This window comes from Tamandua tetradactyla, chromosome 24 (genome assembly GCF_023851605.1).
Source record: "Tamandua tetradactyla isolate mTamTet1 chromosome 24, mTamTet1.pri, whole genome shotgun sequence".
Classification (NCBI taxonomy): domain Eukaryota; kingdom Metazoa; phylum Chordata; class Mammalia; order Pilosa; family Myrmecophagidae; genus Tamandua; species Tamandua tetradactyla.
In genome coordinates this window covers 39,081-109,620 of record NC_135350.1, presented here as the reverse complement: position 1 = coordinate 109,620, position 70,540 = coordinate 39,081, and the positions used below count along the sequence as shown (strand labels likewise).

The 70,540-nt window shown below is 52.0% G+C and overlaps 1 protein-coding gene and 1 pseudogene across 1 annotated transcript; one reads left to right on the top strand and one right to left on the bottom strand.

The window, feature by feature from the left end:
- Nucleotides 1-5,537: 5,537 nt before the first annotated feature.
- LOC143668547 (sialidase-4-like) lies at nucleotides 5,538-7,944 on the top strand (annotated as a pseudogene).
- A 20,544-nt stretch (nucleotides 7,945-28,488) lies between these two features.
- LOC143668546 (programmed cell death protein 1-like) lies at nucleotides 28,489-36,562 on the bottom strand. Its single transcript, XM_077143239.1, is given in 6 exon segments — nucleotides 28,489-28,544; nucleotides 28,547-28,742; nucleotides 29,584-29,618; nucleotides 30,330-30,488; nucleotides 30,593-30,958; nucleotides 36,462-36,562. Coding segments are annotated over 6 exon segments (888 nt in total). The 5' UTR covers nucleotides 36,538-36,562.
- Between the last annotated feature and the right edge of the window lie 33,978 nt (nucleotides 36,563-70,540).

The window sequence follows — 70,540 nt, the reverse complement described above, 5'->3', positions numbered from 1 at the left end:
TGAAAGGGGTGCAGGGAGAGGGAGACTAGCACAGCTGAAAAAAGGCTCCAGTGGTTCAGTTGTCAAGGAAAACCTGGGTTTTAGGCAGGATTGACCAGCACCCCCAAAATAAAAGACCCCCATCTCTACTAGCATGGGAGGTGTGTGACCACAAAGCTGAGAAGACTTGCTGCTTCTAAATGCAGAGGACAATTATCTTGGATTGGGGGTTCAGCCTCATCTGCTTCCCCTGCCCCAGAAGCCTAGGGACCCCCTCCCTCAATGGCACTCTCCCATGTGTCTACATCAGGCTTGTCTGTGCATTGAGTTTGGTGGCATGTAAACTGGTGCTGTTTCGGAGGGAAATTTGGGGTATGTAGTGAAATGTCAAATGCAAGCAGTGTTGGTAATAGAGAAGTCTGAAAACATCAGAAAGGACTGTGTGACATGCCAAGATGCCCTGCAGCCAATAGAAACCCAGGAGCTCAGACAGCAGGACTGACATTCCTTTCTGGAGCGTTCTTTGTCATGCAGGGGCTGGTAGGGGTCTGTGGCCTGGCTGCATTCCCATGGCGTGGTGGGGGTGGGGGCAGGAAGGCAGGCCCAGCTGAGATGTGGGGCTCTGAGGCAGGGGGGGCTTCCGCTCACCAACGAGCAAGTGAGCAGACATTCCCTTCCTCAAAGGCCTTGAGACTGGGGGACAGCGCCCCCAAGTGCCCAGGGCGGGGAACATGGCCAGTGAACCGGCTGCAGTGGGGAGGAAGGCTTTGGTCAGAGAGCCAGTCCCAGCCCACCGTGTCCCAGGTCATGTTCCACATGGGCAGCTGGCGTGGCAGAGTTTCTGATTTTCCAGAGAAGCTGGAAATGTAGATTTTCACATGAAATGCCCCTTTTTAAAAAGCTGGCTACTAACTAAAAAAAACTAAAAAACTGAGAAGATGTGCATGGCCAAGGAACACACTGGCCATGGACCCAAGGCCGAGCCCAGTAAGGAGAGGACCCCGGGGTGGGCCATTCCTGGGACTGGGGGCCTCAATGCTGTGCGGAGGGTTCTCGGGCCATGTGGCCCCTCCCGCTCCTGGTCTCCCTTCCAGGTGCCCCCCAGACCTCCTGTGTCCTGACCTCACTGGGTCCATTTCTGTGCACTTCCGGAGCCAGCCCTGCCCTTCCCAGCCCTGACACCCCGATCCCCACTCCTGGAGCGCAGAGCCCCGGTGGGGCCCTGGGAGCCTGACTGTGTGGTTCATGCTTTCTTAGGTGTTCATTTTGAAATGTTAGGTTTTTTTCCCCACATAGTTGTATATTCATCGTGATCATTTCTTAGAACATTTACATCAATTCAGAAAAAGAAATAAAAAGAAAACCAAAAAAAATTCATACATACCATACCCCTTACCCCTCCCTTTCATTGATCACTGGCATTTTAATCTAATAAATTTGTGTTAACAATTGTTCCCCCTATTATTTATTTATTTTTAATCCATATGTTTTACTCGTCTGTTGATAAGGTAGATAAAAGGAGCATAAGACACAAGGTTTTCACAATCACACAGTCACATTGTGAAAACTTTACCATTATACAATCATCATCAAGAAACATGGCTACTGGAACACAGCTCTACATTTTCAGGCAGTTCCTTCCAGCCTCTCTGTTATGCCTTAACTAAAAAGGTGATATCTATTTAATGCGCAAGAATAACCTCTAGGATAACCTCTGGACTCTGTTTGGAATCTCTCAACCATTGACACTTTATTTTGTCTCATTTCACTCTTCCTCCTTTCAGCCAAGAAGGTTTTCTCAATCCCTTGATGCTGAGTCCCAGATCATTCTAGAATTTGTGTCCCATGTTGCCAGGACCGTCCACACCCCTGGGAGTCATGTCCCATGTAGAAAGGGGGAGGGCAGTGGGTTTCCTTGTCCTGTCGGCTGAGAAAGAGAGGCCACATCTGAGCAACAGAAGAGGTTCTCTTGAGGATGACTCTTAGTCCTAATTTTAAGTAGGCTTAGCCTATCCTTTGTGGGGTTAAGTTTCATATGAACAAAACCCCAAGACTGGGGACTCAGCCTATTGCTTTGGTTGTCCCCACTGCTTGTGAGAATATCAAGAATTCAACTTGGGGATGTTGAATTTTCCCCCTTTCTCACCATTCTGAAATGTTAGGTTTTTTTTTTTTTTTTTTTTTTTAAGAAAGACAGAGAGAAGGAAGGAAGGATAGAAGGAAGGAAGGAAGAAAGGGAAACATCTTTAAACATTTTCTTGTTTTATTGTATTTTGTTTTTCCGTTTTTTGTTACATGGGCTGGGGCCGGGAATCGAACCGAGGTCCTCCGGCATAGCAGGCAAGCACTTTGCCCGCTGAGCCACCGCGGCCCGCCCAAATGTTAGGTTTTTAAGTAGTGATTTGATCATCCTTTGACAGTGAGTGTTCTGTTTCCAGGTTTTAGGCCCTTGGAGGGTCCCACTTCGTACTGCAGTATCCTCTGCCAGGGACCAGGATGGGACCAGACCCCAAGGATCCTTCTGGGGCCCATGTCCACCCCAGGGAGAGTGGGGGCTCGCCAGGGGGCCTGTGCCTGGCAACACGCTGAAACTAGGCCATCCTGAGACCCAGGGACCCAGAGAGTTACTGCAGCCCCTGGGCAGAGGTGTCCAGGCAGGGTGTGCCCAGGGTCAGGAGGGATAAACCAGGGTCTCAGGGGATGACTTGGGGGCTAGTGGAGGACGCCCCAGAGGTCAGAGAGGATGATCCAGGGTCAAGGGAGGGGATAATCCAGGGGTCAGGAGTGGACATCCAGATATCAGGGGGAACAGCCCAGGTGTTAGGGGGATGACTAGCCCTGCACAGGCTCCTCCCAGCTGCACAAAGCCAACGCGGAAGGTTATATTCATTGGAGCCACCTGCTCTTAGGAGGCTCTGTCCTTCCAGGCTACCTAGGGAAAGGGAGGGAGGAGGAGGGGAAGGGAAGGGAGGGAGGACTGCAGAGATAAGGAAGAGGGGAGGGAACAAAGGAGGAAGAAAGGGGGAGAAGGGAAGGAGAGGGAGGGAGGGAGGAAGGAGGGACAGGGAGGGGAGAAGGGGAGGGAGGGGAAGCCTTCAGGGAGGAGGGAGAGGGATCCAGTCAGAGCTGCAGAGACGCTGAGGCAGGCGGACACCGAATGAGCAGCAGTGCCTCCTCCAGCCAGACTTCTAGGACCCTGGTCCGGGTCCCTGCCCAGCAGGTCAGCTCAGTGCCCACAGAAGGTGGTAAAGGGGAGGGCCGGGCCCAGAGCCCCTAGGAGGGCTCCTCTCCCTCAGCTGCCCAGCCGAGGCTCTGGCTTGGGCCATGACCCTATGGCTACTTGGAGCTGGCCGGAGGGGAGTAGCTAAGGGTGAAGGGGGTCCAGGCCCTGCAGAGGGCTCCCCTGTCTTGCTGCAGCCCTGGGATGCAGCTTGGCCCCTGCCAGCTGCCCCAGATAGTGGTCCGTGTGCCCACCTGCCTGGGGTCAGGCCAGGGACACTCACAGACTGCCCCTCTCTGGGCTGGGGGGAGTCCTTGGGCAGCACCTCACCTCCAAAATGAGGGCTGGGGTCACATGGCTAAAGCTTCTGCAGCAGGGTTCCTAGTGGGAGATGTGCGGCAGGCTACATGTAGGCGGTGGGGTCACAGACACCAGGGCAGGTTTAGATCGGTCAGGGAGGGGCCTCAAGCTGGACCCCCCGCTCCACACCTGCCTGCCGGTCCTTCTGCTGATGGCTGCAGGTGGCACTCCCCAGGCCCTCACCCCATACAAGGAACAGAGCAGGGTGGCTCCAGATGTGGCTCCACCCCTCCACCCAAGGCCCCCTCCCCACCCAAGACCTCCCATCCCTCTCCCAGGGTTTCCTTCCCCCCGCCCCCAGCCTCCCCTCTCCACCTGGTGCCTCCCTTCCCCTCCAGGATCCCCGTAGGCCCTTCGCTGGTCCTTACAGCCACCTATTTCAGTGCCCTGTGAGCCTGCCACAGACTGGCAGATCTGAAGACAAAAAGGCTGGGAGGGAGGTGGGGTGTGATTGCGTGTGAGACTGTGTGCATGCATGTTTACGTGTGTGAGCGTGTATGTATGCTGTGTGCAGGAGTGTGTATTTGTACATGTGTATGTTTGTGCTGTGTGGATGTGTCTCTGTGTGTGGTGTTTGTGCATTTGTGTGGATGGGTGTGTATGTGTTTGTATGTGTGCCTGCATTCATGTGTACGCACATGAGAATGTATATGTGTGTATGTGGGTGTATGTGTGTGCACATGAATGTGTCTGTAGTTTTGTACGTATGTGTGAGTAGGTGTGTGCATGTGTGTGTGGCCTGGGGCTGGCCACTGAATGTGCAGGGCCAAGTTCAGGCAGGACAGGCTGTGGGTGGCAAAAAGCATCTTTGGGGAAACCCTGCCGAGGCACAGCAAGACCACCCACAACTTGGCCTAGGGTCCTGGTGCCAGGAGTTGAGCCTCCTTGGAGAGGTCCCATCTCTTCCCCGGCCTCAGTTTCCTCTTCTGTGAAGCAACAGGCTGGGGCCATTCTCCAAGAACATGAAAACTCAGGGCCCTGTGCCTGATGGATCTGTGGCCAGCACCCCGAAGTGGGCTGGTGGGGAGGGGTGAGGCAGCCTGACCTATGGGTGGGTCTGCCGGGAGGGGAGGAGCAGCCTGGCCGGTGAGTGGCCTGTGGGGAGGTGGGGGCCACGAGCCTGCAGGCACGTGGTCACAGTTAATGAACATTGGGCCACCACCGGGAACTTCTCATGGAAGCCCAGTTCTCAGCTTGGCTCCGGCTACTGCCTCCGGGAAGCCTGCCCTGCCTGCCCAGCTGTCAGACTCTCATTCATCGCACCCTCCCCAGCCCCTTCAGTAGGGAGTGCCCTTCTGTGTGCTCCCAGCTGATAGGGCCGGGCAGTGGGTCGATCCAGGAGGATTTAGGCATGGAGGGTTTTACTTTTCCGCAGACCTTTGCCTGCAGTTGGGTTTTGTGGAGGCAGCTCCTGGTGTCCCTCTGGATAGGCTCCCCTTGCCATCACGGCCCCGAGGCCTGGCCAAGGAGCTGCATGCTGTGTCAGTGTTGAGAGGAACCACAGGCCATTTCACAGACAGGGGTGCAGTGCTGTGGGGTGTGGATGGGGCTGCAGAGGGGTCGTCCTGGACCTGGCTGGAGGTGGGCACCAGCCCAGGGTAGGAGAGATGTCTGTACCTGCTGAGCTCCCCCAAGGTCCAGAGGACACAAGGCAAAGGGGTAGGGGCTAGGGGGGTTGTATGTGGAAGCCTGGGGGCTGGGTATGTGGGGGTGTGTGCAGGGAGGATGGGAGCATGGTGGCATGGGGTGGAGAGTGGGGATCTGGGGGGTTGGGATGAGGGGGGTGTGCATGTGTTGGGTGGATGGGGTGGGTGATGGGTGGGGGTGGAGGAGTGTGGGTGGGTGAAGTGGGGTGGGGTTGGGGATGTGTAGGGAGGGTGGGGGGGTTTGAAGGTGTGGGGGAAGATTGGGTGGGGGTGGTGGGGGCGTGGGGGTCTCCCCACAGAGAGCGGATGACCCTGTGCGCACTCCTCAGGGCATGGGGACCCGGAGGGAGCCTGCGCGCACCGTGCTCTTCGCGCGGGAACGGAGCGGCCTGACTTACCGCGTGCCCGCACTGCTGCCCGTGCCACCCGGGCCCACCCTGCTGGCCCACCTTGCAGCGCCTCAGCCCCGACGACGCGCACCCCCACCGCCTAGTTCTGTGGAGGGGCACGCTGGCGGGGGACTCCGTGCGGGTGAGGGGCCAGCCCGGAGCGGAGGGCGGGGAGCGCAAGGCCCACCCCGCCGCCCTGTGACCGTCTGGCCCGCCCTCCTCCCGCAGTGGGGTGGCACACACGTGCTGGCCTCGGCCTCCCTGGAGGGGCACCGCTCCATGAACCCCTGCCCCGTGCACGACGTGCGCACCGGCACCGTCTTCCTCTTCTTCATCGCGGTGCAGGGCCGCACCCCCGAGGTCGTGCATCTCGCTACTGGCAGGAACGCGGGGCGCCTCTGCTGCGTGACCAGCCGCCTTACCTGGAGCGCCTTACCTGGAGCGGCGCCCGGGACCTCACGGAGGAGGCGGTGGGCAGTGCTGAGCAGCGTAGGGCGGGGCCGGGGGCGGGGTGGAGGTCAGCAGCTGGGGCCCCGCAACTACTCTCTGATGGCCGTTGGTCCTCTGGGGCCTGCCACAAAGGTGAGGCTGCCTCCCAGTGCCCCCTGGGCCTGGGCAGACCACACCTGCTGCCCTAGTCCTGCCTGGGCCTGACAGGCTGGACCTGGCACTACCATTGGACCTGCAGCTGCCATCTCTGTCTTCCTGGACGTGGGGCTTTGTCTGCAAAAACGAGAGACACAGACACTGAGGTCCCTTAACCCCCAAGTTTCACAGCTTCTCTTGCACCTCCTCTACCACTTCCTCTTCCTTCTCTTCTCACCCCTGCCCAGGAGGGCACAGCCCAAAGCCCAGGGAATTCCCTCCACTCCTGCTGCCTCCCTTCCCCTAGGGGCCTGACCACCCCCGGTCTTTTTGGGGAATCCACCCTACCCTGGCACATGGAGGCTGACCCAAAGGGCCATCTCCAGTCCTGACACAAGGGAGCTAAACAGGAAACTCTGAAATATGCATGTGACATACCAAAGCTGCTCCAGGGTTACCTGCCTGTGCAGACCCTGCCACATGGGATTCAGGGTCCGGGATTACCCTCTAGCTGACCTGTGGGCTATCCCCAGACCCTGTTCCTGAGTGCTAACCTGTAGGTTCTTCTCGGACCCTGTCCCCAAGAGCTGCCCGGTGGGCCTCACTTCCCCGCTTTGCTGCCCCCTCTGCTCCCGTCCCTCTGCAGCTGGGCTTGAGCTCACACCATGTCAGGGGCACCCGCTTGCACAGCCTGTTCCCACACTGAGACCCCAGCTGAGGGGCAGCCCCTGGCCCTGTGCACGCTAATCGTGGCCAGAAGCTTACTTGGGCCGTGAAAAAAAGGTACCATACACCTTGGGACAGCAGAATGGGTGGGGTGTCCTTGGCACAGCCTGCTCAGCTGGTCCTGGCTCCTATTGTCCCCTGTTTCCCCACCCCACCGTGGGCTTGGCTCTGGCCTTTGCGGTCTCCTACCCCTTTTCCTTTCCCTAGACTGGGCCACATTCGCTGTGGGCCCAGGCCATGGTGTGCAGCTGCGCTCCGGCCGGCTCCTGGTGCCCACCTACACCTACCATGTGGACCAGCGGGAGTGCTTCGGCCGCCTCTGCAGGACCACCCCCCATGCCTTCACCTTCTACAGCGATGACCATGGTCTCAGTTGGCACCACAGGGACCTGGTGCCTGGCCTGCGTTCGGGCGAATGCCAGCTGGCTGAGGTGGAGGATGGGCAGGGCGGCTGCATCCTCTACTGCAATGCCTGCAGCCCCCTGGGTAGCTGCATGCAGGCACTCAGTGCTGACGAGGGCATGTCCTTCCTGCCGAGCCAACTTGTCCCTTCCCTGGCTGAGACTGCCCATGGCTGCCAGGGCAGTATCCTAGGCTTCCCGGCCCAGGGGAGCCTGGCCTGCGGCCTGCGCTCAGGGGGGACGTGGGGCCCTCGACCCCAGGACTGCCCAAGCTTCGTGTGGCCACATCTCCGAGCCCCACGTGGCTGTTGTATTCCCATCCGATAGGGCGCAGGGCTTGGCTGCACTTGGGCATCTACCTGAGCAGGGCCCCCCTGGACCCCTACAGCTGGACGGAGCCCTGAGTGATCTACCAGGGGCCCAGCAGCTACTCTGACTTGGCGCCCATTGTACCCCTGCCCACGGGAGCCCTGGTCCTCACCTTTGCCTGCCTCTATGAAAACAGGAGCAAGGTCTCCTATGAGGAGGTCTCCTTCAGCATGTTTTCCCTGCGTGATGTGGTACAGGATGTCCCTCCATGGCCTGAGCTGCCCATGGCCCATGGCAGGAAGGCTAGGGGGCACTACCTGCCCTCGTGACGGCCAGCTGGAAGCAGGGTTCTGGGTGCGTGTGATACCCTGAGGTTGCAGGGGGGGACTTGGGGATGGAGATAAGCAGTACCTAACCCTGGGGTCAGAGTGGCCCCCAGCTCCCTTTTGCTGTCATGGACAGCCTCCAGGAGGGATATCAAGGGTGAGTCTATTAAGGACCCAGTTTAGTCTCGTTGCTTTCACAGGTGCAAGGAGGTTCTTTCAGAAGGAGGTGCACAACCACCACTGGAGGGGTGGTGTGGCTCTGAGCTGCCTGCAACTCCTGCCCCAGAGCCCCACCCTGCAGACCAAGGGTGGGGAGGGGCAGGAGAGAAGCCGCAGACCCTGGAGTTGACTGATGCTCCGTCCCTGCTCCACCCCAGGCTAACGACCCTCCATCCACCTGGACTGGACATGGATCCCTGGATTAGCAGCCATGTGCTCCGTTATGCCTGGGGGATTTTGCTTTTGACTCTTGCTCTACTGGCTATTTTCTGCTTTGTGCACCAGAAATAAAGGACTGCACGGCCGCATCCAAGTCAGCATGTCTTCTTCTTTCTTTTCTCATCAAAGCCCCAGGGAGGGCCTGCAAAGCTCCAGCCCCACTGCCAGAACCCGCCCCACCTGACCCCAAGTCCTCTTAGTCAGAAGCTAGGGCTCGGTGACCAAGGGGACAGGAAGACCTGTGCCAGAAAGGCCACTTCCTCCTTGACAACAATCTCAAATTAGTCTGGGGTTTGCATGTGGGTGCGGCCCACCCTGGGGCTCTGCATTTTGGGCTGGAGGAGCAGGTCTTGGGGTCAGTGTGGAAGCGGCTGTGCAGGGCCTTGGACTGGCTCCTCACTCACACCACCTGCTGATACTTCTGGGGAGCGCCTGAGCTCACCCTGATTGTGCCCATAGGGAAACCCTTTTTATTTCTTCTCATTTTTAAAGTCTCTGTTTCTGGTTATAAAAATAATATCTGTGCATGGCAGACAATTTGGAAAATGTAGAAAAAATGTCCTCCTTGGACTCCTTCTCCCCCTGACGACCACCAGTATCCTTCGGGTGCTCCTGCCTTGCTTCTCTCTCTTTTTTTTTAAATTTATTTATTAATTAAAAAAATAAGAAACAAAATAAAACATACATAATCAGTAATTCACAATATCATCACCTAGTTGCATATTCATCATTTCTTAGAACATTTGCATTGATTCGGAAAAAGAAATAAAAAGACAACAGAAAAAGAAATGAAACGAACACAGGAAAGAAAAGAAAAAGATTATACCTATCATACCCTTCTCTTTATTCTTTTAAAAAGAAGTGTTTCTCTTAACCCCACAAAGGATAGGCTAAGACTACTTAAAATTAAGCCTAATCTCTCTCCAGCCAACACAACAAGCAAACTCACTGCCCTCCCCCGTCTATGTGGGACACGACTCCCAGGGGTGTGGACCTTCCTGGCAACGTGGGACAGAAATCCTAGAATGAGCTGAGACTCAGCATCAAGGGATTGAGAAAATCTTCTCAACCAAAAGGGGGAAGAGTGAAATGAGACAAAAAAAAATATCAATGACTGAGAGATTCCAAACAGAGTCGAGAGCTTATCCTGGAGGTTATTCTTACACATTAAATAGATATCATCTTTTTGGTTAAGGCATAACAGAGAGGCTGGAGGGAACTGCCTGAAAATGTAGAGCTGTGTTCCAGTAGCCATGTTTCTTGAAGATGATTGTATAATGATATAGCTTTCACAGTGTGACTGTGTGATTGTGAAAACCTTGTGTCTGATGCTCCTTTTATCTGCCTTTTCAACAGATGAGTAAAACATGCGGATTAAAAATAAATAATAGGGGGAACAATTGTTAAAATAAATTTAGTAGATTGAAATGCTAGTGATCATGAAAGGGAGAGGTAGGGGGTATGGTATGTATGAATTTTTTTCAGATTTCTTTTTATTGCTTTTCTGAATTGATACAAATGTTCTAAGAAATGATCATGATGATGAATATACAACTATGTGATGATATTGTGAATTACTGATTATATATGTAGAATGGAATGATCTCACATGTTAAGAATGTTTGCATTTGTTGTTATGTTTAAAAAAATTTAAAAATTAAAACAGCAAAAAAATTGAAAAAAATGAATATGAATGCTGAATCATAAAAAAAAAAAGAAGTGTTTCTGTGCTTTTTACACTCAGCATTTCAGCATAAGCATGCCCTCTGATTATTGCAGACACTGAGTTGGTTTTACTGTGAGTGATTTTAGAACCTGCAGGATGTAGTTTATTCTGGCATCCCTGCTCTATGAATTCTGACACTGCTCCGATTTCCACTTAAACCATGTGTGATACACCTGTGAGGGGGCCTCTGGCTCCCCTCCTTAGGTTGGGTTCTAGGAACTGTATGGCCAAAGGGCCAACCAGCAGGTCCCCAGCATCGTGGGCATCAATGAGGCTCTGAGTCTGTGAGGGTCCTCAGGGAGGTGGGATCCCCAGCTACCTGCACACTGCCCCTGCAGGGAGAGGGTCCAGCCGTGGGAGGTTCCCACTGGGCTCTAGGCACAGAGGGACAGAGGCCAGCCTGGCACCCTCAGATCCTGGAGATCCTAGCCCACTGGGGCAGTCACAGCCCCTTCAGAGGAGAGCGTCCCTGTGGGGCTTGGCGGCCACACTTTGGGGCCGTTTGCTTTCAAATCTAACCCTAAGAAATGAGCAGGGGCAGGGGATGTCCCAAAGACTAAGCACTCACCGCTCAGAGCCCGTTCCTCTGCAGTGGGCGGAAGTCTCCCTGAATTCGTGTCCACTGGAAATGAGGTCTTCATGGGTGTAATTAACGCTCTCCAGATGAGCGTATCATGGATTTAGGTGGGCCGTATTCCAATGGCAGAGATCTTTAAAAGAGACAGAAACGGAGGCAGCCAGGAACATGTGGGGACTGAGGCCAAGAGTGGAGAAGTGTAGCCATGAGCCAAGGGACACCTGGACCCCAGAGCTGGGGGAGGAGAGGAGAGAGCGTCCCCTGGGCCCAGAGGGAGCACTGGCCCTGACAGCACCTTGATTTCAGACGTCTCCAGCATAAGAAGGATAAACTCCTGCTGTTCTAAAGTCACCCGGGCTGCGGTACTTGGTTACCCGGGAGGCTTGTAAGCTTCCTTCCTTCGTTGTCCATCCGTCCGTCCACACTCAAGGAAGCACAGGAGCCTCCTGAGCAGCTGAAGGGACTCCAGAGAAATCCTCCCCCTCTCCCTTCTTCTGGCAGCAGTCGGGCATGGATCACAGGAAGGGTCCTGGTCAGGACTTGCGAAGGGGTTGTACCCTCCCAGGAGAGTGCCCCTCAGTACGGCCCCTCCCAGGCATCTGGGGTTCTGGAGGCCCTTGGCCCTGCAGGTGAGCTCAGGCCTGGGCAGCCCCTCCTAGGGGCCTGGGGGGACAATCTCCCTGGGGATGACCCCCTGGGGTCAGGTGGTTTGCACCCCCCCCCCCCCCCCCCCCCCGGCAGTGCTCTCATTCCTGCCCTGCCTGCACCTGCTCTCTCTGGTGTCCAAGGAGGCTCTGGGCACCTGGCGCCCTCTGGTGTCAGGGATGTGGGCAGCTGTGTCTGGAGCTGCACCCTCCCATCTCTTTGGCAGGGTGTTAAACCATCTGCCAGGTCCTGGGGTTGACTTTTCTAGGGCCTCTGCCTGCTTCCTTGGCACATGTTCCTCATCCTGGGAGACTGTCCCCTGGGGAGAAATGAGCCATCCAGCTGTGCGCTGGGAACCCTGGTTCTCCAGGGCTGCCCTAGCCTCATCACCCCCCAGAACCACTCCATCTGGTGGCAGGCACCCCAGCTTCCCCCATGGAGGTGTCCCAGATGCCAGCAGCCTTTCTTCAGAATCCAGAATATATGAACAGTGTTCTTGGGGGAAGAATGAAAATTCATTGACGGCTGATGCTTTGCCTTGTCTATGAGGCAGCCACAAGCCTGGGGTGTCTCTATGCTGATTACCTGAAATCCTAATCATTCAACGTCCCTTCTCATCTCCAGTCTCCTATTACAATTGCCTGAGGAGTTTCCAAACATGCTGATGCGCAGATCCTACCTCAGACCCTTTAAATTTTAATGTTAAGGGGTGGGTTCAAATCATTCAGCAGATGCTTTTTACATGATCTCATGATTTAGACCTACTGGTTGGACCTGCCCTATTTCTTGTTACTTCTCCCCCTCACTCCTACCATGGGGTTCTGCCCTGCCTGTAAAGATTTTAGTATTCCTCCTGACAATCTCAGGTAAATTCTCCTTTTCAGTGGCTTTTGTCCAGGATGAAGGTACTCCTAATAATCGTGTTTATCTTCCTGGGTCTTCATAAAACTGGCTCCTGGGTTCCTATTTTTTTTATTTATTCATTTTTTATTTTTTTAAACTTTTTTTAATTAATTAAAAAAAATTAACAAACAAAACATTTAGATATCATTCCATTCTACATATACAATCAGTAATTCTTAATATCATCACATAGTTGCCTATTCATCATTTCTTAGTACATTTGCATTGATTTAGAAAAAGAAATAAAAAGACAACAGAAAAGAAATAAAAAGACAACAGAAAAGGAATAAAAAGACAACAGAAATATTTTTTAATATATATTTTTATTGTAAAACCTTAAAAAACAAACATACAAACATTCTTGACATACAACATTCTATACATGGTATACAATCAGTGTATACAATATCATCACATAGTTGTGTATTCATCACCATGGCCATTCTTTTTGAACATTTGTATCACCTCAACAAAAGAAAGAAAAAAGAAAAAAGAAAAAAATTCATACACACCATACCCTTTACCCTTTCCTCTCATTGACCACTAGTATTTCAATCTACTCAATTTATTTGAACCTTTGTTCCCCCTATTATTTGTTTATTTTTTGTCCATATTTTTTACTCATCTGTTCACACCCTAGATAACAGGAGCATCAGACACAAGGTTTTCACAGTCACAGAGTCACATTGTATAAGGTATATCATTATACAATCGTCTTCAAGAAACAAGGCTGTTGGAACACAGCTCTACAGTTTCAGGCACTTCCCTCTAGACACTCTAATACATCATAAACTGAAAAGGAATATCTATACAATGTGTAAGAATAATCTCCAGGATAACCTCTCAACTATGTTTGAAATCTCTCAGCCACTGACACTTTATTTTGTCTCATTTCTCTCTTCCCTCTTTTGGTTGAGAAGGTTTTCTCAGTCCCTTGATGCTGGGTCCTGGCTCATTCCAGGATTTCTGTCCCACATTTCCAGAGAAGTTTACATCCCTGGGAGTCATGTCCCACGTAGAGAGGGCGAGGGCAGTGAGTTTGCTTGCTGTGTTGGTCTTAGGCCTAATTTTAAGTAGGCTTAGCCTATCCTTTGCAGGGATAATTTTCATAAGGGCAAACCCTAAGATCAAGGGCTCAGCCTATTGATTTGGTTGTCTCCACTCTTGTGAGAGTATCAGGAATTCTCCACCGGGAAGTTGAATATTTCCTCCTTTCCCCCCATTCCTCCAAGAGGACTTGCAAATACTTCTTCGCTGTCCAAATCACTCTGGGATTTATCAGGGCATCACACTAATCTGCAGAAACCAACAAAATCTAATGCCCTATTCAAGATTCCATATACTTATGGCATTCAGCGAAACTGACTATACAAGTTAAATTAGGAAATGTACTATCCAAAATATAAATTTTGCACATAATAAACATCTCTCCCTTTAGTTTCACACAGAAGTTGAAGTTTTAAAATGTGGACAATATCATCCTTTACCTTGTATTTTGCTATATCCTAGTCCTATCCAGATCAGCTTCCTTCATCTCTTTACTCAATGTCTGATCCCTTTTTCAACTTGTTAAACACTTCCTGTATGGGGCAGTGCTGATTTTCATAGCTTCAGAGCTCTAACTGAGTCTCAGGTGTCACATAGATACCTGAAGTTTCCGGGAAAGACCATGTTATATACAAATATCTCAATATCTGAGAATTTAGAACCAACAGTTATACCTCCTGGATATATGTGACTGCTGTAAGAGCTTACAGTCTAGGACCCTTTACAATATGCCCCAACTTAGCATTCCATGCTGTCAACTTTAGTTCACTGAATTTTTATATCATAGTTAAACTGTATGATTGAGGCATGATAACATTTATCTCCTGTCTTCCTTTTCAACAAATCAACTCACTACTAGGTTCTCTTATATTCTTTGAGCTCGAGATTCAGCTAACTTGCATGGTTCTAGATACTTCCTTGAACGTGTACAAGTAGTAATGTGAGGCTAAAGGAGAGAAGTCAAAAGTCTAAGAAAACTCATGCTCTCTGCCTTTTAGAAATCCTGCCCTCAGCATCTAGTTGTGGACCAATGTCCCTTTAGCCTGACATCAAAAGTCCTGTGCTAAGGTCAACTAAGATGTGACCAACATAAATAGAGGTGCTGGAAGGCCCATGAAGGCCTGCCCTTCTGGAACTGGAGAGAGACCTGACTCCAGACCAGTGCTGGAACCCCTGCCTGAGATCAAGTTCTAACTTAGTTTTTATAAAGGAGGCCCTTCCTCTTCAGTTTTCACACTTCTGCTTCAAAAGTACTTGATGGGTAAGTTTTGTCCTTGTTCATGTTTCCCAAAAACACACCAAAGAGGAGTATTTATTTTGCCAGTGATTTATTAAAACAATGCTCCCAGGATAAATAGACAATGAAGTCAGGGAGCAGGAAGAAGGCAAAGAAGTATGTGATCTCAGGGAAAGTAATGAGAATTTAATAGTTACAAGACGCTCATCTGATGGTGATGATAATGGGATTTCCCTGTATTGTGAGGCAAAGTGAGAGGCACCAGCAGGGCAGCAGCTGCAGGAACAAAGCAGAATTCAGAATAGAAACAGGGGGTGGGGTTGGTAGTGTGTGGCACAGGCAAAGCACCAACTTCATGGAAAAGAAGGGCCACACAGAGGTAATATCTATCTCTTGGAGACAAACAGGAAGTTAAAAGACAGTAGGAGAGTGAGCAATAATCCCATATAAAAAGCATAAGGGAAAACTATACCAAAGAACCAGAGAGGTGATTACCTCTGTGCCTGAATTTGAAGGCCCAAGGGTCTGCACGCTATTCTCCACTTGCTGACCTGCAGCTTTCTTCTCATAGTCTTCTGTTTCAACTCACTGATGGAATCAGTGTGGCCAATGACTTGACACCCATGATTGTTGCATGCTGAGCTCTCGAGAGATTCACACTCTATCTTGGGAGATGTTTACAATCCTATGGAAGCATCAAAAGCCAGTTATGAAAAATAAAACAACAGCCAAACAAACAAGAAAACAAAAGAATCCAAAACTTACTATAAAGCTATGGCAATCAAAACAGTGTGGTACATCCCAAGGGCAGACATACAGACCAAGGAAATAGAACTGAGCATCCAGAAATAAAGACTTATATCTATGGCCAACTAATTTTTGCCAAGTGTCCCAAGCCCACTCAATGGGGAAAGAAGTTTCTTCAATAAATGGTGCTAGGAAAACTGGATATCCATGTGCAAATAAGTGCTGGCAAGGTACCTGTACATGTTGGTGCAGCCACGGTGGAAGAGTGGTGGCTCCTCAGAAAGTTAATATGGAACTGCCATATGACCCAGCAATTCCACTCCTAGGTGTATATGAAAAAAAAAATTGAAAGCAGCAACTCAAACAGATATTTGCACACCAATCTTCACAGTAGCATTATTGCAATCACCAAATGTGAAAGCAGCCCAAGTGTCCATCAACAGATGAACAGAAAACAAAGTTTATGCTATTCATACAGTGGAATTGTTTTCAGCCCTAAAAAGGAATGCGGTTCTGATACCAGCTACAACGTGGATGAAACTTGCAGACAGCATGTTCAGTGAAATGAGACAGACACAAAAGGACACATATTGTATGATTTCGCTGATATGAAATAACTTGAATATGCAAATTAACAGAGAGTACAGCTTAGCAGGGGCCGAGTGGGGGTGGAAATGGGGAGTTAATGCTTCATGGGTGCAGAGTTTCTGTTTGGGGGGATGGAAAACTGTGGTAATGGATAGCACAATTTTGTGAACATAATTAATGCCCCTGAACCATACACGTGAAAGCAGCTAAAAGGGGAAAATTTGAGTTGTATATGCGTTAGCTCAACCAAAAAAAAAAGACAATGAGGATTGATTGCGGGACTCTCCCTGAGGGTGTGGAAGGCTCAGTGTACATCCCAAGGAACTGCACCCCATGTCCTGTGTCCAGCCACAGGGGTGATGGCGGCAGGTGCAGCCAGGGACAGGCGTGGGTGTGCAAGGTCACTGTTGGGAGCAGCCTGGTGGCCACATTTTGGCGCCTCTGCCGCCCCTGAGGCCCGCCAGCCCTGGCCCTCCCAGCGATCAGATAAGGGGAGGCTGTGAGGGCAGGCTGTGGGGAGGTGACAGCGTCTTTCCACTCCTTTCATGTGCTCAGCCAGGGCCCGGGGCCTCTGCTGCACTGTCCCCACCCCCACCCCCACATCGACGTCAGCCTCCCGGGGATGGCTGGGACAACCTGACCAGGCTCAGAGGGAAAAGGGCTGTTCTGGTGTGCTAAAGCTGCCAGGACACAGTATACCAGAAATGGGGGGGGGGGGGGGAGCGTCAAGAGTGGGGATGCATTAACTCACCCGTTTACAGTTCTAAGGCCGTGGAAATGGCTAAATCAAGGCATCAGTGGGTGATGCTTTCCCCCCAAAAAACTGGCTGCGGGCGGTCCTGGGCATCTCTGCCCGTGGTCAGGCACACGGCTCCTCTGCTGGTCTCTCTGGTTCCTCCTGGGTTTCATTGGTTTCAGCTGCTGATTCTCCTGTGCTTTCTCTCTCAGCTCCCGTGGCTTTCTTGCTGAATTTCATCCTCTTATAAAGGGCTCCAGTAATAGCAGTAAGAACTACCCTGACCCAGGTGGGTCCTTCTCAAGTTAAGAAGGGAAAGTCCTGCTCACAGTGGGTCCCCATGCAGGGAAGCAGGTTAGCTGTAGGAGCCTGATCCTCTCTGGGGTCCGCACAGCTGCAAACCACCATGGGGAGAGAAAAGCAAGATCCGCTGGTAAAAGGGGAGAGGCAGTGATGGGCCTTGGCCTTTGGGGTGAGGGCCTGTGCTGGTCACACCATGTGGGAGCCCCCTCATGAGAGCTCCCGTGCCCTGAGCTTCCCCCAAACCCTGGAGCCTTTTCCTGAGGCAAAGGGACACCAGCCCACACCGAGCCAACGGACCCACTATTGGCATTCTTGGTCCTCCAGCCCCAGGCCCAGCCCCAGGCCCACCCGGCCCCTCGTTGCTCCCCAGGCCACACACCAGCCCCTTGCAGTACCCGCCTGCGCCTCGCCGCCCCTGTACTGTGCCCAGGGCCCCACCCACCGACCCACCTCGCCTGCAGCCCTGTGCCTGAGGATGAGCTCCCTTTAGAGAGCCCTGCTTCTTCTCCACCAAGAGGACGTGGCAAGGGCCTTCCAGCCCCGCCCAGCAGGCCCGACCTGACTTGGGGTTCCCAGTAGGGTTTGGACTCTTGGTGCTTTCTGTCCACAGACCTTGGGTTCCGTACCTCAGCCCCCGTGCTATAGACCAAGGGGAGGTAGCTTTTGCTCGGGACCTCTGAGGTGCAGGGCAGGGGGAACCTGCAGAGCTTTAAGGGCTACCAGTGACCCCAGGGCCACGGAGGACACTCCCCCTCCACCCCGGAGCAGCTTCCAATTGTTTAAGGCACAGCCAACCCAAATAGCAACACAGATGCGTGATGGTCCATCCTAGGTAGGGAGAAAGGGCCAGGAACTGGCAGGGGTGGGGACCCTGGGGGCTGGTCATGTGGGATCTTTATCCTTCCCTGAGAAAAGGTCAATGACGGTGCTGGTTTTGTGGCTGAGAAAATGGGCAGTGGGCAGTGGTGGAGCTTTCCAAGAAAATGCTGGAATAGACTGAGTTTGTGGGGAAAGACCCTGAGTTCAGGGGTGGAAGTGTTGAGTTTGGGCTCCTGAGGAGTATCCAGAAGGTGAGGTCAGGAAGGCACTGAATTTGTGGACCTGAGGCTGGGAAGTCAAGAGTGTTTGAAGCTGGTGGTGCGAGGTGGTGAATGAGTGAGGCTGTGCTTGTAGATTAGGTGCCCAGAGGGGATACTGTGGAGCCCCAGACCAGGGCTGGGAAGCTCCAGGAGAAACTGCAGTGAGACTGAGAAGGAGCAGCTGGGCAGGTTGGCAGGGAATGGCATGCCTCAGAGAGAAAGGCAGCAGGCCTTGGGTTGAGCGTTAAGGGGAAGTCAGACTCTGGGTGGCATTCAGGCATGGCTCAATCAGGGCTCCAGCTCCACAGCTCTGCAGTTCTCTTCTCAGCTGGCTGCATTTCTGAGTGGGAGCTAGGCCACAGACTTTGTGATCCGAAGGCAGCAATGTTCAGAAAAAGAGGGTTGCTTACCAGGCCCCCTCTGAGAAAGAGAAAAACTCTGCCCACAGACTACTCCTTGCCAACCCCTGCTTCCCAGATTATGTGGTCTGCGTGGCTTGGCCAGTCCCTGAACTGAACCCCAGGGGTTGACCCTTCTGTCTAACCCTTCCAGCCTGGGCTGAGATTAAAGCATGAGGGCTGCACGGGGAGAGGTCAGTGTGTGTAGAAACACAAGTGAAAATTGGGATGTGGGTGGGAGGAGGAAAATGGATGCAAAGGGTACACAGTGATGCCCCCACAGTGATGAGGGAAAGCAAGATCGGTGGGTCCCCGTCCCCTGAAAGGGCACACGATCTTAGCAAGATCAGTCCTGGTGGTGACTGGGGGCCGGAGGGAGGCCAAGGAGTGGGAGGAGAGGAGGGGACACTGAGGCACAACAGTGCTTTCAAAGAGCTTGACTGTGGAGAGGGGCTTCTTTAAGTTCCATGCCTGAAATCTACTCGAAAGTCCCTCGGAGCTAAAGGAGCGAATGGGAAACCTAGGTTCACTCTGGGCCCCAAACTGAGAAAGTGGTCTGAAGATAGGAGGGGGCCCTGGGAGCCTGGGGCTGGGGACCCTGCGGGGCTTGGCCCCGTGCTGCAGGCAGGGTGGGGCAGCAGGGCAGAGGTGAGGGCTGGGCGCTTGCTGGGTGGCCCTGAGGTCAGTGGCTAGCCCTGGGCGGAGGCGACAGAGTGGCGGGGGCCAGCTTGGGTGGCCTGGGCTGGTTTCCCCATTCCACCCATAGGATCCAGTCCCCAGAGCCCCAGGCCCCCTGGTGGGATGGTCAGCAGAGCCAGTGGGTGCTGTGGGAGGGCAAGGAGGTGGGTGTCGTGCAAAGGGGCAGAGAGGGTGGGCTGGGGCCAGAGGGAAGTGTCCAGGCAGAGGGGCAGCCCTGCTCTGCAGCCTGTCTGCAGGGTTCAACTCTTCCTCCTCTCTCTGGAAGAGATGGATCTGGTGGAGCGCCTGAGAGCAGCCCCAAGCGGAGCCACTCTGAGCCACCGCCGCCAGCCATCCCCAGCGCATCCGGACGGGGCGACGCTGCCGGGAGGGAGGAGGGAGGAGGGGAAACCAGGAAGGCGGCTGTGGCCGCTGCTGCCGGGAAGCGGGACGCCAAGTGCTGACTCGGCCCGCGCCCCTCTTTCCTTCCCTTTAGTATCGATATGAGCTCATGCTCCTTTTTATATACCCAACGTGTTAATTTGCAAAAGCTGCCGGAATGTGATATACCAGAACCGAAACAATTTTTAAAAAGGGAATTTAGTAAGTTACAAGTTTACAGTTCTAAGCCTATAAAATTGCCCAAACCAAGGCATCCAGGGAAAGATACCTTTATTCAAGGAAGGTGAACGAGTCAGAACCACCTCTGTCAGCTGGGTAATCATGTGGCTGGCATCTGCTAGTCCCTTGCTCCTGGGATCCATTGCTTTCAGCATCTGTGTTTTTTTTGTTTTTGTTTTTACATGGGCAGGCACCAGGAATCAAACCCGGGTCCTCTGGCATGGCAGGCAAATGTTCTTGCCGCTGAGCCACCGTGGCCTGCCGTTTCATCCTCTGTTTCTGTGCAGATTCCTCATTCTGCTTCTCTGGAGCCGTCTTTCTTCTCTTGGCTTCCCTTGGCTCTCCCCAGGTGCTTAACCTCTTGTGGTGATGTCTGCTGGGCTCCAAGCATCTCCAAACATTGTGTCTTGTTCTCCAAGTGTCAGTAACTGTGTCAGCTCTGGGCTCTGTCAGCTCTGTTGCTTCTGTCCTTTCTGGTTCTTTCCAAAATGTTTCCTCTTCTAAAGGATTCCAGTAAACTAATCCAGACCCACCTGGGATGGCTGGAGTCACATCTCCATCTAATCAAAAGGTCACACCCACAATTGGGCATGTCACATCTCCATGGAGATAATCTAATCAAAGGATTCCAACCTACAGTCTTGAATCAAGACTAAAGCAATCTAATCTTGCTCCCACAAGATTAGATCAGAATTAAAACATGGTTTTTCTGGGGTACGTAAGATTTTTAAATTGTTTCAGTTTTTTGATGCTCCTCTGGCATTCTTTCACAGATCAAGAACCTTAGTTTTTGGAGTGGTTTTAAGCTTATGGTTAATTGAATAGTGTGCTGAGCTACTGCCAACCCTCTCTTCTGTCCCCCAACCCCACCCCAGATAGTTTCCCAATTGTTAGCACCTCCCACTAGCCTGACACACTTGTTGCAATTAATGATCAATTTTGATACATCACTAACTGCCGTCTGTAGCTCATGCGGAGGCCCCATTATGTGACAGCTGCATAATGTCATGTGCCATCATCACAACCTTACACAGGATCATTTCTATGCCCTGAAAAGGCCCCGGGCACCACCTCTTCATGCCCCCATAACTGCTGATTCTTTTACTCTCTTTACTCCTTTACCAGAGTACCGTGGGGTTGGAGTCCCACAGGCTGGCTTCTCTGTCTTCTCAGTGTGCATCTGAGGTCCCTCTGTGTCTTCTCACTCGATGACACTCCTCTGTATGGGTGGGTGACTCACTATCAGGCTGTAGCACAGTCTGTCCATCCACTCAGCTGGGAAGGGTGTTTGGTTGCTCATGACCGTAACCTGCCCTGGCCACCATCCTGCTTCTGGTCCCTCTGGAACCAGTCTGTTCGTCCATGGAGCCCATAGTTGAGACTGGGGGTCGGTTGCCATGGGGAGCACAAGGGAATGCACACTTTAAAAAGAAGGGAAAGAATGAGTTCACACATTTTCAGTCCAAACAGAAAATCACAAGTGCTTTTTTTAAAACCTTTAAATATTTTATTTACTCATGCAAAAAATCTCGGTTCCTGGTAGTAACAAAGTTAATTACTTGTCTTTATTTTACAATATGCATTTAATAGTTTTAAAATATCAATACCAACATTTTTACTAACAGTAATACTGCCAAATGAAAGGAGGATGGGGCAGTTCCTTCCATCTTCTGAGTGTGAGGCAGACCATGTGCAGAAAAACGGGCCTTCTAAGCCCAGCGGGAGCTGTGTTTTCTCTGTGGGGCAGGAGGCCAGGGTGGCACACGGCTACCCACACACATCTGTTTGTTTGCTGAAAATGTTTATGATTAATGAATGGTGATGATGGTCACACAGCATCATGAGTGTAATTGACAACACTGAATAGTATACTTGGAAGTGGTTAAACAAGATATCTTATGTTGTACATATGGTACCACAATAAAAGTAAAATTCAAAAAGCCCTACAGAGGGCGGCCATGGTGGCTCAGCAGGGAGAGTTCTTGCCTGCCATGATGGAGACCTGGGTTCGATTCCCGGTGCCTGCCCATGCAAAAAAAGGAAAAAAAGAAAAAAACCTTCGGAGCTATACAACACAAAGAGTGAACCCTAATGTAAACTATGGACTTCAGTTAATAGGATAATTATAATAGTGTTGGTACATCAATTGTAACAAATGTATCACACTGATGCAAAACCTTAATAATAAGGTATCAATACCTTAGTGTGTGTGTGTGTGTGTGTGTGGGTGTGTGTGTGTGTGTGTGTGGGTGAGGTATATGAGAATTCTGTACTTCTTGCATGATTATTCTGTAAACTTAACTGCTATGAAGAATAAAGTTAAAAAATATTTAATATTGCCTTTCTTCTTTTGATTTTTTTTTATTATTTTATTAAAACATCTCTTTGAAAGTTAGTTTGGACTTGGGAAGGCAAAATGGCTTGTTTAAGGACATCTAACAAGTCAAAAGCCATTGATCAAAATCCAGGTCCTTTTTATGCTAAAACGTGTGTTATCAAGTTATATCTACTGGGAAATAAATTCTCAACCTTATCCCACTTGATGAGTCCTACAGGGGCCCAGGCCTTTTGATGCAGCTGTACTGATTCTGGAAATGTTCTAATAAAAGGTTTTAACCAGAGATGTGCCAATATTGGAGTATGAGAACTCCATTAAGCCAGTTTTATTCCTTGATTGGTTTTCTTTGTTACTCAGTCCAGTTGCTCCAATTTTCTTTCATTTTCATTTGTTTTAACCAAAAAAATTTTATCTTTCTGTTTCTTTTTAAATTTTATGTATTCTTTTTTCAAAATTTTTAAAATCTTAAAATATAACATATATATAAAAAGGCAATAAATTTCCAAGCACATTTTATCAAGTAGTTATAGAACAGACTTTAAATTTTGGTATGGGTTACAGTTCCACAATTTTTCGTTTTTTCTTCTAGCTGCTTCAAGACACTGGAGACCAACAGGAATATCAATATTATGATTCAGCAATCATACTCATTTGTTAAACCCTGTCTTCTTTGCTATACTTCTTCTCTTTAAAGAACATATATACATAAAAGCAATAAATTTCAAAGTACGTCACAACAATTAGTTACAGAACAGATTTCAGAGTTTCGTATGGGTTATAATTTCACAATTTTAGGTTTTTACTTCTAGATGCTCTAAGATACTGGAGGCTAAAAGAAATATCAATTTAGTGAATCAGCAATCGTACTCTGTTTGTTGAAACCTTCTCTGTATAACTCCACCATCACCTTTGATCTTTCTGAACCCACTCTTTAGGGGTATTTGGGCTATGCCCTTTCTAACTTTTTCATGTTGGAAGGGGCTATCGATATTATGGTATAGGGAGATGAAACTAGTTAATGTTCTGGAGAGGCTGGCTCCTCTGCATTTCAGGACTCATCTGGCCTAGGGATCTATCTGGAGGCTTTGGAGAGTTACCCTAGTGGATGAAACCTTTGTCGAATCTTATATATTGCCCTGGGAATTCTTTAGGATTGGCAGGAATAGCCTTGGTTGGGGTTTGGTAAGTTATGATAGGTAACAAGGTCTAATTGAAGCTTGTGTTAAGAGTGACTTCCAGAGTAATCTTTTGATTCCATTTGAACTCTCTCAACCACTGATACCTTATTTGTTATGCTTTTCTCCCCCTTTTGGTCAGGATGGCATTGTTGATCCCATGAGTCACACTTGTCCCTGGTAGCCATCTCCCACACTGCCAGGGAGACTTTCATCCCTGGATGTCATGTCCCATGTGCAGGGGAGGGCAAAAGTTTCACTTGCAGAGTTGAGCTTAGAGAGACTGAGTCCACAACTGAGCAACAAAAGAGGTCCTCCAGAAGTAACTCTTAGGTATACCTATAGGTAGGCTAAGCTTCTTTGCTATATACATAAGCTTCACAAGAGTAAGCCTCAAGATCAAGGGCTTGGTCAATGATTTGGGTGTCCCTAATGTCTGGCACAGTATCAGGGGATTCACTGATGGTAAAGTTTAATAGTTCCATAATTTTCTCCCATTCCTCAAGGGGCTTTTCCAATATTTTTGATTATCTGCTTACTATACTTTTGGATGTATCCAGGCATTACATTAAGCTACAGGACTAAAGACCCTCATTCTTGTTCTGGGATCCCTGTGTTTGGATTGTTCAAATGATCTATACAGACAGGTTGAGTTAGATTATGTGTTACGAAACACTTAGGTTCTGGACATAATAAAACTTTCTTGTTTTTACTGAAATTTTTAATAAAATTAATTTTCTACTAAAATATAACAAAAACATCTTTTTGATTCCAAATTAGATGACATAACAGGGTATGTTGGAAGATGTCTCCTCCACTCCTGTGTTTCACTCTCACCTCCCCAGCCCCCTGCCTACCCCCTGTAGGTTATCATTTAAAATAGCTTCTCTGTCCATCCTCCCATTGTTTCTTTTCCCAAACACAAGCAAATTCGGTTTCATGTCTGCGATGCCATCCCCCCTCTTGGGCTGCACCTGGCTCTCTTCCCTTGGCAGTGCACTCCAAATCCCATAAGTCCCACACCTGAGCCCCAGGCACCTCCCTCCCACCCCAGCTGCCCACGTTCCTCCTTGCCCACCTGGCCTTTGTGCTCAGCTCATCCCGGCTCCGCTTTGGGCCCTTTCCAGGCTGCGCTGCTGCAAATCCAGCATGGGAAATGCCTGTGAGTGTCACCCTCTCATACCTCTGCCCGTTACCTGTAGGTGTGTCTCTGGGTCACTGGGCAGGTGCTTCCCCAATATTGCCAGCTGGCGCCACGTTCTCCCCCAGGTGGGCACCTCTTCTAGCAATGCGAGGGCCCTGCCTCGCCACCACCCGCCAGTGCCCATCAGGCCAGCAACCGCGCTTGTCTGATAGGGGAGAAGGCATCTCCTCGTCCTGTAACTGCAGGTTCTTACTGTAAGTGAAAGGCACATCTTTCCATCATTTAGGGGCTGGGTGTGCGGCTCAGCCTTCTCATCATTTCTTCTGCTCATCCCTATGCCTTGCTCTTTCCAGGTTTTTAGAAGATCTTCACTTCACAGGGATAGTAACACTCTGTGGGGTATATTACACATCTTTCTCCCACTGTGTTTACTGTGATTTTTTTTTTGCCATACTCATTGTTTTCAATTTATATATTTCAATGCATCAGTCTTTTTTTCATTGCTCCTTGATTTTGAGCCACAGATGGAAATGCGTTCCCTGCTCTCACACTGTAGAGTTGTCCACCCATGCTTTCTTCTCTTTATGTCCTGAATGGTTTATCCTTCTGCACTGGTTTGAAAGTATTATGTGTCCCAGAAAAGTCATGTTTTAATCCTTATTCAATTGTGTGAGGGCAGTCATTTCTTTTAACCCTAATTCAGTATTGTAGGACAGACATTTTTGATCAGCTCCACAATGGTGGATGTGGCCTTTGCTTAGTGGAGATGTGACCACACCTATTCCAGGTGGGTCTGGATTAGTTTACTGGAATCTTTTTAAAAAGGAAACATTTTGGAGAGAATCAGAAATGACAGAAACCTCAGAACCCACAGACAGAGCAGACTAGATGCTTGGAGAACAGTTGCTTCAGAGAACAGAGATATGGATGTTTGGAGATGCTTGGAGCCCAGCAGACATCACCACAAGATGTTAAGCAAGCCAGAACCTGGAGAGAGCCAAGGGAAGCCAAGAGATGAAAGCCAGCCTTGGAGAAGCAGAGTGAGGAACCCCCACAGGAACACAGGCTGAAAGCAATGGAACCCAGGGGCAAGGGACCAGCAGACCCCAGCTACGTGACTTTCCAGCTGACAGAGCTGTTCCTGACCCATCCGCCTTCCTTGTAAAGGTATCTTTACCTGGATGCCTTGGTTTGGGCAATTTTATAGGCTTAGAGTTATAAACTTGTAACTTAGTAAATTCCCTTTTTAAAAGCCATTCACATTCAGGTAGCTTACAAACTAAAGCACCTTCCTTCCTTCCCTCCTTGCATCCCTCCCTCTTTCCTTCCTTTCTCCCTCTCTCCTTTCCCTCCTTCTTTCCTTCATCTGTATGTTCTTTCTTTAATTCTCCCCACCCCCTTCTTACATTTATATCCCCACTGCATCTGGGATTTATGCAAGAATATGGCATAAGGCATGGACCCAGTTCAATATTTTTCCAAATGGCTATAATTGTCCCAATACCACTTACTAAAAGTCTATCTTTCCCCCACAGGTTTGGAACAGCCTCTAAACCAGATACTGAATTTCCACATCACGTGGGCCAATTCAGCCTCTGTATGTGCTAGTACCTTATCCTTTCAATGACAAGTTTCACTCTCTCGTACGACTGTTTTTTCTTATTGTAACTTGCTTGTTTATTTTTCCTATAAACTTTATAATTAATATGTCTAGTTCCAGAAATGTGGCTTTTTATTGGGACCATGTTGAATTTATAAGTTAGTTTAGAAAGAATTGACATCATTGTGATGTTGAGTCATCGTTGCCAAGAAATTTCCGTTTCCATTGCTCAGATCGATGCTTGTGTTCTCACGTTTTCCTCGCACGGGTTTCGTCCACTTCTTGTTAAATGTATACCCAAGCTTTTTCTCTTTTCTGTTGCTGTAGTAGATGGAATGTTCCATACCACGTTCTCTTCTAATCGGTTTTTGTTTGAATATACAAAAGTCATTTATTTCTGGATGTTATTTTACATCCTGTTAGTTTACTACATTTTCTTATTGCTAGAACTGGTTTTTTCCGTGGACTCTTTTTTTTCACTTTTTTTTTTAGTTTATTGAGTAGTCTTCACCAATATTTTCTATACATGGTGTACGATCAATGGCTCACAATATGTCACATAGTTGTGCATTCATCCCTTTGCCATGGACTCTCGGTTTTCTGGGCATGCCAGAGAGTCATGCCATTTGCAAGCTCCTTGGCAGTTTCCTGTGGTCCTTGGTCCTTCTGATTCAGCACCAAGCGGCAGTGGCTGACAGCCTGCTTTCTTCTGGATGTGGCGTTTCCACTTCTCACCCCACAGGGGCAGGATCCTGGAGATGTGGGTTCCCGAAATCAGCAGAGGGGTGCCGACTTGGGTGGGGTGCATGTGTCAGGGGTGAGGCTGGGGAGGAGGCAACTGTCAGTGTTGTCAGGACAACAGCCAGGGCCCCCACCCTGTGAAGGGGCTTCAGCAGCTCAAAGCCCCGCTCAGAACTCACCCTGTGCATTCAAGCATGCACCCCCTCCCCGTGGCACCCCTGCCTTCTGCACTGTGGCCTCAGCTCAGTTAACTTAGCGCTGCCCACATGCCTGCCCTGCCCCAGTCTCAGCCTCCTGCCTGGGAGGGACCCCATGGAGGGGCTTAGAGCACAGCATGTGCTGAGCATGGTGAGGTGGCTGGGGACAAAGGGCCCTGGAAGGACTCTCAGGGGTGATGCTCACTGCTCCTAAAGCCTGAGGGGTCAAAGAGGCTGGGTGATGGGGAGGGTCACATGCAAAGGGATATGGAGCTGTGGGGAGGGGGAAGCTCTGTTCCTGGGAACAGCGAGGGCATGGGGTGGGAGGTTGGGACCAGGAGCTGCCATCATTGTCACCAGCTTTGCTCCATTCGACTGCCTTGTCCACTGCAGGGGTCTCCCCTTCCCTCTCCAGCCTCCACGGTACTCCAGACAGGACAGGACTCAGGTCCTGCCTCAGAACTTTCCTCACCATTTAATTAGCGTCTTTAATGATAATATAATAGTCACTGGGGAAGGGCTCCAAAGCCCTGTGGACCCCATATTGGGGAGTCTGGCCACCTCGACTACAGCTGCCTTGCATGGGCAGTGGACATGTGCATGGTATGGGGAATCACCAGCCTCAGAACAGGGAACGCCTGCACCCAGACATAGCCCCCCATTTTCAGACTCCCCAAAATAAATAACATCATGAATGGGCCCCAAGGAGAAGGAGGGTGGAGATGGGGTCAACTCCCAAGGCAGTTCAAGATGGCCAGTTGGTGCTGGCCCGGCCGCCTCCTCCCTGCCCAGTATGGCAATTGTTGGGAGTGAGTGTCCCCAAATCAGCCACAGCCCTGCCTTCCTGGAGGGACCCTGGGGATCCCTGGAACTCAGGTTTCCTACTGGAAAGCGGGGGGGAGGGGGGGGGCGCTGGGAGAAGAGGCTCCGGAGCGGCTGGTGGGGGCAGCCAGTCTGCTGGGAGGGAGTGGATGGACCTTCCTTGTCTCCTCCTCCTTGTCCCTGGGTCTCAGTTTCCTCAGTGGCTCAAGGGGCTGGAGCAGATCAGAGCAGAAGCAGTCCCCCAGAGTCCTTGTGCTGGGCTGTGCTCCTGGCAGCCCTCCAGCTTTTGCAGCCAGCCCTCTCACCTTCCCTGCTCCAGGCTTGGGGGAAACTGAGGCTTATACCCGGGGCCTAGGCTGGGCCAGGTGAGGACGAGGAGGGGCACAGAAGAGGGGGACACGTGGAGGAGAACACGGCAGGGGGAGGACACAGCAGAGGGGGATTTCGCCTGGCTGAGAGAGACAACCAGGGGTGTGGGCATCTGAGCAGCAGGAGGCCCGAGCTTCAGCCCCAGGTAGGTGTGTGCTTAGGGCCAGGTGTGTGTTGCCTTGTCCTGTGCCTACACTGTGTCTCTGACTGGGACACCCCAAACTCCAGGTACAGAGACCCCTCGGTAAGCAGCAGGGGCTATAGCAAATCCTGGCCCAAATCCCCACCTGGGCCCCAACAGCCGGCAGCCAGGGGATGCGGTGGAGATGGGCGGGGGTGGGTGGTTAGGGCGGGCCCCGTGGGCAGTGGGGTCAAGGAGCAGCCTTCCTGGGCTCACGCTGGAGGGTCTGAAGGAAGTGGGGTGGCGGGGGGCACCGGTCAGAGAGGCCAGAAGCAGTGGCTGTCCTCGGGCCTCAGGGGCCGGGGCACACGCAATCATTGGCCGAGCCCCTGCGGCTCACAGGTGGGACACCCGGGCCCCCTGCCAGGCCGGGTGCGAAGACGATGGTGGCATACTCGGTCTGCTCAGGGGCGCAGGGTGCTGGGGGCTCTGGGGTCTTCTCTCGTGGCTCGAAGTCCAGCTCCCCATATTCCACAGAGAGCACAGATACGGTTAAGGGTTGCTCTTTCTTCTGGGGAAAGAGCGGAGGACACATCAGCATGTCTCTGAGCAGCCCCTCTGTGCACAGCCAGGACCACCCGGACCCCTCCCTGGCACCAAGCAGAGTCAGCTCTGCTGTCTCAGCCACTGTTTGGGGTCTTGTGTTCACAGATGTGCCCTGCCAGGGACTGAACCCGGGTACTGCAGGGGACTGGTTTTGCACGTGGCACATATATGCACACATTCACACACGCATGTGCTAGGGTTCACGGGACTGACACATGCTCACAGGCACCCACCTGCCCTGGTGGGGAGTGGGGGAGCTGTGTGTGTGTGGTGCACAGAAGCTGGGGTGAGCCCCAACTCCAGGCGCCCAGGCTGATAGGAGACCCCAGGGTGCCTCAGAGGCAGAGACCAGCGCCAGCCCAGCATCACCTCTCCCTGACACAGAGGTGTAGCTGCAGACCTGAGGCTTTGGGCTCAGATGTGGCTGCCCTTATAGTCCCCCTTCCAGTTCTGGGGTGAAGTCACGCCCCAGAAGTCCTGCTCTCTGGCCTCGGCTTCCCCCTCTGTAAGATTACTGGTAAGCGGGCAGCTTTAGGATTTGGAAATGCACCTGGAGGCCCTGGCACCTTCCCAGCAAAAGCATGAGTGCACACCACCCCTGACCCCAGGGCTGCCTCTGAGACCCCAGGGCACCAGAGCTCTGCAATGAGGCCCCTTCCAGGGTCCTGGCCGAAAGCGCATTACTGAGGGTGGAGACCAAGCCCCCAGGCTGCTGCCCCAAGATACCCTCTCCAGGCTTTCCCCACCTGCCCCTATCCAGCAGGCAAGGGGTGAAGGGGCAGCGGGAGTCGTGTGCAGGGACTCACCAGAGGTGCATCTTTGTGTCGGGCCCTGCCAGCACCTGCAGAGAGATACATCGTTATCAGGGGCAAGGGGCCCGAAACCCCATACCCAGGTATGGAGGCCCCAGCCCCTAGGGCTCCCCCAGCCCCAGGGGGGTGCTCTGCAGGTGAACCTGGGGTGGGGGAGGCCCTTGTACAGCACCCAAGGGTCTGCATCCTGACACCTTGAGGTCCTGTATCTGTCCCGGGGGGTTGCAAGGTGGCAGGGGTCTCAGCACACAGGCCTTTATGAGCTGAGCCCAGCTGGGGATGATGCAGGAGAACTGGTTCCGGGCACCTCTGCCTAGCCCTGGAGACACCCTGTGTGGCCAGAGAGGACCGGGATATGGGGGGGTGGGGGTGCCAGCTACCAGGATATGCCCTTAGCCCCTTCATAGCAGTGGGAGACGGACACGATGGCCCTCAGAGGCTGGGGGGTGTGGGGTGCTTCCTCTTGCCTCTGTGGCTGCCACCAACTCTCCACAGGCCTCACCCTTTCTTAAAGCCCTGTGACTGCCTGAGGTGGGGCCTGTCCCCTCCTTCCAGGGGATCTTAAAGCTCATATCCCCCTCTAACCTCAGAGTCCCTCCCGAGGGCAAGCAGCTGGGATGAGTTCCTGGCTGGAGTTGCTGAGGGTCCCGGGGGACAGTGGGAGCCAGAGGGTGGGTCAGAGGCAGCAGGGGAGGGTAGGCTGGGGCTGTGGGGGAGGGGTGGTCTCGCTGCTGGCTTACCTGGTACGCGCCTGAGGCAGGTGGTGGCCAGGACCCAGGCAAGCAGCAGCAGCAGGACGCCCACCAGAGTGCTCGAGACGCCCACCACCAGGGCCTGGAGCTGGCCCACGGGCCCTGGGGCAGGGCTGGGTTGTGCCGTGGGCGGTTCCATGGCTCTCTCTGGGGGCCAATGGGGACAGCATCCTGAGACCGGGGCCCTGGGCCCTCCTCTGGGTCCTGCTCCCCGTCCCTGGGTCCTGACCCTGCCCTGGTCCCCTGCCCACCTGTCACGGTAAGCTCTGCATGGGGGCTTTCGGTGATCTGTGTCTCAGGGGGCAGGTGGATGGCCCCACAGAGGTAGGTACCGCTGTCGTTGACCTGGGCGGCCAGGACACTCATGTGGAAGTCGGAACCATTGGGAAGCCGCGTGATGCGGAAGCGGGGGTCACGGAGGGGCTGGCTGCTGTGCGGCGAGAAGGCAGCCAGCTTGTCCCTCTGGTTGCTGGGGCTGATGCGGTACCAGTTCAGCCACAGGGACTTGGGCACGCTGGACAGGCGGCAGGTGAACGTGGCGTTTGCTCCCTCGGGTACCGTGAGGAGGGCCGGCGACAAGGTCAGGGGGCCCCAGGGTCGGGGCCTGTCCGAGACGCCTGGGAGAGTAAGTGAGAATAGGGGGCCTGTGAAGGAGGGGGTTCAGCCAGCCTCCAGGGACCCCGCCCCAGCCCTGCCTCCCCTGCAGCTTCCCTTTCATGCCCCTAGGGACGGGGCACTCACCACCCACCTGGCCTGCTGAGGGTGGGGCTTTCTCCTCTGCCTTCCACCCAGTGTCCTGGCTGTGACGCCAGGAGCCCCCGTTTCACCTTTTATCCTCAGTTGACTCAGGGTGCCAATATTCCAGGGGGGCCGGTCCGGGGTCCCCCTGGAGGCCTAGATCCCCCTGGTTCAGGCTTCCCCTTTCTAGGGGGCTCTGGTCCTGTTCCCACTGCTCCACTGTGGGAAGCCCCTCCCGGGAGAGGGGACCCTAGCCCGGGCATGCAGGCCTCTTGGTAGCTCAGGGCCTGGACTTTGTCCCATCTCAGGACACATCAGAAGTGGGAGCCAGCCCAAGCTGGCAGAGACAGCCTGCTACAGGTGCCACTGACTTGGGCCTCCAGGCCCTTAGAAGGCCCAGCAGATTCGTGTCCACTGCAAGGAGCCTGCAGAAGTAGCAGCTCCACTGTCCCCACATGGGCCAGAATAGGAGACCTGCCAGGACATATGGCAGCAGAGGCCCCTGCTCGGGGAGGACTCAGGAAAGCCCTCCTCCAGCTCCTGCTAAGGAGGCCAACCTTGGCACACATGCACACACCCAGACATGCAAACTCACACTCCTGCTCGCACACTCACTCCTGTATATGCTCACAGTCATACCTGCATTCATGGGCATAGGCAAACACAGGCACACATACATACACTGACACACACATGCATGTGCTTACACACTCACACAGAGACTTACACACATACGCTCAACACACATGCAGTCACATACACTCAGACATGCACACCTCATGCGCAGTCACACGCACACGTGTCTGCAGTAGGCTGGTGGGCATGTGAGTGGAGAACACGTAGCTCCTTTATAGGAAAGGCAGTGGTGTCTGCGAGTCAGGGTCTCTGAGGGTCTTGGGAGGGTGTGCCCGAAACCTTGTCTTATAGGTGGGGAAACAGGATGGAGAGATATAGAGGCTCCGTCAGACGAAATGCAGGGTCTGCTGCCTTCACCCTCAGCCCCGACTGGAGGGAAACATGCGGAGGGTGTGCAGCTCCAGGGTACTCCCTTTCCGCTCCCCCTCTGGCCTGGGCCCCTTCCTCACAGCCCAAGCAGAGAGACCAAACCGCAGCCAGTCGCGGGGACACCCCAACCCCAGAATGGAATTCGGGACACCCAGCAGGAACAGAATTTAGAGCCAGGATGCTGTCCAGTGGGAAGTTTCCAGTGCATCCAACATGTCCCCACCCCTGGGCTCTCCAAGACTGCACCCCAAACCACACTGTCAGGCAGGGAGGGCGCTGCACAGTCAAAGACATGCTTCTGAGCTGTGCACACGCTATTTCCACCCAGCTCCGTCCCCTATCCCGCGACCATAGTTGATCTGCCAGGCTGGGCACCCATCCCCACCTTCACCCCAATAAAATAGGCGCAGGCTGCGGCTGCCCCTGCCCCTGCCCCGTGCATGATCATGGGTGCGGACCGGCACATTCTCGCAGGTGCTGGGCTGCAGCTTCCCTGGTCATGCACCTGCAGGCAGGTGACTGGGTGTGGGCCATGAGAACCCTGCTGGGGCAGCTGGGGCTCCAGAAGGAAGAGGCCCTGTGGCCCCAAGCCACGCGTTAGCCGCTATCAGCACTGCCTGTGGGCCGGGGATCCCTCAGGGCATGTGTTCCCAGAACCAACCCATCCCCACAAAGGCCCCATCATGGTCCCAGCCAGTCCAGACCCTCTCCAGTGCCAGGGCCCCAGCCAGCCCAGAGCACCTCCTTTACCTGTTAAGACCCTACAGAACCTGCACAAACCCCAGTCTCATGGGCTGGGGTCCCCAGGTACTGGGGAGCAACAAGGCCAGAAGCCAGGCATCCTGTGCAAGATGTGTGTGTGGGTCCATAAAGCCCTGCAGCTCTGCAAGGACCTGTCACACCTTCACACGTGCCAGGAGGAACAGAGCTGCTGGGGAAGCTGGGGGGTCTGGAGAGCCGGAGCCGGGTGGGAGGGTGGTTTAGCCAGGGGCTGCCCTATTGATGGGGTGCCTTCAGGCCCTGGGCACTGGCCTGTTGGCCATCTTAGTGGTGACAGGCTCCCCACTCACACATGGCCAAAGTATACCCTTGCTTTGCATCCCAAACCCACAACCAGTGTGTCCAAGTTGCTCTCAGGGCACTGGTGTGTACTTTTATCAAAAAGTCATCACTAAAGAAACTCCAAGGCCCACTTAAAGAAAGGCAAGTAAACAATATCAGGGTCGGGCCCAGATTTGGCAAACAGTGCTACAGCTCTCAGACCAGCACATTCACCCCACCGCCTCCTCCAAGAAGGCTTCCTGACTGAGCTGCAGAGGACCCACCAAGGAGGTAAATATTCAGAAATGGCCAGTGGCAGGTCATTTTTGGGCAGTCTCTGAGAGATCCCAGTTTCTCCTGAGTTTTTCCTCTCATCCCAAGGTTGGGGGCTGGGAGGTGGAGAGGAGGGGTGCTGGGTGCCAGTGGCTTAAAGGCAGAGCCCTGCAACTCCACTGTTTACTTCCCACACCAGCCAAAGACAAATGCTTAGATTGCAGTGAAAAAAACAATGGCTTTTGACTCATGGTGTATAAGTATGTAATTTGTGACAAAGAACTACATACAGATGGGTACAGTGGGGTGGGAAGGCAGTTTGTCATGCTATTTAAGTCCAGTTGACATCAACCCAAACAAAAATATTATAGATATAAGATGGTAACCATTAGAGAGTCTACAAATTCATAGAGACGGAAAGTGGAGTACAGGCTGCCAAGGGCAGGCTCAGGGAGAGTGGGGAACTAGTGCCTGGTGGGTGCAGGGAGGGGGCTACTGCCCAGTGGGTGCAAGGAGGATGGGGGTGGCTAAGGCCTGGCAGGTACAGGGAAGGGGGCTAGTGCCTGGTGGGTCCAGGTGTTTGCTCCAGGTGATGGAAGTCTAGCAATGAGGCAAGGGTCTTTCCACCAAATGTTGCTTGGGAACCCCCAAGAAGGGAAAGGTGTGTTGTATTTGTACTAACTTGATTGAAAAACAAAAACAAAAACTCCTAAAGAGTCACTGATCATTGAATGGATACATAATCCTGGATGGGATCTAATATTGGAGGAGCTAAAAACTCAAAAGGGTATTACGAAAAAGCTTGGAATATGGACTGTAAGGTTTATACCAACACTGCATTTCTTGATAACTACACTTGAGTAAATAAGCTTGCCCTTAGGAAATGTGCAGGGAGGTGTTAGGTGTTCAAGGAGCATGATGTGTGAAGCTGTTGTCAAGTGTTCAGAAAATAAGTGAATAGACAGACAGACAGATGGATGAATAAATGGAATGATACGTCAAAGGTGGTAAATGTCACAGTTGGTGGATGTGGGCCTGTGGGCTGCATGTACTGGTACATTAGATTCTCCTGTGGGGTCTGTGTTATTTTCTCAACTGTCTTGTCAGTTTGAAATTATTTCAAAATAAAAAGTTAAAAAAAAAAAAAAAGAAGAAAGCAGGAGAGACCCACTGGGCAGAGCCCCAGGCTGGCAATCGGGCCGCAGGGGAAAGCCCCCAGATGCAGCAGGAAGGCTGCCCCCGACCCATGACCATCCTGCCTTTTTCAGGCAGGCCCCTCCGTGTGTGCAGAAAGCACTGGCCAGGGGGCTGCCCGCCACAGGCCCCTGATTCATCTCAAAGGGCCTTCCCTGTATGTCCAGAGGGAACGGCCACTCCTGGGACCTACCAGTCCAGGCCAGGTGCAGAGAAGGACCAGGCCATGCTGTGACATATCCGGTCCCATGCAGACTTATTTTCCTCACAAGAAAACATGAGGCACACTCAGCAGGGGTGTCCTACCCTGCGAGGTTCTGGGCTGGGGAAGACAGAGGGACAGACGTGCTTGAGGAGGCAGAAGTGGAAGCCACAGGTAGAAGCAGGAGTCCGAGGCGAGCAGGTGGCCCTTGAGCTGATTCCTGCCAGCCCCACTGGCCTGCACCAGACACATGAGCGCATGGCTGTGCGTTGGTGGATCACCCTGTCCCGTGCTCAGCGCCCCGGGGCTGAGCACCTCTCTTCTGCTGCAGCTAGTGCTCAGAGGGTCCCATGACCTGGGCTACTGTGCCTGGGGCCGGGGAAAAGCGACATCTGAGCTTATGGCAAGTCTAAGTCAGCTCGTAACTCTATTTTTGTAACTTTTTTATATGTTTGACCTTTTTTCAAAAAGTTGAGAATAATAATAATATGCACCTGACTTATAAAGGTGTTTCATGTTATAAAGGTGTTGACTGCCCGGAGCCTGGATCCCCGAGGCTGGCAGAAGAAGGAGGAAGCACCCCACCAGCAGACAGACTCACGCCTTTCCTAGATGGGGGTGAGAACCCCCAAACCTGTGAGTGGCATGTGAAGTCCGAGTGTGTGCAGGAGTCCCGTCTTACCCAGCCCGGCTCCGAGAGCCCTGGACGCCGGGGACGCCGGGGACACGCTCTGCACTAGGCCCAGCGCTGCGAGTCATCTCCTTTCCATCTCAGGACGCACATCCTGGCCCACACCTCTTCTCGCCGCCCCAGCAAGCAGCCATAGTGGTCCTGGGCCCTCCTCAGAGCACAAGAGCCCCAGGAAAGGGGAGTCAGGGATCAGGGAGCTTGGGGCACTTATGGGTGTGGGAATGTGGGGTGGGCAACCCTCAGGGGCTGTCCCTCAGAGGTCGTGACAGGTCACTGCAGCCAGCCCAGAGCAAAAAGCCACCTCCCCTGGGCACTGCGCTGACACCTGCGCTGCCTGGAGTGACGGGATGAGGGGGCCCAGCAGGGGTGTCCTTTTCCAAGACTGATGAGAGTCTCACATGGACCTGTGGGACCTCCCCAGGGTATAAGGAACTGGACCAGGGCCGTGGGGACCTACTACCCCCCACCATCCACTGTGGGCACCCCTGGCATGTCCTGGCTGGAAATCACCTGCAGGGACCCCAGGAAAGGGGCACACACACCTAGGCCTAAGAGTGGGGGCCGCAGAGCAGATGTGACTCTGGCGGTTGCATTCTTGATATAATTAGAGAAGTACCACCTCCTGTAGGCTGTCCCTCATGAGCTCCCCGTGCTGGTGGGTTCCATTCAAAGGACACAGTGGAGATGTGGGGCTGGCCCCTGGCGTGGTGGGATAGGGGACCACAAGGGCCTGGGTTTGGGGGCTCTGGCCAGCAGGGCCCCTTCGTTCTTTGGAGAGGGGTTCAGAGGCTAGGGTAGGCAGATCGCTGTCCCCTCAGCGCGATGAAGAGCAGGGGTGAGGACAGAGGTCCCATCTTCCCAGGGCAAAGTGGGGGCCAGGGTCCTGGGAGGCCCTTTCTGGCCCCCACCACGCCGTTGGGCCCACTCCCAGCGCTTGTGGGGGCCCCTCTCCCCCACCCCCGCGATCGGCAGGTACCTAGGAGCCACTCAGGCCGCCAGCCCAGCTGTAGCACGGCCCAGACAAGCAGCCACGGAGCCCGCGGGGTCCGCATGATGAACCGGTGTCCTGAGCCGAGAGCCGCAAGGAGCGGCTGACAGGGTGACAGCAGAAAGGAAACCGACCCGTCGGGGCCCCGCCCCCTCTTCCTTCACCTCCATGTGGGCGGGGTGCCAGAGAGAGAGGCAGAGATGGGGGTGGAGGGACATGGAGACAGAGACACATAGAAAGTGAGAACTATATAGTGTATATATGGGGGTGGGGACAGGGAGAAGCGTGGACTCATAACTGAGGCGGGAGAGACACAGACTGGGTCCAGCCCCCATTGGGTGTCGGGGGCCTTGCAGGCAGTTTTTGCGTCTCTTTGCTTATTTGTGGCTGCCTCTTTCCATTTCCTGGTTAAGCTGCACCCCCAACCCTAGTATTTGAGGCTGGAATCTGGGGGTGCAGGGCCTTCTCTGCCCCCACCGTCCCTGTGTCCTGGAAAGGGGGCCACCCTCCTGGGCTCAGTTCTGGGGCAGCTGCACCCCACCCAATCCAGCAGGCACCTAGGGCCTCCCGCCTTGGGCTTGAGCCCTGATGCCCTCTGGGCTCCCTCTAGCCTCAGGATCTGAACCTAGGCTGGCTGCTTTTCCCAACACCCTCGGCTGGGCCCCTTGGACCCCAACCCCCACCCCTTGACCCCAAGGTGAACTGGTCAGGGGGACAGGGGCCCTGAGTTTTTTTAAACTTTTTAATTGTATATTATAATATAAGCAAGAAATAGAAAAAGCAATAGTTTTCAAAGTACTCTTCAACAAGTCGTCACAGGACAGATCCCAGAGTTTATCATGGGCTACCATACCATCCTCTCAGATTTTTTTCCTTCTAGCTGCTCCAGAATTTAGGAGGCTAGAGGCTTAAATATTTTTCTTATCATCACAATTGACTTTTTCCTTCTTTCTACGGGGAAATTAAATATTTTACGAGAAAAAAGCAATACATTTCAAAGCATAGCAACACAATTAGTTGTAGAACATATTTTGAAGTTTGACGTGGGTTACAATTCCACAATTTTAAGTTTTTACTACTAGCTGCCCTAAGATACTGGAGACTAAGAGAGATATCAGTTTAATGATTCAGCATTCATATTCATTTTTTAAATCCTATCGTCACAGTATAACTCCACCATTACCTTTGATCTTTTCCATCCCTGTATTTAGGGGTGTTTGGGCTATGACTATTCTAAATTTTTCATATTGGAAGGTTTTGTCATTAATGTGGAACTATTTGATCCTCAGGAGAGACTGGGCCCTCTAGGTTTCAGGACTTATCTGGACTAGGGACCCATCTGGAAGTTGTAGATTTCTGGAAAGTTACTCTAGTGCATGGAACCCTTTTGGAATCTTATATATTGCCCTAGGTGTTCTTTAAAATTGGCTGGAATGGTCCTGGTCAGGGTTTGGCAGGTTATAATAGGTAGCAACATCTAACCGAAGCTTGCGTAAGAGCAACCTCCAGAGTAGCCTCTTGACTTTATTTGAACTCTCTCTGCCACTGTATATCCTTGTGTTTTGGGGTACAATGACCTATATATGTCTGTTAGATCTAATTCATTTATCGAATGGTATTAAAATGATATTAGCTTCATAAAATGAGTTAGGTAGAGTTCCTTTTTCCTCAGTTTTTTTTGGAAAAGTTTGGGTAGGATTGCTTTTAGTTCTTTTTGGAATGTTTGATAAAATTTCCCTGTGAAACCATATGGCCCTGGGCTTTTCTCTGTAGGAAGATTTTTGATGACTGATTGAATCCTTTTACTTGTGATTGGTTTGTTGAGATCTTCTATTTCTTCCTGAGTCAGTGTAGCTTGTTTGTGTGTTTCCAGAAATTTGTCTATTTCATATAGTTGTTCATAGTATCCTCTTATGATTTATTTCTTCAGGGTCTGTGGTTACACAACCTTTCTCATTTTTTATTTGTTCATTTGCATCCTCTCTTTTTCTTTGTCAGTCTTGCTAGTAGCCCATCAATTTCATTGATTTTCTCAAAGAACCAACTTTTGGTTTTATTGGTTCTTTTTATTGTTCTTTTATTCCCCCATTCATTTATCTCTGCTTTAAACTTTGTTATTTCTCTTCTATTTGCTTTGGGGTTAGTTTGCTGTTCTGTCTCAAGTTCCTCCAGGTGTGCTGTTAAGTCCTTGATTTTTGCTCTTTCTTGTTTTTTAATATAGGCATTTAGGGCAATAAATTTCCGTCTCAGCACGGCCTTTGCCACATCCCATAAGTTCTGATAATTGTATTCTCATTTCCATTCATCTCCAGATAGCTACTGATTTCTCTAGCAATTTCTTCTTTGACCCACTGGTTGTTTAAGAGTGTGTTATTTAATCTCCATATACTTGTGAATGTTCTTGTTCTTTGGTGGTTATTGAGACCCAGCTTCATCTCACTGTGATCAGAGAAAGACCTTTGAATAATTTTGATGTTTTTAAATTTATAAGGACCTGTTTTGTGCCTCAGCATATGATCTATCTTGGAGAATGTTCCATGAACACTAGAGAAGAATGTATATCCTTGTGCTTTGGGGTACAATGACCTATATATGTCTGTTAGGTCTAATTCATTTGTCAAATTATTTCCCTTCTCTATTTCCTTGTTGATCTTCTGTCTGGCTGGTCTATCTATAGAGGAGAGTTGTATATTGAAGTCTCCTGTTATTGTTGAAACATCTATTACTCCCTTCAGTTTTGCCAATGTCTGTTTCATATACTTTGGAGCTTCTTGATTGGGAGCATAAACATTTATGATTGTTATTTCTTCTTGGTGAACTGTCCCCTTTATTAGCATATTAGTGTCCTTCTTTGTCTCTTATGATGTCTTTACATTTAAAGTCTATTTTGTCCTATATTATTATAGCTACTCTTGCTTTCTTTTGGTTACAACTTGCATGGAAATCTTTTTCCATCCTTTCACTTTCAATCTATTTGTGTACTTGTGTCTAAGATGAGTCTCTTGTAAGCAACATATAGCTGGATTGTATTTCTTAATCCATTTTGCCAATCTGTATCTTTTTATTGGCAAATTTAGTCTGTTAACATTTTAATTATTACTGAAAAGATGTTTCTTGAATCCACCATTTTATCTTTTTTATTTTATTTGTCAGACCTATATATCTTTTACCTCTTTCTCTTTTTATCCTTTAAGTCACCCTTACTGGTACTCTTTAATTCTGTGCCCTCCTCCAGACCTCCCTCTCCTTTTTTTTTCAGCCGATGGAACTCCTTTTATTATTTCTTGTAGAGTCAGTCTCTTATTGACAAATTCTTTCAGGATTTGTTTGTTTGTGAAAACTTTAATCTCTCCCTTAGTTTTCAAGGACAATTTGGCTGGGTCCAGAATTCTTGGTTGGAAGCCTTTCTCTTCCAGGATTTAAAATATATCATACCACTACCTTCTTGCTTCCGTGGTGCTAGTTGAGTAGTCTGAACTCAGTCTTATTTGGTTTCCCTTGTATGTAGTAGATTGTTTTTCTCTTGCTGCTTTCAGCATTTTCTGCTTCTCTTCAACATTTGACAGACTGATTAGTATGTGTCTCAGGGAAGACCTGTTTGGATTTATTCTGTGTGGCGTTTGTTGGGTTTTTTTGACTTGTATATTTATGTCTTTTGTAAGGGTTGGGAAGTTTTCCCCATTATACAACTACTCTTACTAGCCATTTACTCCTCTCTTCTCCTTCTGGGACACCAATGATTCTTATAGTGCGTGCTTTGTTTTGTCTATCATTTCCCTGAGATCAAATTCAATTTTTACCATCTTTTTTTGCCATTTGCTGTTTTGAATCTTCAAAGTCAGTTATCCTGTTCTCTATAACACTTATTCTTTCTTCTGTCTCTTCAAATCTGGTGTTGTGTGCCTCTAGTATGTTTTTTATTTGGTAAACAGAGTTTTAATCTCTATGATTTCTGCTATTTTTCTATTTATTCTTTCAAAGAGCTCTTCTACTGTCTTCTTGATCTCCTTTATGTCATTTGTCATTCTACTTATTTTATTAAGTAAAGTTATATGAACATCTTTGATTAGTTGTTCCAGTATCTGTGTCTTCTCTGGTGCTTTGATTTGGCCATCAGGCAGAGCTGTATTTGTCTGCCTTGTAATATGCTTGGTGAGCGTCTGTTGCTTTCATCGCATGTAAATATCTTGGTTGATTTACTTTGGGAGTGGATTTCTTTCAGTAGTGTAAGGCCTTGTGTTTGCGGGAAGGATATGCAGCAGGGAACAGTGTACGGGGGGCACAATGGTGTGGTGATTCATTTCAGGGCAGGTATTGGCACAGGTTGGGGATGTTAGGCTGGTGCTTGCAAATGTGAGCACCCAGTGCCAGGGAGGATGTAGCTGTGTGGGTGCAGCAGCTTGAGGGGTGTAACTCTGGTGTGCGCTGGTCTAGGGTACGGGGCCCTTTGTGTGTATGCATAGAGCTGTGGCAGCAGGTTGGTGTTCTGCCTTCATTTGTTGGGGGTAGATGTGACCCGGCTGTGCAGGTCAGCACTTTCTTAGAGCTGATTAGTATGACTGAGGGCCATGCACATGCGCGGTTCTAGGACTGCTGTAAACTGATGTTCCCAGAGCTGAAGGACGTGACTGGGGGCCTGTGTGCATGTGCGGGTCTAGGAGTGCCGTAAACTGATGCGCAGAGCTCAGGGTGGGCAGGGTGATGCTGTGCGACACTATGGCTGGGTAATAGGGTAGGCTGGATAATAGGGTAGGCGGGGTATGGAGGTTAGCACCCGCAGCTTTTATATGCTGGCTACAGCTTCCTAGTCCCCGGCTCCCGTGCATGTACTCCTGCAGGCTCTATGCCTCCACACCAGGCTCCAACTTTCTGCTTCTCAGTTCCTCAGCCTCTGCAACCAAGACCATCTCTATTTGGCTATCTTCCAGAAGTCCCCATGTGGATAGATTTTGCACCTATCCAGCCCCTCCAGCTCCAGGGAGGCCTGCATCCCTACCTGGGCACGGTACCCCAAACCCTGATGCTGTGCTCCTGCCCCAAGTGGCACCACACCCCAAATAGCTCCCCACCCCAAGTGGCCCCTATGCAAAACAGACCCCCACCTCATTGCAGTGCCCCTCACCCACGTGCCCCCCACCCCTGTATGTGTACATGGCCTGGAGGGGCTTAAAGCCTTTCCTTGGGGTGAATGTGAATTGAGGGGCTCAAACCCAGGGATGGGGAAAAGGGCAGCTGCTCAGGACCCTATGCTCAAGGCCCCTGCCTGGTACAGCCAGTTGGGGTGGAGGACCCTGGCACCCCACAAGCTGTGTCAGCCCCAGGGCTGGAGCTGGGCATTCCTCCAGGCCACCCTGAGACCCTTGCGCCTTGAAGGCACTGGCTGACCTGAGCCTGGGGCTGCCCCTTGGGGGGCTGGAATGCAGGTGCCTGGGGTGGCCTTGGAGGTCCAGGAACTGACATCTGCCCTGATCCCCTGGCCTACTGCTGCTGGTCATTTCATAGGCTGGGGGCCTCCAGGGCCAACTCTCACGATGTCCTGTACAGGGTACCAGGGTCGGCCCCAAAAGCCACGGGTATTTGACAGGGGTGAGCCGGGTGGGGTGCAGAGCGAGGGGGCTGCACCTACACTGCAGACCTCACCCCAGCCCCACTCCTGGCCCCAGGCGGACCCAAGTCCCTCACTCTTGGGCTGGCCCCCCGGTGGGCTGAGCCTGACTGTACAGCCCCCACCACTTGTGAATCAACTAGGTTATTTCATTGCATTTTGTGCTGTTTTATTATAATGAATGGAAAATAGGAAAAATGAAACTGCGTAGGCCTCAGCAGCTTAAAATAACTGAGACGGCTCTCGAAACTGCCTGGCAGCTGGCGCGCAGCCTCGCTCTGCGCCACGGCGCCACGGCGAGGGCGAGGGGAAAACTTTAAAGAACACAACTGAAACGATGGAAAAAGCTCATCAAAGGTAATGTCTGCCGCTGGGCTGCGGTGGAGGAAGCGGGTCAAGAATTTATGAGCAGAGGCCCCTCCCCAGAGTCTCTGCACAGTGAAGCCATGTGGGCGGGAGGGGGCAACCCGGGGACTCAGCGGACGCAGGGAAGGGTAAGGGCCTCTCACTTCCCAGTGACCTGCTCGCAGGGCCGCTCTGTGAGCTCCTGGCCACGGTGACCACGGTGACCCGCAGGGACAGCCCATGGACACATATCCCCTCCATGCCACTTCCCCTGGGGGGCTCTGGGCCAGGGCTGGGGATGTAATTGGGGGTGAGAGCACTTTTCCAGGCCTCTGCCCTGTCACTGACAGCCTCCTGGGAGGCAGCCCTCAAGGCTGCACCTGGCTCAGGTGTGGATCCTTCAGGACAGAGCTTCCCTCATCCCCACCCACCCCAGCCCGAGTACATGATATGATCTTTGGTGTCCTCCCAGGACCCCCGCTGTGTGGGCTTGAGGGGTGGGAGATGCCTTGTGGTTCCCCCACTCTGCACTCTTCCTTCCCACCCCGGCTCCATGTGATTCTGTCCTCAAGTTTCATGGCCACAATTCAAGGCAGGGCACAGGGAGAGTCTCAGGATTAGATTTTGCTTCTCCTCACCCCCCCTCCCTTTTCCCTTTCCTCTCTCCTTTTCTCCCTCCCACACAAGGTCCCACTGGGAACCTGGGCTGGCATCAGGCGGTGTAGGGAAAGTGGACTGAAACACAGTGGGTGTGTGGTGGGGTGTAGTGGGTGCTGTATAGTCTCCCAATGCTGCTGCCCCAGGAGCCACTGGCCTGAGTAGAGGGGTAGGGATAGCCTCAGGATGGATTCTAGGGAAACTTGGAGGGGCTGGGACTGGGGCTGGAGACAGATGTGTTTTGGGAGTGCCCCCCACCTTGTATTGGCGCCTCTTCCCCCACTAAGGAGCAGAAATGAAGCCCAGGGAGAGGGGTCCCTGTGGCTGGTTAGTCTCCTTCTCCTGTGGTGGGGAGGGTGTAGGAGGGGCAGGCCAGGGGTCCCCCCTCCCCACCCCATCCCCGTCCCTCCCTTGGGGGTGCCTTGGGATGGCTTGGCCCCTGTGCGGGTCCCCTAAGGCCTGGGAAGTCTGGCCACTCTCACCTGGGTCATTAAACCTCATCAAATAGCTGGACTTGGGATGTGGAGAAAACACAGGACCCCAGAAAACTGGGATTTTAGGGCTACAACAAATACTGCATATAAGATTGTCCTGTATGTTTTTTTGAGATAACTGAAGACTCACTCAGCAGCTCTGAGAAATAATACAGAGATCTTGGGTGCACAGAACCCGTTTTTCCCGTGATAAGTGGTGTGATGAACTGGCTAGGAGCCTAGCCGGCCCCATCCCCCCGCCCCACGCAGACCCGCCATGCCATGGGGTCTGCTCCAAACCCAGACCCTGCTCCCGGGAACTCCTGATCTGCCCCTTTTCCTCAGCGTGGCCACAGGTTGTTGTAAAAGGGCCCTGCGGCGTGTGGCCAAGTCCCGGCCAGCCCGGCAAGGTGGCTGCGCATGGTCCACGAGGTGGACAGGCCAAGTACGGACCCGTTCCCCCTCCGGGGCTCCTGGGACCCTAAAAAGGCCCTGGGGCCGCGGTGCATGCCAGAACCCTAGCTGTGCGGTGCTGTGTTCCTGTGCTTTTATTTGCTACATCTGCTTCCTGTAGGAAACAACGGAAGAAATGCTCCGTGACTGTCGAGCGGAGGAGGCTACGCGGAGGCCCCAAAGGTTCTTTCAGGCTGGGCGCCCGGGGCCAAGTCCCGGCAGGCGAGGGGAGCCGGGCCGCGTCCCCCATCCAGGCTCTCGTTCTCGGAGAGACTCTTCCCTCTCCTCCCGCCGGGGAAGCGGGCTCCAGGATTCCCAAGGCGTCGGCTTAGAGTTCCGAGGCGGGGCAGTGGCCGGAACCGAAACAGCGGCAGGTGGAAGGTGGAGGAGAGGGGGAGTCCCCGCCTCTCCCGCTGCGGCCCGCCGAGTTAGGGAGGGGAGTGTCATTCACTGGGCCAGCTCCCAGAGAAGCAGGACCCGAGCCTCGCCGAACCTGGAAGGCGTGGGGGCGGGCGGGGGGTGCTGCGCGTGGTGCGGGGGGAGGAGGTAGCGGGGGCGTGGTGCGGCATAGGCGGCATGGCGCCCCAGGAACTTGCCACTTGGTTCACAGCTATTTCTGAGGTTGGAGCAGGAAACTAGCATTTGCAAATAAAAATTTTCTGTTCTATCTTGTTTTTGAAACATTTCCCAGAAGTTAAAAACAGCGCTTCATTTATCCGCCCGTATTAAGAACAATTTGTTTAAAAAATATTTTTATTGACAATTCTTCACACACATACGGTCCATATATGGAACATCAAAAAATTTTTAAAGTTGAATAAATTATTTCCACAATTTGTTGTCCCCATGAGAATAAGGAGAGTTGGGTTTTTTGTTTGTAGGTTTGTGAATTCTTCCTTTCCCTCGTTTTCTAAACATTCTAGAATTTTATGAGCTGTTCAGATGTGAATTTAGAGTTTAAACTCTTAAATGTGTGTGTGCATTGTGTACATGTGTATGTGTGATGTGTATCAGTGTATTTGTATGTGTTTATTTGTGTACACATCTATGATGTGTGTGTAATGTGTGTATGTGTATGTGTGCTTATGGATATATTTGTATATGGGTGCACTTATGTGTCTGTGTGTGCACGTGTAATGTGCATATCTGCACGTATGCATGTGTTTGTGTGTGCATATCCTTGTGTGCATGTGCATTTTGCATGCGTGTATATCTATGTGTGTATGCATATAGGTATACATATGTATTGAGGCACACATGGGTGCACATGTGCATGTTTACATTTATGTGTATGTACATGTTTGCATGTGCATTGGGGTGTACACATGTGAATGTATATCTGTATTTGTGTTCATTTATGTGTGTGTATACATGCATGTAAACATTTGTGAGTGTATATGTGTGCATGCATGGGATGTTTATCTGTGGATTTATGTGTATGTGCATTTGCACGTATGTTCTGCATGTGTGGCCATTATGTTTGTATATGGGTGCATATATGTGTGTATATGTGTGTGCGTGTACATTTGTGTGTGCATGCATTTGTGTGTCTGTATGTCTGCATGTGTATTTATGTGCATTAATGTGTGTATATGTGTACCTATCTGTGCATATGCTTGTGAGCATGTGTGCATGTGTACATGTGTGTATATGTTTGTGTGTATGCATGTGCATGTTTGTATGTATTTGGCTGCATGCATGTGCATATGCATGTGTCTTTTTTTTAATACAGTTTTATTGAGATACGTTCACACATCATACAAACAATCTGAAGTGTACAATCACTGGCTCACAGTATCATCACGTAGTTGTGCATACATCTCCATGATCAATTCTGGAACATTTTCATTACTCTGGAAAGGAAATAAAAATAAAATATAAAAACAAAATCCTCCCATACCCCTTATCCTTCCCCCACCCACCCACTGACCAATATTATTGGTGCGGTACACTTGTTAACTGTTAATGAAGGAATATTAAAATATTACTGTTAACCATAATCCATAGTTTGCAATAGGCACATTTCCTGCCATGTATCCATCTATTTTTTTAAAATTTGTTTTATTTATTAAACATACCAACATACAAACACATTCTTACCATATGATCATTCCATTGATCATATATAATCAGTAATTCACAATATTATCACAAAGTTGTATATTCATAATCATGACCATTTCTTAGAACATTTGCATCAATTCAGAAAAAGACATAAAGAGAAATCAGAAAAAAATTCATACATACCATACCCCTTACCCTCTTTCATTGATCACTAGCATTTCAATCTACCAAGTCTATTTTAACATTTGTTCCCCCTATTATTTATTTATTTTTAATAGTCTCAATAGCCACGTGCCTCCTTACACCAGCACAGTGTTCACTTGGGCTTCTTCCTGACTTGCCCTCCAGGTGGCCACAGCACACTCCCTCTGGGAATGTCAAGATTCTTCTCTGCAAATGCGGGTGCCATCTCTGCCTCACCTGCTTGTTTCATTCAACACTTGGTGAACACTGGCCCTGAGGGTCCTGCTTTCACGTTTTGTGGACACAGGGTACATTGTGTCCCCAAAAAGACATGCTCAAGCCCTACCCCTCATCCAATGAATGTAACCCTATTTGGAAATAGGATCCTTGAAGATGTGAACATTTAATTAAGGGGAGGGCAAAATGCAGTAGGGTGTGCCGAGTCCACGAGGAGACAGAGAGGAGGCAAAGGGCACAGTGAGAGGTTGGCAGTAAGTGAGACAGGGAGCGGAGTCTTCCCTCAGGCTCTGGTGGCACATGACTCAGTGGACACCATTGTCTGGGTGGTGGCTTTCAGATCTGGGGGCCATAGGTTTAAGCTGCCCAGCTTGTGGTGCTTTGTGACAGCAGCCACAGGAAACCAAGTCACCTGGGCATCCCCTGGTCCTTCCTCTGCCTCCTCCTCGGTCTCCTTGGCTCCCACCCATCTCCCTGGGTCAGTCCCCTCTGCAGAGATGAGGGGGTTGGACACAGCACACCAAGGGCTCTCAGATGCAGGGAAGGCCAGGAAGCAGCTCCCAGGGGCCCTAGTTGCAAAACCAGTGTGCTGGGGCTGCCCCAGGTGCTGCACTGTAGCCACACAGAGCTATGGGCCTGGGAGCACATGCTGTGGCTGTGGGGGGCCGGGCTGCGGGGACCGGAGGGTGGGTCCAGGGGCAATGGATCCTGCTGCTGGAGTGGTGGCTCTGTGAGGTTGCTTTGGGGGGGAGGGGGGAGGCCAAGGCTCCGTGAGCTGTCACCGCTTCTTGCCCAGTCTCACTGCTCAGCCTCTCTGCCCACAACAAGGAAAGCCAGAGCCGTCGTCTGCCCATCCATCCAGCATTAAGCTGTAGCCTGCTGCCCCCACTCCACCTCTTTGTGGCCTTTGGCTTCGACATCTCCCTTGTGGGCAGAACTGTCCTAACCCCCCTCCCTGTCCCGCTGCTGAATGTCTCCCATTGAGCAGCCCAAGGAGGCTCCAGGGACACCGCAAGACCCTCCAGGCCAGATGCCAGCATGACTTACAGGCCTGGGGATGTTCCCCTGGGCTCATGAAGGTCGCATGAGACCACCCAGTGGGGCAGGTTGCTCCCTCCCTCCCAGCCACCCCAGGCAAAAGCTGAGCTTAGAAGCAAGTGCTGGAGGGGGGTGTGACCGGAACTGAAAAATCAGGATTTAAGGGATGATTTTGATTAGTAAATTGTATTATAAAAATTCCTTTTTGCTTTCTAGAATGTTGGAGTAGACAGGGAAATGCCTGAGATCTCTGAATTGTAGTCAAGCTGCTTAGATATCAGAAATGAGTGTAAAAAGTCCTCACCCTGTGCCTTTGTGATTGTAAGAGCTGGTCATTCTCTGGTAAAGCAAAGGCCCTAATGTTAATGATGTCGGCCATTAACTACTTCTTCCTTTTGGTTTGTACCTTTAATACTGAAGTGATAACTCTGCCTCCCCTCCTTTCAATTTATGTTCTCCTATTGAAACGATAATGATAACATTTGTCTCCTTTTCTGCTTTGAATTTAACTATCCGAAATGACCTCATCTCCCCTTGCTAAAATCCTTAAAAACCTTGAACCCCCTAAACTCGGGGAGACAGATTTTGGGCTGTCAGGCTGTCTGCTCTCCTGCTCCACTTGTAACAATGAACTCTTTATCTCTTTGAAACTCCGGTGTCTCAGGAACTGGTTTTTGAGCACGTCAGAGAGAAGAATCCACGGCCTTTGTCCGGTGACATGACTGTGAAAGGCTTGCAGGGTTCGCGGGGAGAGGGGCGTGAAGCTGGGGGTGGGGTGGGCAAGGGGCAGGTGGGGGGAGCCATGATGTGGCCTTGGTTTTCCTGGGGGTGTGGTCTGGGCAGGCGGTGTGGGCAGGGGTGAGAGCAGCCTCTTTGAGGGTTTCAGCCCCTGCCCCCCAGCTCAGATGCTAACAGTGAGGCTGCCCCCTCAGGCTCCAGCCTTGTGGCACACTGCCTTCCCTGGCGCTGTGGGGTGTTTCCTGGGACGGAGGCTTTGGCAGACAGGGTGGGTTCACACGAGTCAGTGTTAACACCCAAAGACTGCTCAGAGGCTGCCAGGGTATGGATGGAGGGAGAAGCAGCAGCATCCTTTCCAGGGCTAGGGACTGGAGAGGCCGGGTTCCCGGAGGTGGGTGGGAATAGGGGGACCCTGGAAGCTTGTGTGCTCCTCACAGACTATGCCCTCAGTCCAGCAGCAGGAGGGTCCAGTGCATGAGCACCTGTGTGGGGGCCACTGTGGACTGTCGTGGAAGGTGCAGCCATCTGCAGAGAGGGAGGTGAGGCAGGCAGGCCCCAGGCTTGCAGAGGCCCAGAGGCTCCAGCTAAATCGTTGCCTGGAAGAGCCCTTCTCAGCCATCTGTGGCCCGGTGGGCACAGACCCTGGATGACCCGCCTTACTGATCTGTTCTGGGGGAACCCAAGGTTTTAATTCTCAGCCAGTCAGGTGCTGAAGCCTGGGAACTTTGGACACCACCTCGGCTTAACTGTGTTGGTGGTCATTCTGAGAAGCATCTCCTGGGGCCCCACCAGACTCGTGCCCTACCCCCACCCCCTGTGGGTGCCAGCCATGCCCTGGCCTACTTCTGAGCATGCTTTCAGCCCCACAGCCACCCAGAAGCTCTCTCACTGTTGAGTTTTCCTATAGGAAGTGAGGATCAGTTGCACCTTCCAACCTTGCAGGTCTGGGCACTGCCTTTTCCTGAGTCCCTTTCAGCTCCTTTTGACCACTGGCCAGTAGTTTCCTCAATGCATCATCTCCTTGTTGCATCCGGAGCCTGTCCAGGTGCATAGGAATGTGGTTGAGTCTCCCAAACTAGCAAACAAAAGAAGCCAGACACAATGCACAAAATACTAAGGCCGTATTCCACTCATAGAAAGTGCACAAACAGCAAAACTAAAGCACGGTGTAAACATTTCAGGCCTGTCTTAGCCCCTAGGGCGTCCCTACAAAGGGCTGGGAACTGAGGCTTGAAACAAGGGAAATCGACTCTCTCCCAGCTTTGGGACCACAGCCCAAGCCAGTGGTGAGCAGGGGCAGGCGTCCTGGGCTGAGGTCACATGGCCTGGGCCCTGCTCTGTCTTCACGGCTGTCCTCTCCCGGGTGGCTCTGTCTCTCTCTCCTCAGGACCCCAGTTGCTGGATTTAGGCCTGTATTAGTTAAGGTTCTTTAGAGAAACAAAATCAATAGGAAATATCCATAAATGTAAAATTTATAAAAGTGTCTCACATAACTGTGGGAACGTAGAGTCCACAACCTGTAGGACAGGCTGTGAAGCTGATGACTCCGATGGAGGGTCTGGATGAACTCCACAGGAGAGGCTCACCAGCCGAAGCAGAAAGAGAGCCTGTCTCCTCTGAATCCTCCTTAAAAGACTTCCAGTGATTAGATTAAGCATCACTCATTGCAGAAGACACTCCCCTTGGCTGATTTCAAATGGAGTCAGCTGTGGATACAGCCGATGTGATCATGATTTAAGTCCATGAAATGTCCTCATAGCAACAGACAGGGCAGCACTTGCCCAACCAGACAAACAGGTCCCACCACCTGGCCGAGTTGACACATGAACCTGACCATGACAAGGGCCCAGCTACTCTGTGACTCATTCTAACCAATTCCATCTCCAATGAACCAAGTAAGGTGCTGGGGATAAGGATTTAGATGTATCTGTGTGTGTGTGTATGTGTGTGTGAGCATGGACGCACATGTGGTGGGATCTGAGTGGGTGTGAGTGGGAGGTCCTGCTGTACTGGGGGGCTGGTGCCAGGAGGGGCAGGACCAGAGCCACTGTGTGGCCAGCACCTTCAGCCACCTGATGGGCATGAGGAAACCCCAGGGTGCCTGGGCACTGCTGCCGGAGGACAGCCTGGTCACTGAGTCCTTGGCCGTTGTCTGTTCCTAGGCCCAACTGAAGGAAGGATCTGGTGAGGTGAGGGGACAGAGACCCTGTGGGTGCCAGGCGGCTTGTACTGCATCTGGGGGGGCTGGACCAGGGGTACCGGAGTGTGTGTGTGTGGGAGGGGCAGCTGGGGTGGGAAGGCGGCATCCACACCTGCTCTAGTCCCCCAGGGGTTGGGCCGGGCTGGGGCTTGGTTCTCCTTCAGTAAGCTGGAGGTGCTGGAAGAGGAGCCTCCACTCAGCCATCCATGCCCGAGGGGCAGAACTGCCCTTCAATGCCCTGTACCCAACTGCACAGAAGTGGTGGCATGGACCTCAGGCTCCTGGATGGGTGATGTGGTGTCTCTCATGTGTGGAGGCCTCAGTTGTGCCACATCCATCTTCCCTGGGCAGCCCTGGCCTGGTGCCCACAGCCTCCTCTCTTAGTTGCCATGGTAACCCCCTGCTGGTGTGGCCGGGGGTGCTGGTGGTGCACAGATGGGCTCGGGCCGGGCAGAGGGGGTGGCCCTGCCTGGAGGGTCTGTGGGGACACAGGGGTGTCGGGGGTTGCTAACTCATCTCACAGTGAGGTGTCTAGCCGGGGACGCAGCAAGATGGAGTGCTGCAGGGAGGAGCCTGGGATGTGTGTGTGGGTGCCAAGGGGGATGGGCTGGGCGGAGGGAGGGTGGCGTGGGGCAGCACAAACTTTCAGAGCCAGCCTGTCATCTCTGGTGACTGCCTTAGCGCGTCGGAGGGACATGGCTGCCAGAGAAAAGCCCGTTCCACTGTTTGGTACAGACCACTGCTCTAAGTCACAACCTGGTGGGTTCTAAGAAGCCACCTGTGGCCATTTAAATGTAAACCAATTAGACACAAGATCATTAGGAGTTCAGTTCATCAGCTGCACTCACCTGTTTTGAGCACTCCATGGCCCCACGTGTCCGGAGGTGGCTGATGGCATGGGCGGATCTAGAACCACCACAGAGAGTCCTACTGAAATGGGCTGAAGAGCTTCTCAGGACAGACTGCTTTCCTGTACTTGGGTGCAGGCCCCAGCAGCTGTGTCCCCGCGATGACCCACTCCTGGGGGTCCTGGGAGGTCTCTGTGGAGAGGGTCCAGGCCATGGGTGGCAGGCCAGCACTGGACTTCCACTCACCTGGCATCTTCTCTCCTTCCTGATCATCTGCTGCCCTCCTCTCCTCTCCTTACCTGGTGACCTTTCCCCTGTGCTCACCTGCCGTCTTCTCCCTCCTGCTTACCTGGTGCCTTTTCCCCTCTGCTCACCTACTACTCCTTCTCCTCTGCAGGCTCCAGTGTGGCACTGGGCTTCAGCGCATGTGCAGACCCTCTTTCACCTGTGGTGGGATGAGACCAGCCGCAAGGGGCTGGCAAAGATGCATGTCTGGGCCAACCCTGCAGAGCACATTCCTGGTCACTCTTGGGGATGCCGATGAACCCTCATCTGAGTCTTCCTCAGTAACTTGGTCCTGCACATCCTGCAGAAGCGCTAGGGGAGAGCCCAAGCCCAGCCCAGTGCCCTGAGGTCAGCTGCATGGTCTCCAACGCAACTGTCAGACCTGTGACCTGAGGCTCTGCCTCCTCCAGAAAGTCTGGGACCCCACGTTGGGGCCCATGGTCAAGAGCACCAGATAGACGGAAGGAGCTCCAGGAAGGGAGCGCCAGCGGCTCCATTTCTATTTTGCTCCTATTTCTGTGCCCAGGCGTGCTTAGGAGCACTCACACTCCTAAGAGGACTCACTTGCTCTGGCCACACCTTTTCTTTCTCGGGGTCTCATGAGCAGTGGCCGTACTGATGCCTGCAGAAGCAGGGGACTCAAGCGGCTCTCAGGAAAGAGGTCCCAAGACACAAGTCCAAATGGTTCAGAGGTGTAGCCCCTGAGCAGGCCCACAGGGAACAAGGGTAGGGCCCCAGGGATGTGGGTCTGAGGGGCCCACATGATGCCAGGGAGCCTGGGAGGTTCAGGGTCCAAGTGGGATGGAGGAGAGTCTTCCTATGTTCCCCAAACTACAGGGCCACCAGGAGATCCCTCCACCAGGTCACATTGAGCTTTTAAAGCAAATCAACAGAAAAAAAGGAAAGAAAATGGAAGAGCTGTGGAGGGCCCTGCATCAGGAAGGCTAACTTCTGTGGCCAGAGCTTCCTGGGTCTCAGGGGTGAGTGGCAGCTGACTGCCTCCCTCCTGGGGTAGTCTGGTACCTGAGCCGGGCTATGGGAACAGAAGGTGCCGGCTGGAGGGGGGTCTACTAAGCAAATCCTCAGCTCTGGATCTCCTCCTGCACAAGGAATCCCCACCAGGAAGAAATGCCCTGGCCCAGCCACATCTCATATGACCTGCCAGGGAGGAAATGGGGGTGACCGTGGGGCAGCCTGGGCAGAGGGGAACATCCCCAAGTGCCTGGGGGGCACCAGACAGGGAGGACACAGATTTCCAATCTCATAGCTTTCTCTACTCTCACCATACCAGAGCCTTTAAGTCCTGCCCCCATTCCCCAACCAACCTTTCCTGGGCTTAACTGAGACAGCAGAACTGGGGGCTGGCATAGGCCTTCCTTCATGCCTCTGCAGTCACTGTTCTCTAAGTAACTCCCACCCCACCCCAGCACTCCCTACTTTAAGCAGGTGTGAGGACCAGCCCAGAGAGGTCAGGGAGGGGCAGCACGGTGCAGTGTCCAGAGGGGTAAGGGGCCTTCCTGGGCCAGTCTGTTTCCTCCTGGTGCTGGGGCTTCAGGCTGGACTGGGAGGGGGCTGCCGACTCGCTGTGGGGAGGGGGCTCTGAGGTCCTGGGTTGGGTGAGGGGTCCCTCCCAAGACCATTGAACTCAAGAGTTGGGACTCGAGGAGGTAAGGGGGGGCCACCATTGCCGTGGTTCTGGGTTTAGATATGGGTTGCTTTTGGGACCTCGTCATCTTCTAGGTTGGGCTCCAGGGGGAGGGATGGGCTGCTTTTGTTTGGGGGGTGTCATGGGTACCACTGTGTGTGGGTATTGCACAGGGCAATAAAATAAAATAACATTAGTGCCCAGGGATGGGGGTGAGCTAAGGGTAAATGTAAAAAATAATGATAATAATGAAAATGTCCTTGTTGTCAAAAGGGAGAGAGAATTTTCCCTCCTCTGTTTTCCTGAGAATTGTAAATTATTTCTCTGTCCCTTTGAGATGTATGTAAACCTTTCTCACAGCTTAATAAGCCTCTTACAAGTTTTGCAACCAGGAAAGTCTTTCTTCAGGGCCTAGGAGCCATCTTTTTGAAACATAAACTTGAAAGCGCATGTAGCATCTTGGTTTGCTGTCTGGGTGGGAGTTTAACTTAGACACCTGGCTCCTACTTGTAACTACCTATTGTTCATGCACACAAGGGAGAAGTTCGCTTTTCCTTTGGATAAAGATGGTTGTCTAACACAGGTGGTGCTTTAGCTTCCTTGGCTTCTCCAGCAGCCAGGATTGGTCGGCTTAAACAATGGGAATTTATTAGCTTACACTTCTAGGCCAAGAAAAGGTCCAAATCAAGGCACCAGGAAGGCGCTGCTTTCCTCCTGAAGACAGGCTCCTGGAGATCCTTGGCTCCTCTACTGCATGGGGAGGCACATGGCGGTGTCTGCTGGTCTCTCTGTTTCCAGGTTTCATTGATTTCATCTTCTTGCTTCCTGGCTTTCTCTTTCTTTGTCTAAATGTTATTCTCTTGAATGAATTCTTTTATTTGGAAATCTCTAAGCTAAATATCCAAGCTTATCACTCATAAATTCAGCCTTCCATCCGACATTAGAACTTAATTTCTCAAATTCTCTGCCACTTTAAAGTAAGAGTCACTTTTCCTCCAGTTTCCAATAACACATTCATCATTTCTGTCTAAAACCTCATCATAAGTACCTTCACTGTCCAAATTTCTACCAACAGTTTCTTCAAAGCAATCTAGGCCTTTTTAATCAAGTGCCTCACAATTCTTCCAGCCTCTGCTTCACATTTTTGGTATTTGCGATGGCAGCACCCCACTCTCCTGGTAATAAAATCCTTCATCAAGGCAATGCTTTCTTCCCAAAGACTGGCTGACAGTGATCCTGGGGAGCCTCAGCTCCTTCTCCACATGGCCAGGCATGTGGTGGCATCTGCTGGTCTCTCCCTTCTTTCCTGGGTTCTTAGTTTCAGCCTCTTGCTTCCTTGGTTCTCTCTCCATCTATCTGAAGTTCATTCCCTTACAACAGAGGATGCCAATAAAAGAATTCAGACCCACTCTGACTGATGTGGGCCACACATTAACGGAAGTAACCTCATCAAAGAGCCCTATTTACCATGGGTCCACACTCACAGGAATGGATTAAGTTTTAAGAACATGTTTTTTTGGGGTACAGACAGCTTCACATAAGCACAGGTGGACACCCAGTTATAAGGTGAATTTGGGAAGAGCTGGGTGTGACAGGAGGTGCTGTCCAGTTTGCACTGTCCAGTTCTCCTAGCTACCATCTGTGGTGGGTGCCCTGGCTGGGCAGGAGGGGGCATGACTTCCATCTGCGGCCACGGCAGTGGATTGCTCTCTGCAGACTCCCAGGCGGTCTCATGCTTCCTTAACCATACTGCTTTTTTGCTTTCTTTTCTACATTTGTGGGGAGGATTTCCTGGGCAGGAGATTCTGTTTTTAAATGGTTTCCCCACCATTTAAGGGGCTCTGACCTTTTGGAGCCAGCTTGCTTCTCTGGGAGGAGTTGTTTGTCTCACATGCTGGATTTGGCTGTGGCTGTGGCTGCCACAGAGTCTGTGTGTGTTTTGGGGGGTCCAAAGGCTGATTTTCTGACTGACTGGTCCTCCCCTGCCTTGGTTGGGCCTGGGGTGTTCACTGGACTCTTCATCATTTTGGGTTTTGTTTGCTGAGATGCCATCCTCTTCTGGGGTGGGGGCTGGGCAGTGGCCGCTGTTTCTGGGCAGACCTTTTGGCACATTCAAATAGGGTCTTTCCGGGAGGTTGTTAGCAGGAGGGCTGCATGCAGGACTGTGGGTATAGGGCAGTCCCCCATTCCTGCTGGAGGCAGAAAGCCGAGACCACCTCTGGCTGGGGGAGAAGGGCACAGGCTTTTGCTGGAGGGGCCCAGCCAGCTTCCACCATCTTGCAGGAAAGGCCCGGGCTAGCCTGGAGCCCCTCACTGGGATCCAAGGAGGGCCAGAGCTGAGGGACACTGCTTGGGGATTCTAGCAGCCCCTCCCATGCCCAGGGTCTGGGTGACAGTGTGGTCTGCCCATACACACACGAAAGGCCGCTGTGGTCGGCCACATCCGCTGGGCCCCTAGCCCACCCCAAGCCAGAGGTGCTGGCCACGGCCTGGCTTCTGCAGTGAGAAAGTGGGGAGAAGGGGCCCCGGGGCTAGGGTTGTGGGATGTTAGGCCACGGAGTCCCGCCCCCGCTGGGCGGTGCTGTTTCTGTCCCGGGTCTGCTCCCCTACACACACGGCCTTCCTCTCCCAGGACCTCAAGCTGCCAAGTCCCGAGGTGAGGCCTCATCCCCGGTGAAAATCCACCTTCGGCGCAGGCCCGCGCGCACCCCTTGCCCGAGTGGGCTTCCCTGTGCGCTGGGTGGGAGGGTGGCCCTGGAGCCCGCGGTCGGAAATCTTGCAACTGGGCTGGCTAGATGCGGTTAAGGTGCAGCCGCTCAGGTGGGACCCTCTCCTCCTGTGAGGATGCCCTGGCAGACGCACAATGGGCGGACCTACGATGAAACACCGAACCATTGCCCTTCCCTTCGGTTAGAGAATAGTTGCTGTCCAGGGGCCGCTGCCTTCCCCCAAGCACACTCAGGATCCCAACCATCAAAGGGTTAATATCTGCAACAGCAACTGTGGGGACATCCCCAGCCAGGAGTCTGTTTTTATTAGCTGGAATAGAAGCCCGTTAACCCCACCTCTGGCCCCTTGTCGGGTCCCCAAGCCCCGCGGGGCCACCCGTACCCTCCCCCCGGTCCCGGGTTCCCCTACGGCAGGTCGAGTTTCCCCGTGCTATCCTGCAGCGCCCCCGTGTGACCACGGTGGGATGCGCAGCCAACGCAGACTCGGCTGGGGGCTAGCGCGCGAGGGCTCCGCAGCGCAGAACGGGAGGTAGCCGCTCGCCGGTTCCGACTTGTCGCCGCCGCTGTTGACCTGCGTCTCTGTTTATCAGACAGTTGCGCCCAAATCGGCCAACCCGCCCCACCCCGCCCCCTGCCCCATCAGCACCGCTGACATAAGCTTCCATTACAATTAAATGTCACTAGCAGAGAGTTGACGCTGTGTGCGCGCGAAGGGGGACCCTTATGCACTCGGCTATTCTGAGTCCTGGGTTTTTCGTCATCGTCCGTATTCTGTTTGAGCAAACTGGGGGAGGGGGGGGGCGGGGACAGGAGCTGTGTGGACAGGGGCTGCCCCGGCGGGACTGTGGTGGGAGGAGGAGCCTGGGCAGGTAGGCTTTGAGTGGCTTTGGGATCCTGGCCTGGGCAAGCTGGCTTTCGCGGGCCTTGGGCACTCCAGGGAGGAACCTCTTCGCAGCTGAAAGGGCGGAGCTGGTCGGGATGGTATTTGAGGCCACAGAAAGGGAAGCGAGATCCCAGCACGTGGATGGCCGCCATCGTCCCCTCCACTGGGTATGTGTGAGCCGGGTCAGCAGTCAGACCCCAGATCCTGGGCATTCGGCCCTTTCCGTCCTTCCCGTGGTCCTTCTGTGTGCATCCCGGGGTGCGTGGAGAGGTGCAGCTAGGGCAGGTTTGCCTGGCCACATTGGATACCGGGTTAGCTGTGCTGTTGAGGGGCTGAGTCGGGTTTGGGCTCATTTTCCGCAAGGCTTTCTTCGAGCTCCAGGTCTCGAAGGAGCAGGCACAGAGGAGCAGATGGAACCTGGGCAGAGCTGGAGGGTGTGCTCACGTGTGCCCATGTTCTGTGGGTTTGACCCAACCACGTGCCCCCACAGGTCACCGAGTCCTGGGTGGGTGCAGGCAGGCGGGTAGTTGGGCCCTGGAGAGCTCCAGGTGCACAAGGCCATCTCCCGTGGGTGTGGCATCACCGAATCTTGCTGGTCCTTGGGGACTTCTGGGAGACTGGGGAGGGATTGACTGGAGCTGGGAAGCCTGGGGGAAAAGAAGGGGTTTTCTGAGCAGTGGGTGAAGGGCGGAGCTGCAGGGTCAGGGGTGGAGCCTTAGGGGTGAGGGGTGGGGCCTTAGGGGTGAGGGGTGGAGCCTTAGAGGTGAAGGGCAGAGCCGCAGGTGAAGGGCGGAGCCAGCGCTCTCTTTTCTTGGCTGCTCGGTGCCAGGAGGTCCCCTGCTGTCCCGCTTCTAACCAGGCTCATTTGCGCTGCCTCCTGGACACCAGCACTGAGGCAGGTAAGTGTTTAAGGAGAAGCGGGACGGGTTTTGGGCAGACATCATGGCTGTTGCCCAGTCAGCAGACTCCGGAAAAGTGTCATTCTCGGTGCGTCAGCTTAGAGACCCCCAACCCCACCCCCAGCCACCTTCTGCTGGGGGAGCAACAGGCCACTCCCAGGTAGGAAGGTCACTACCAGGAGGCATTTTGAAACAGTCTGTGTGAGTTTAAGACAACTGGATTTGATGATTTAATAGCACGTGTTGTGACTGCTGTCTTTAAGGTCTGTTTCCTAGAGTGGCCTTGACCCTGACCCAGCGGCTGAGCTCCAGGCCCTACTGCTCTGTTGCCCATGGCAGAGGGATGCGGGGCGAGACTCAGAGTGGAGTAAACTAGAGTAAACTAGACACAAGTCCAGGTGTAATTTAGGATGGCAGATACTTTGAGAGCAGCACAGGGGGAAGGGCGCAGCGTTCCGAGGGACGGGGGCAGTGACTGGCACCCAGCTGGGCCCCTTGGCCTCCTGGACCCTGGGTCAGGGAGGTGCAGTGGGGTCTCTGGGTCTGCCCTGCTGCCCCTTTCTTACAACAACCCACTGTTGCTTCCTGTTGAAACAGAGCTCGAAGGATATTAAGGAATGATGAGAAAGAGAGAAAGAAAGGAAGAAAAGAAAGACAGACACAAATGGGTTCAGGGGTCTGAAGCTTAACCCTACATCAGACATCAGACATCAGACATCAGACAACTTTATTCTCAACCAGATCCTAGTTATATATACCACAGGGTGTCAATAGATATGCAGGCATTTTCTGAGGGAGCAAAGTTCTTATCTTACAGTGTTCTTCATACTCAACATAACCATTTGGGGTAAACATTCTCTTCCTCCCAGACTGCTCTACATAACAATCTCCACGGTTTACTGCCGCCATCCTGAGGCCAGCTGCTCCCAACAAATTCTGCAGGTCTTGTTTGAACCCTTGGCTCCTACAACCCACCTTTCCTGTGGAGAGGGTGGGCTGTGTGGCTCCCTATAGCCTCAGCCCCCGGCAGCTCTGGTGGGCTGAGGTCAGAAGCTTTCCCCACACTGGCACCTAGGCTTTGGGGGCTATAATAGGCTGACTGGTGGTCTGCAAAGTCATGTCCATGTCCTCAACCCTGGACATGTGAACATGACCTTATTTGGAAATGGAACTCCAGGTGAGACCCTTCTGGACCATCTGAGAAGGTCCTAAATGCAATGACTGCTGTCTGGATCTGAGACAGAGAGGGTGAGGCAGGGCGGCCACAGCCAAGGAGGTGGGAGGGGAGGAGGTCACAGCTGCTGCGCTGATTTTAGACTCCTGTTTAGACTCCTGGTGGAAGAGAAGAAGTTTGTGTTGTTTCTTGTGATTTGGTGCTGTGCTCAAAGAAGTCACCGCCCTCTGCTGGGTTGGCTGCAGGGATGGAGCTGGCAGGCCCCTTCCTCATGGGGTCTTGGCCCACAGCACAGAGGCAGGAGGCAAGGAAACCAGGAGGGCTGGGGTGGCGCCGAGGGTCTTCGGGGGTCTGTTTCTTTCTGAGCCCTCCTTTCACGGCTGGTGAAGATAAGGTCCAGCCACAGCCGGGTTTAAAGCTGTCTTCTAGTGCATTTTCCCCAAATAAAATCTTATGCAGAGGGTGGTACAATGGTGGCTCAGAGGCAGAATTCTCGCCTGCCATGCCAGAGACCCAGGTTTGATTCCTGGTGCCTGCCCATGCAGAAAAAGAAAAACTTATGCAGAAATCTGATATATAAACAGAAAAAAGGAAAAGCACTATCACTTGTAATTAGAATGGGGGAACAGTGCCTAAACCACCCCCCTGAATGGACCCCCCATCTCTGGGACCATCTCCATGACCACTGTCCCTGACCACCCCCCCATTGCCCTTGACTACCAATGCTCCTTTGGCTCGGACACCCATGGCTCCTGCTCTCGCTGCCCTATCTGTGCTCCTGGGGGCTGTGTGAAATGGCCATGGCACCTCCCCCTTTGTCCCTGAGACCCTGCCCCAACCAGGCATCTGTCATGGGAGGTGAATGAGCCCCTCACAGGTGAGCTTGGTTGATTGAGCCTGAAGTTTGGAGAAACGCACGTGGGCGCGCTCATCCTCCTGACTGCTGAGGGAGGTAGGCCTGTGGCTGCTCCCGAAGCCCCGCAGTGGGCTTGCAGCATCCTGGGCATGCCAGGGCCACTGTCTGCCCGAGTTTGGTTTTGAGTAACTATCAGTGGGGGACAGTTCTGGTCCGTGATTTGGAGGTGAACTGGGCAGGGGTCCAAACCCATCCCAAGAAGGTGATTCCTTAAACCTGAGAGTATTTCTGTTTGGGCCAATCATCCAATGCAGTGAACGTCATCTCCTGTGTAGGAAGTGGTGCTGCTGTCCACTCGCTCCCCTCATGCAGGTTGCCTGGCACGGCTCTCCCTGGGAAGCATGAGTTTCAGCAATAGCCATGTGGACCTTTGTCCTCTCGGGGCAGAAGGTCGGCACAGAGGTCACATCCCCCTCCAGGAAGAAGCAGTGGCCCTGGCCACCTCTGCCCATCTCTGATGACCCTCCAGGTGTGACCCAGCTTTCCCTGACATCAGCTTTTAACTTCTGTTCCTGTTCCCTCTTCTTTCTCTGCCACCTGGAGCTACTCTCAGGTGAGTCTGCAGAATTTTCCATGATGCCGACTACCAGAGGGTCTTCCTTTCTGCTAATTTAAATTTTGTAAATAATTCTCTCTCTTCTTCAGATTGGATAGTTACTATTCACTGCCTTATTTTTCCCCTTCTTAAGCTCATCTGGTGAATTTTGCATTTTAGATACTGTGTGTTTTAGATATTATAATTTCCATCTGGATCCTTTTTTGCTCATATTTTCCTTTGAGTCCTGTGCCTGTAGTACTGGATGCTTTTATGTTCTTGTCTACCAACCCCAGCGCTGGGATCTTCTCTGCGTCTGCTTCTATTGACTTGGTTTTCTTTTCTTGAATTTGGTCACATTTCCCAGCTGCTTACCATGTCTGCTTGTTTGTCATAAGCGTTATGTGAGAAAGTGAACATGGAGGACCCTGCCTAGTGTAGACGGAGGACCCTGCCTAGTGCAGACGGAGGACCCTGCCTAGTGCAGATGGAAGACCCTGCCTAGTGTAGACGGAGGACCCTACCTAGTGCAGACGGAGAACGCTCCCTAGTGTAGGCAGAGGACCCTGCCTAGTGTAGACGGAGGACCCTGCCTAGTGTAGACAGAGGACCCTGCCTAGTGCAGATGGAAGACCCTGCCTAGTGCAGACGGAAGACCCTGCCTAGTGCAGACGGAGGACCCTGCCTAGTGCAGACAGAAGACCCTGCCTAGTGTAGACGGAGGACCTTACCTAGTGCAGACAGAGGACGCTCCCTAGTGCAGACGGAGGGCCCTGCCTAGTGCAGACAGAAGACCCTGCCTAGAGGAAGTGTCTGACGTGTGTTGGTGCCTTCATGGCGTGCAGAATGGGATATGCCTCTTTCGGGGGTGCCCAGTCTTGTTTGGCGGCTGCTATGGAGGCTGGTTTGTTGTGTATTGGAAGCTTCTGTCTTAGTTTCACTCCAATCCTAGTGCGGCATTTTCCAGATGCTTGTCTCCCCTCCGGGTCCTGGCCTTTCTGGGATCCGGCTAACATCTGTCCAGGCACAGGGCTGGGGTTCCCAATCCCCAGGGCCCCTCACCACTCTGCCAGCTCTTCACTAGCCTCACGGATTTTGCCCCCTCACTGGAAAGCCCATCTCAGGCAAGGACCCTCAGGGAGCCCCGCAGGCACCTGGGGCCTTCCCATCTCACCTCCCTCCTCCCTGGGATCAGATCACACCCCCACAAATGCCGCATTCAAGTCTTAGCCCACAGCACTGTGGGTGAATGTTGCTTCCTATGAAACGGAGCTCGAACGATATTAAGGAATGATGAGAAAGAAAGAGACAGACGGGATCAGGGCATCTGAAGCTCAGCCATAACAGACAACAGACAATAGACAACTTTATCCTTAACTCATTCTTACTTATATACTGCAGGGTGTATGTGACTAAAAGCATGCATACATTTCGTGATAAAACAGAGTGCCTTCTTTTCAGTATATTACTCCCTGCATACAAGAGATAGCTAACAAGACCTTGGGGTTAAAAGAAGAAACAAATATTCTCTCCCACTCAGACTGTCCTCCAATTAAGCAGATAACAATCTCCTCAGTTTCCTGCTGCCACTCGGATGGCAGTTGCTCCCAATAAATTCTGCAGGTCTTGTTTTAACCCTTGGCTCCCACAGGTGGAAGGAGGACGTTATGCGCTAAGACACCCAAACCGAAGGAGGGAGGGCCTCACTCCAACGTGGCCAAGGGCCATGCAAGCAAAGGACACTGCACAAGGAAAGGGAGCCAGAAGCCCAAGGGGCAGGCACAGGAGAGAGACGGCATGTGGTGGAAGATGCTGGAACGTGAGAGACTCTGGGAGAAAGTGAGCCTGGCCAAGGCCTCGACTTGGACTTCCAGCCTCTGAGACCCTGAGACGATGACTTCTGGCTGTTCACATCACCGGTGGATGTGGCGTTTGTCCTGGTGAGCTGTGACCCCTGTCCTAGACCTCTGTGTCCTCATGTCAGTGAGCTCGTTTGCCTCCTGGAGCCTTCTGGAGGAAACAGGTCCCTATGCGTCATGGGCCCAGGGAGAAGGCACAGGGCACCCGAACGCAGCTGCCCCATACATTCTCTGTTTACAGTCACACGTGGCAGGCCTGGTACTGGTGACTCTGCCCCAAGCAGGGCAGATCATCCTGATGACCAAAGGGACTCTGGGCCAGCAACGAGGTCAGGGAACACTTCTGCCCCAACTGTCATGAAAACCAAACCTGACAGCTCTCCTGATCACTCACGGAAGAGAAACAGGCCCCTGATGGAGCCCTGGAATGGCTGGGAGGCGCAGCAGAAGCTAGCATGGCCGAGGATCACAGATGAGGGCAGGTGTTTGTGTGGGTGCACCCCACAAGACCGTGGGTCAGGTCCCCCCCCGCAGCTCCTGCTTCTGATGCCGACTGCATAGCTCATGATTCCATCGGGTGCCTTCCCGGCACTACCTGCCTTTGTGGGTGAAGTCTGCCAGTGTCTTCCTAAGCTGCTGCTGGGGCAGGCGGCCTGGATGCTCGTGGGGTAACCGTGCAGAGCTCACTGGCTCCCAGTGCTTTACAGCAGCCGCTGCGTAAGGAGTACATCCACGGGGAATGGGGCAGGCCCACAGGCCAGGTGGGCAGAGATGCCAGCCCTCAGGAGAGCCCGCTCCAGGCTGTCCTTGGCTTTTGCAGGCCCCAGTTTTTATGCTAAAGCTGGGTCATCATGAGGGTGCTGCCTACATTTGCTCTGTGTGATGCAACAAAGTGTCATGAGCTGGGGGCCTGCTCATGACAGGCCCGATCCTGTCCGAGGCCTGTAGGGTCCTGTGTGGCCAGGATCTATGGGACTTCTTGGCCAGTGGTACAGCCCATCTCTCCCTCCTTGTGTCCATTCATCTAATTGTGTCCAAGTTTCCTCTCCTCATAAGGAAGCCTGTCATTTTGGAATAGGACCCTCCCCCCCTGCCGCCAGCATCCAGTGTTGTCTCCTGCTGACCAATCATATCACAAAGAATCTGTTTCCAGATGGGGCCCTACCCGGGGACCAGGAGCAGGAATTGAGCATGTCTTTTTGGGGGGACTCATTTCAGACCACAGGAGAGGGATGCTGACATTTGTTAGCGTTTACCCTCCCCCTTTGTATGCTCTTGACAACTCGGGAACTAGAAGTCAGATTCCCTATTGAGTTGTACTTAACCCAAGAAAGATTCTAGGAAGGGGCTTACTGTGGCTTCACAGGGGTGGCTCTCCCAGAACCGCCCGTGGCTGGCTTTCTGCACCCCGAAGCCCTTCCTTTCGTTAGAGACTCATCTCAGCAGTGCCTGGCAAAGCTGAAGCTTCGCGTCTTCCCCATCATGCCTCAACGCCTCACTGTGAATGAGTTTATCGGATTCCTCTGACAGGCAGGAGGGTGTGGGGGGTGGAAGCAGCTTTCGGGGGCAGTGGGCACTTGAGGGAAGAGAAGGGTCAACCTGGGGATATAGATAAGAGACCCACTGAGCTCACAGCGAATTTGACCTCTAGGCCTGTTTTTCAGGATGAAAAAGGAAAATTGGGCTATGTTTATGGGAAAAACACAAAGTCTTGTTGTGGTCGTGTGGAAGGAGGGTCTGGACTTAATCCGAGAGGTGGATGCAGTGGAGGCCTGGCTGTCAGCGCCTCCTGTCTTTGCACAGGAATAATCACTTTTGTTTAAGGAGTTTCTGAAATGCGCTCCTGACTCTGCTGCTTCTGCGTTTTGAGCTGTGGCAGCTCAACGCAGCAGAGGGTTTTACTGATACAAGGGCAGGAGCTCTGAGCATGGGGAGCCCTGCCCAGCAGCAGCCAGGCCTCCTCCGGTCCCCAGGTCCAGCTAGCTGCCGCCCCGAGGGCGCCCAGGTGCCATGACAGCCCCACTGCGCCTTCCGCCCCGGTGCTCTGTCCCCGCTGCCCGCGCATCCTGTCTCCGAAGCCCAGCGTGGCTGCATGCGGCCCTTTCTGAGGCTCCAAGTCCTCTCTGAGCAGAGGGTGGGCATGTGGGCAAGGAAGTCCTGGAGTTTGCACCGGCCCTGCCTCTGGGCCGCAGGAGTACAGGGCCCTCTCCTCCACTCGGCCTTTCGGGAGGGCGCAGCGCCTTCCCACGTGTGGCTCTGCCTCCTAAAGGCCCCGTGGGGTCCCCTCTGTTCAGCCTTAGGGCGGGGAAGGCCCCGAGGAGGTGGGGGAGCTGTTCCTGGCCCCTGCTGGAAGTAAAACCCGCCATCTTCAGTGATTTCTCCGTGCTCCCGTGGCGCTTCCTAAACCTTCATCCCCAAACATTCTGTACATGGTGCACTTTGGTGGCTCACAATGTCGTCACATAGCTGTGTATTCATCACCATGGTCATTTCCAGAACATTTGCATCACTCCAGAAAGAGAAATATACAAGTCATACCCCTTACCCTCCCTCTCATTGACCATTAGTATTTCCATCTAACCAATTTATTTTACTCTTTGTCCCCCTATTATTTATTTATTTTTATCCATTTGTTTTTACTCATCTGTCCATACCCTGGATAAAAGGACCATTAGACACAAGGTTCTCACAATCACACAGTCGCACTGTAAATGTTATATCTTTATACAATTGTCTTCAGGAATCAAGGTTGCTATGGAACAAGTCTAAGCTGTAATTTGACCACGTGTAGGAGAAAGTTCTGTGCCTTTTAAAGGTTACCTCTCTTTGAAGACATGGCATTACCTGGTTGTGTTTGCACGTCTGCACAGAAGAGAGCGTGGGTCTTCTGATACCAGTTCCAAGGTGACAGTCACAGGCTGGGACCTGAGTGCTGGGGGGCTGGGGGGAAGGTGCTGTGTTAGGACAGAGTGCTCCCCGGCTGCAGGGAGGACTGCAGCGGGTGTGGGCATCTCCCTCAGGGGCATCGCCAGACTGGTGTCCAGGTGACATCCGTCGCTAGGTACTGGACCTTCTGGCGTCCTGCCTTTCTGGGGCCAACTGTGCCCCTGGCTCCTGGTTCTGGGAGAAGGGGAGGCCTGTGGTCTTATTTGAGTGGGGCCAGTGTGTTTATCTGGGGAGTCGATCTTCACTTTCCAAGGCTCCTTTACAGTGTTGGGCTGAGCAGAGTCTAATCACACCTCCTGCTCCAGCGGGCTCTCCCTCCCCAGGAACCGCAGCAGCCCATCAGTAACTCCTCCCCTAGTCTGTCCCACCTGGGGGCTTCCGGCCAGGCACACTGCTCTGTGCCTGCCTGCTTGGGTTCCTGCAGCCCTGGGACAAGTGAGCACACCCCCAGTGGCTGAAGGCAGCTCACATTTACCCCACTTCTGGAGTCACAATTCCAAAACGGGCCTCACCCGGCTAAGGGCTAAGGGGAAGGTGTGAGCAGGGCTGGTTCAGCCGCTTCTGGAGGCCACCCTGTTCCTCAAGCCACAGCCAGCAGCCTCCTTTATCTCTCCCCCATCTCTCTCTCTCTCTCTCTGTCCCCTCCCCCCTCTTTCTCTCCTCCCCCCTCTCTCTCCCCCTTCCTTTCCTTCCCTCTCACTTCCCCTCCTTCTGCTTCCCCCTCTCTCTTCCTCCTTTTTTTCTCTTTCTCTCCCTCCCCTCTAACCTCTTCTTCCCTTTCTCACTTTCTTCCTCTTTCCCTCTCCCTCCCTCTCTCCTATCTCCTTCTTTCTCTGCTCCCTCCTCTCTTCCTCCCTCTTGCTCTCCCCCTCCCTTCTTCTGACCCCTGACCCTGGTCTCCCCACCCCACCTTGCCTATTCATATCCTCCCACAGATGTTCCCCCCACCCAAAAGCACTCCCCAACAAGCATGCTGCACCCCACTCTGGTGCCTCTGTGGGTCTGCGTCCTAGGGAAGCCGAGTCAGAGCCAGCAGTGGTGGGAGACTTTGGGCTTGCAGTGAGGATCCTCTCTGCTTGGAGATCTGGTCCCTGGAGCTGGGTGGCCCAAGGATTGCCAGTCCTTTCACCCAGAGTGGGGACCTGGGAAGGAGCTGCTGTGGGGGCTGGAGATGAACAAGACGTGGGCGAATGCTAGGGGTAAGTTCAGCAGGTTTGGGCACTGGTGCTGAGAGGTGGTGAGTGGCTGGGGGGCCACCTTGGCTAAAGCCAGATCTGAGGCTGCCCCCGTCTTGTACCCCCTCTAGCCTGAAGGCAGAGGAGCCCCAGGCCCAGGCCCGGGCACAAGCTCGGAGCAACCAGGCTTTAGCAGGGCCCGACTGGACAGAAGCTCTGGGATAGTGCATACAGGGGTCAGTGGGCACATGGGGCAGTGGGCACATGGGGCAGTGGACAGATGGGCCAGTGGACACCCGGGACAGTGGATACATGGGGCAGTGGGCACATGGGGCAGTGAACACATGGGACAGTGGACACATAGGACAGTGGACACATGGGACAGTGAACACATGGGAGAGTGGGCACATGGGACAGTGGACACATGGGACAGTGAACACATGGGACAGTGGGCACATAGGACAGTGGACACACGGGACAGTAGACACATGGGACAGTGAACACATGGGACAGTGCATACAGGGGGCAGTGGGCACATGGGGCAGTGGACACACGGGACAGTGGACACATGGGACAGTGGGCACATGGGGCAGTGAACACATGGGACAGTGGACACATGGGACAGTGAGCACATGGGACAGTGGGAAGTGGCACCTCACTGGTTCTGTGATGACTAATGAGGTTATTAGCCGTTCATGCATCTTCTTTTGTGAAGTGCCCTTTAAGTCCTTTTGCTCATTAAGAAAAAATTAGGTTATTAATTTATTTTGTCCTATCGAAGAAATGTTGCCTTCCTTTGTAGTACGTTATGTTTTCTTTTAGAAGCTTTATGATTCTAGGTTTTACATTTAGGTCTTAGGTCTATGATCCACCAAGGATTTATATCTGTGTGTGGGATGAGATAGTCCTAGTTACCTCAAATGAATTGCTGTTTATTGTAGCATCATATGTTAGAAAGACACTCTTTTTCTCCCTTGAACTGCATTGGCAACTTTGTAAAAAAAATTCTTTGGAAGTATTTGGCATGTTTCTGGGTTTTATCTTGTTCCATTGAGCTCTGAATATGTTTGTACTTTTGCCAACACCAGGCTGTCTTGATTACTGTAGTTCATGGTAAGTCTTGAAATCTGGGAGGGTGGATCCTTCAACTTTGTCCTTTTCTTTCAAGATTGTTTTGCCTATTGCAGATCTTTTCCATTTCTATATTCATTTTGGAATCAGTTTGCCAATTTTTTCCAAAAATCTCTGCTGGAATTCTGGATGGGACTGTGTTGAATATAGAAATCAATTTGGGAAGAATGGACATCTTAATGATATTTAGTTTTCTATTTCATGAATGTGATATATCCTTCGAACAATTTAGCTTTCCTTTTATTTATCTCAGTCATATTTTGATGTGGAAATTGTTCACATCTTTCATTAGATTTATTAGTCCTTTATGTTTTTTGATGCCATTGAAAATGGAATTGTTTTAAAAAATTTTGTTTTAAAAATTTTCATAGAAATATAATAGATTTTTTCATATTGACCTTTTGTCCGCTGCAATTGTTTTGTAGCTACACTGTGTTTTCTAAGCATCCAATCAAGCTGTGCCTGTTACTTCTTTTTGTGCCTTTGACCCTGGCTACACTTGCAGGACAGTGTTCCCTAGAAGTGGTGAGAGTGGGCATCTCTGCCCTGGTCCCAGGCTGGGGAGCAGACAGTTAGTGGTTAGCACTACCTAAGCTGTTAGCTCTTGTGATGCCCTTTCATAGGTTTTGAAAGTTCCCATTGTTTGCTGCTTTGCTAAGAATTTGATCATGAGTAGCTACTGAATTTTGTATAAAATATATATTTTTTGCATTTTAAGGTAATCATGTGGCCTTCCCCCTATACTCTATTAATGTGGGCATGGAATTTTCTTTGTGGGCACAATTTTGGGCACAACTTCAATTTCTTTAATAGATATTTTTGTGGCTTTCTACCTATTTCCAATATTTAAAAGTAATTTAATATCAGCATTACAATTATGACAGACCCTGGTTTCTAACCACCTTGTTGAAAGGAACCAGAGATTCTTTCTGAATGGCTGAGTTTTGGTCTGGGACTTAAGGTACACACTGAGGTTAGGACATTTTGTTGTGCCATAAATCAAAGAAGCTTTCAAGGATTAATGGGATTGTGTCAAAACAGACAAGGCACCAGCTGGAAAGGGTTCCTGCTGGCCAAATGTGTAACAATTTGGAGATCAAAAAGAATAATACTCATAGTTGACTGGCATACACCTAATCTATGTAAATCCATGAATCCATAATGATATTTAAAATAAGAGAAAGACTGAAAACACTCATTTGAGGCAGATATTAAACCAACTCTTTATTTTGAATCTTGTCGATCAAAGGGAAAAATAAGCATTATCCAGCTTTCTAGTAGGAACAGAATATCAGTATAACCAAATAGCTCTAGTTTGTTTTAGTTTGCTAGCTGCTATAATGAGACATACCAGAAATGGAATGGCTTTTTAAAAGGGGAATTTATTAAGTTGCAAGCCTATAGTTCCAAACCTGTGATAATGTCCAAAGTAAAGCAAGGCTATAGAAATGTCCAATCTAAGACATCCAAGGAAAGATAACCTTGGTTCAAGAAGACTGATGAAATTCAGGTTTCTTTCTCAACTGGAAAGGCACAAGGCAAACATGGTGATGTCTGCTAGCTTTCTCTCCAGGCTTTTCATGAAGTTTCCCCGGGAGTGTTTCTCTTCTTCATCTCTCGTTGCGTGGGCTGTTGTGGTTCTCGTGACTCTAAAGCTTTTGTCAAAATGTTTCTTCTTTTAAAGGATTCCAGCAAACTAATCAAGACTCACCTGGAATGAGTAGTCACATCTCCCTCTAATCACAGGTAATACCCACAATTGGATGTGTCAGATCTCCATAGAGATAATCTAGTTTCCAACCTACAGTACTGAATAGGGACTAAAAGAAATGGCTGCTCCCACAAAATGGATCAGGATTAAAACATGGCTTTTCTAGGGAACATGATCTTTTCAAGCCTGGCACAGGCAGGGATATGATCTGTGCTAAAACCACGAGATGATGGTTGGGCTGGTCCAGGACCATGTGTTCCCCCTCGCCCCCCCTCCCCCCCAGCTTGTGCCTCTGGCTCAGCCTTGCGATGGGGCGGGGGTGGGGGGGATGTCACCACGTTCTTGTGGCACGGGCTGCGAAGGTCACGCCTAACATGTTCCAGCCCTACTGGTTTAATCACAAGCCTTTAAGGGTAATTTCCAGCCTTAAGGGATGAGAGAGGATGGCACACGGCCAAGACCCCAAGGAAGCAATGGACAGTGTTTGAAGCATGATGGCTGCAGGCAGTGGCCTCTTCTGCAAGTCGGTGAAATCCAGACCTGCTGCAAAGGGATGTTGGGGGCACCTGGGGAAATTTGAATATTATCAGCCATTATTACCATTAATGTTTGCAACTTTTGTCAAATATGATAATTTAATTTTGGCTACTGAGGGAGGTGCTGTCACTTTTCAGAGATAGGTACTGAAGGAAAAAGGGGCAGTGCAGAAAATAACGTAAGAAAGTGTTTTGTTTCACTTGTTCTGTGGTCTCAGTTTGCACTTTTCCCTTTCCACCTTCACAGCTGGACTTTAAATCCCAAGTCTGACCAGCCTCGTGGGGGAAGCTAACAGATGCTTCCCGAACCCCCACACAGGTCGTCCAACCCATCTCACCATCTCTACTTCCCACAGCCTCAGTGCCTCAAACCTAGTTCCAAGTTCATGAGAACTGGAGGATTTATTTGTAAACTTTTCAGCAGGAGGACACTGTCTGAGCAGGCATGAGTCTGCTGAATACTCTTCATAAATCCCACTGAGAACAAGCATTCATCCATCTTCCAGGCAGAAAAATCAAAATGCTCAATGGCAGGTGTAAATTTTATGGGACACATACTTTATTATCTTTCTAAGGTTGGCAGTGGTCTGAATTTCAAACCCAGCAGGGCAAGGGAATGTTGTACTGTGTTCTATTCCTACGAGGAGGAAACTGAGGCAAAGAGGGCTCAGGCAGTACACATGGGCCTACATGATTTGGGGGCTGTTTGCCCCCAGAAAGGGTTCTCAGCTGTGCAAAATGAGCAGCGCATGATTTCAGAGTTTTATTCAAATGCTGGCCATATTGAATTTGGAAAAATTTG